General features: G+C 44.4%; 1 protein-coding gene and 1 long non-coding RNA gene across 2 annotated transcripts; one reads left to right on the top strand and one right to left on the bottom strand.

The window, feature by feature from the left end:
• Positions 1–2,440: 2,440 nt before the first annotated feature.
• On the bottom strand, positions 2,441–13,944 carry F3 (coagulation factor III, tissue factor). The gene is made up of 6 exons (XM_034500618.2): positions 13,672–13,944; positions 12,377–12,482; positions 8,202–8,419; positions 5,819–5,997; positions 4,933–5,092; positions 2,441–3,373 (listed from the first exon to the last, which is right to left on the bottom strand). The coding sequence occupies exons 1-6, from the start codon at positions 13,757–13,759 to the stop codon at positions 3,240–3,242; spliced, it is 885 nt and encodes a 294-aa protein (XP_034356509.1). The 5' UTR covers positions 13,760–13,944; the 3' UTR covers positions 2,441–3,239.
• A 64-nt stretch (positions 13,945–14,008) lies between these two features.
• On the top strand, positions 14,009–28,890 carry LOC143442121 (uncharacterized). Its single transcript, XR_013110102.1, has 3 exons — positions 14,009–14,131; positions 14,668–14,738; positions 27,689–28,890. It is a non-coding gene; the product is annotated as an uncharacterized LOC143442121 (long non-coding RNA).
• The last annotated feature ends 32,747 nt before the right edge of the window (positions 28,891–61,637 follow it).

Raw genomic sequence — 61,637 nt, 5'->3', positions numbered from 1 at the left:
GGTGGCTCGGCCCTTAAGGCGCCCGCCCGCAGAGGGTGCACCGTCTCTTGGTGCCGTCCCATTTCCCGTGAAAAAAATTGGTTAAGTTTTAGAAGCTATGCTTTGTACTTCCCATAATGTCAGTGAACTTAGCCATTCTGGATTTCTGACAGGGTTGAAGACTTATAGTCTCATAGCCAATCCTGGCTATTTACTTTGAGAGAAAAGATTTGAGAGGATGGTTTTCAGCTGACATTCATTCTAAAGCCAAGAGAAAAAGCCAGGTTCAGAACTAAGTCTTTTAGTTAGGAGGGATGACAGAGGTTCTGGTTAGTCAACAATATGATGGACTGGGTACTAGGACTATCTTGTACCTTCCTGACACAAATTGGTATAGTTATGCTCTAATTGTATTTTAAGAGAAAAGTTTTATTTTAACAGGACAGGTGATATGTAGGAGGAGCTAAGGTGGGAGGAACAAGGAGAGGAAGAAGAGTAAGGAGAGGAGGAGAAGCTAGGTGATGAGAGAGAGAAAGAGAGAAAAAGAGGGGGGAGACATGGAGGCAGATGTTCACGTGTCTCCACCAGTCAAAGACAGTTGATATATGTAGGTTGGGTATTGGGTTACACTTCTGATTGTATGGGCATCTTGATATTGAGCATTACCAAACTTAGAAAGCCTTTGATTAATATTAAAAAAAAAAATTGTATAAAAGCAAAAAGGAGAATCGGGGATGGGATAGGGGTTTGCTAGGGAGGGGAAATGGGGAAAGAGGATGGCATCTGAAATGTAAATAAAATATCCAATAAAAATTTTTTTTAAAAGATGGAAGATTTATCTATAGAGAGCATTCAAGTTCTGTTTAGTAATTAATAGTAAACTTGAAAGGGTCCAGCACAGGTGAGGAGATGTTCAGTTTGGCCCACTAGAGGGCAGCAGTTCGCCTGCAGATCCCATCCTGTTGATTTAGGAACAGCTGTTTAATGTCAACAATAAGGAGAGAGGGGGGCCCTGTGCAGTGGTTAATGTTTGGAGTGGAACCTTCTGATCCCTGCATCACTGTCACACCGACTCTATAATGGCTTCCTCTCGCTGTTCACAGCTCGGTACCTTATTTTATCCAGACTTGCTTTCAATCTGCAGATAATTCAAATTCCTTAGATTATGAAGCTAGGGAATTACATAATGCTATAATTATTCCTGGCAGAGAAACGGAAGGTCAGGCATGAACTCCTGTAGTCCGCTTTGCCCTTCGTGTGGTACACGGAGCTCTTTGTCCTGAGTGAGACATGTGAGCGGGGACTCAAGATAAGGGCTAAGGCCCCTTCTCTGAGGACAAGCACACATGCCTGACTTTTCTCTTTTTTGGACTCTGCCGCACACACTCGTTGCTGTGGTATCAAAAGCTGCACTGGTACAAGCTGGTTCAGCCCCCGCAGTGGGGCAGGCAGAGCGTGTTTGTGATTGAGTAAACAAACAAAACCTACCAGTTCAGAGGGCCACTGGCAACTCCCCAGCCATCCGCAGAGGGAAGCCAGAGCAGGTTTGCTGGGCAGCCAGCTCACAGCTCAGAACGTCGTCATCCTGTTCTGATCTTCTTTCTGTACAGCGAAGACTTTTGCTGCATCGGAAGGACTCGCTCAGTTTCTCCGTTTTAGAAGTCACTGAGTCAACTCAGCATGACCGAGTCCTCGTGCTTAGTTTCCCCACATGAGGTCTAACTTGATCCTTCCGATTTTTATCAACAAAAAAAAATCGAAGGCAGGTCTCTTTTTCTTTGAGCCTCTTCACAATGCAAGTGAGTGACTCCCGGGAGAAACCTTTCTAAATCTGTACTAGATTACAGCATTTTCTTCCTCCTCCGTAGATTACATCCCTGCCCTGAGGCTTATGGTCTCTCTCAGGCTAGTTGTGTCAGGCTTGATCATGTGACTTGCTGGGCCTTGTGAACCAAAGTATGAAGCAGAAGTGTTAAGACTATGAATTTGAATGAGTCTAAGGGTCAAGGGGCAGGGGTTACAAGGGAAGGACTGGAGGGAGGAAAGAGATGGGGGAAGTGATGTAATTATAACCAAAAAATCATTTTAAAAAAATGGCTTAAACATTGAAGGTGCGTGGCCTGGGGTTGTTTTTTGTTTTGTTTTTTGTTTTTGTTTTTGTTTTAGCTTTTTAGAGGTGTGTATGCGTGTGTGTGTGTGTGTGTGTGTGTGTGTGTGTGTGTGTGCACGAGCATGCATGTGTGTTTGTTCACCTTTGCTCTGATCCAGTAGGGACCCCTGCTTTGTTTTGGGTCTTGCAGTGAGAAGAGCTACCACCTACCAACACTCGAGAATGTGCGGTGTAAGTGAATAGTATATATTGTTGTAGGTCACTAAGATGGATAGGGTCAATTGTGACTGCAACAGAGTCACCTAATGCAAAAACCAAGGAGTAAATAATAAATGGAAGATAGAAATGTGATCGTTTCAATTCCCAATCACCTTTATTTCTATAAAAGTATATTAAATAAATTATCTCAATATATACAAATAGGAGCTATATAAATATAAAAATCCCATATACAAAACCTTTAAATTTTATATATACAATGTTAACCATAAACATTTTTAAGTACCTTAAATCATAAAACCATATGTAGTTTCTTTGTATAGTAGTCGTATAAAAATAGAGTTGACTGTCAAATGTTCAAACCCCATCATTGTCAGTTAAAGTGCTAAATCGTAATAAAGTACAAATCACAAGATGCCCCAAGCAGAAATATCCTGCATTTCACATGTTTATGTGAAAGTTTGCCAATTGCTTTGAACTTCCAAAAGTACCTAGTAGAGGGGAAAAAAACCCAAATACCGATTTACAAAAGTACAGCTGTTAGAAAAGTCCACCCATTCCCACTTTACTGTTCTACAGCCTACGAAATCAACTTCTTAAAGTTTCTCCAAGAGTCTACCCAGGTTATATGAAAGGCCTCTGTCTGCTGGCTTTGCCTGGGTGACCTAGTGTCTTTCTGAGTGTAGAATACACATGCTAAAGCATTTGTGCAAGAGGCGCTGTAGTGTTAACCAGTTTGGTACCGTTCAGTGCATCCTAAAGTGACAGATGCTAGTGTTGGAATCGAAGCGTTAGCTGGGATAGCAGGTCATGAAGGAAGCCTTTGGGAACTAGGATGGTCAAGCTCCACGCTGCACATCCTTGGTTCGCATCAGAGGGCTCGGTAACCATGCCACACAGGTAGTGTGAGCGAGCAGCTTCAACCTCTTCTCTATGCCAAGCGCGATGGAGTGCTCTTCTTTTTCTGCTCTGCTCTTCTCTTTCTGCGCTTGCACAGAGATATGGACAGGAGGATGATGAAGATGGTGACCAGGAACACCACTGCTCCCACAATGATGAATGTTTCTGAAAAGCAAAAACAAACAAACAAGTCAAAGATGTATAAAGTCAGCTTGGAGGCTCCGATGGAGGCTCCGATCCCACTTGCCGGTGGGCATGACCCTAAGCTACACCACCATGGTTTTTTTTTTGAAACTTGACATTTATTTTTCCTATTTTTTTCTCTCTCATTCTTTGATTAAGAATTTACCTGACCTCATGTGCTTAAGAGAAAATGACCGTGACTACAGCGTTCAATGAGCTACCCAAGGTTTCCAGACCAGAGAAGAGCCTTGGGAGTTGGAAATGTAGTCCCAAAACGACCCTGAGTTTGGTGGCAGAGATTTGTTCTATCAGAAAATAAATGGGAAGGAAATAGAAGGGGGGGGCACAGTGACGATGGCGGAGATGAAGAGACTGGCGGGGGTCGTCAGTGCCCCAGAGGATCTACTCTCATAGAGATGAAACTGGGAGACAGGCAGAGCCTGAGGCATCAGAACTACAGTAGGGCATAGGAAAGGGCATCTTGAGGCTTGTGGCTCAGGGGCTGGCCCAGAGGGGTATGGGCTCCAATGGAAAGAGAACTTTCTGTTGACAGCAGCAAGAAGGCAGAATACTTAAATGTATTGTTGCATTTTAAAAATTATTTTTAGGTCAGCATAAAAAATAATGTGTTTAATCACGGCATTTTCATAAATGACATGTAATTAGACTTTGTTCTCATTCGTCCCTGGCCCCCGAGCCCCTCGGTCTCTTTCCAATTTATTTTCCTAGATCACCACCCCTCTACTCAGCAAATCTATTTTTTTAACCCCACCTTTGTATTTCTTCCTTTTTGCTCATGCTCTCCTTTCTAGTTTCCTGATCCCACCACACACATATATAAATACATGCATGCATATAAATTTAAATCTAGCTTTCTGCATATGAAAGATGTGGTGTTTGTCTTCCTGAGTCTGGTCTACTTGGCTTAACGTAATGACTTGAAACTTTAACGGAGCCAGGCCACAGCTACCGTCCCCTGGCTCGTCTCCTCTGCCAGCACTCAGAGCCCTGGCTCTGTGGGGCCCAGAGGGATCTTTACAGGCTTTCAGTCCTAACACTGAATACTCAGAGAGCGTATTCATGTGCACACACACACATACACACACACACACACACACACAGAGTCGCTGTACCAACAGTCCATCATAAGTGCACTTAAATATCTGCCATGTCCAGAAACTAACTGGTCCAGAAACTACTCCTTTCCTGAACCCCGCCCCCCTCAGATCATAATGTCAGTAGGAAAAACAGGCAGAGAAGGCTGCGACTCAATGCCTAAGTGCACAGGTCCTAGCTGTAATCTGCATACCCAGTACCCCATAGAATCTATCCCATTACAAGTGCCCAGGGAAGTGCTTGCTGACCAAAGGGACCATGTCGAATCATTCATAAATGCCCCTAAAGAGAACATAGAATCCAAAAAGAAACCCTAAGACACCCTAAGCTCATTTCTGAATGTCTGAACCAAAGAGGTACATGTTGGCTCTGGTGTGGGGGCAGCTGAGCCTTCCAGGGCACTGACAGACATGGCCATCACTCACCTCCCACGATACTCTTCCATTGCTCAGTGCACACGGTAATGCTTTCTGGGCTCTTCTGGTTATTTTTCCTGGAGGAAATCACAGCTTGTACAAAAAAGCAGTAGCTTGTCCTTTTTTCCACATCAATTAAGAATTCATTAGTGTGTGTGGTGTTTGTTTTCTGTGAAAAGATAGAGTTCTTAAATCACTGAGGGAGACAAAACCAGGGCTCTAAATCTATGCAGACATCATTGACGCATGAAGGATGAGAAGTCACTTGGCTAATCACTAACCCCTGGTGACTGCTAAAAAGACAGATACACCCAGCCCAGTTCAGCCCCCTTTTTCTGTAGGAAAAGAGAGATGGAATCACCAAAGAAAGCACATTTAGGGGCTGGGGATGTAACTCACTGGTAGAGAACTTGTCTAGTGTACAAGGCCTTGGGTAACAGTCCCCAGCATCACAAAGCAGCATGCGTGAGTGCACGTACACACCCACACATACATGCACATACACACACACACACACACACACATATGCACAAACTCTCATGGGCACGTGCACGAGCTCTTGCACACATGCCTGCACATGTATTCATGCACACATGCACACACACGTGAATTAGTTAATATGTCATTCCTCCCACCCCCCATTATTTCCTGGGATCCCCAATATGAAGATGTGGGAGAGGACAGTCTGGTTTAGCTCCTTGACTGTGTGACTGGAATCTCTGACAGGACCCTGCCCAAGGGCACAAAGCAACTAGCTTAGCAGTGACAGGCAGAAGGAGGATCTACTGTGTACCCCACCATGTCAACCCCTATTCCTATTGGAACTGGGGATGCTGTGGAGAATCAAGGATCTATAACAAAGAGGGGGCATAAAAATAGATGGAGAATCTCTTACCCTTCCTGTGCTTGAGCCTTTCCGATAAGTAAGTATATAACTCAAGTCCTTGCCGAAGACTTGCCGCAGGGTGAGGAATGTACCATTCTTTCTGACTAGCGTAAGTGAGTCTTTTACAGTCACCTTCAGCTTTGTGCCATCTTGTTCAAACTCCTGAATCACTGGCTGTCCGAGTGTTGCTGAAATGGAAAAAAAAAATTACCTTGCTTAGGAACGAAAATCAATACAAAGAAAAGTTTGATTAGTTATCTTAATTGACAACTCCTCCAATGCTCATATAGAACATCTGTACAGAATCAGCTCCAGGAGCAGGAGTGGTGGCCAGCCTATATCTGAGTCTCAAGACAGCACACAGCAATGCCATCCTCTGGAAGCACAAGGAGACCCTGACGGACATTAGAAAATGTGAAAAGGAGTGGGTGGGATTCATTTTAATAATATACTTTAATAGGTCCATTAGCAGATTGGCATTTTAACATGCACTCAATAGAATAAATATTATGGAAATTTTTACATATTTCAAACACTGGCATATTATTTTCCACCATGGCAACATTAGCCATATTTCAAAAGTTTGGTGGTTATGTGTGGGTGATGGCTACCAGGCTGTACAAGGAAGTCTTTCAAGCTTCCATATTTTAGCTACAATGAATTAGGGGCTGGGAAGCCCAGGAAGGGCTTCTGGTCAATCAGGGAATCTATTTTTTTTAAAGACCTTTAAAAGTATGTTTTAGTTTTATGCATGTGTTTTGCCTGCTGTATGGATGTGTGTATTACATACATGCATACATGGCTAGTGTCTACAGGTCAGATGGCATCTGATCACTGGACCTGAGCTACACGGTACACATACATGCACCAGGCACACAACACATATTTTTAAACTTCATTTTGTTCACGTTTGTCACCTTCTAATTTTGTTAATTTTTAACATTTTCCTGAAACAACCTCTTGACCCTCCCCCCGCCCCCCCAAGGAATCTATTTTAAGCTCTTGGTTCCTGATTCAGTTACATTGTGTGCTCCGGTCATGTGATGGTCAGACAAGTTCTCACTGTATGCAAGTCACCGAACAGTGTGTGTGTGCGTGTGCGTGTGCGTGTGCATGTGTGTGTGTGTGATCGTGTGTGCTCTGTTGTGTATCACAAAGGATTTGGTCATGGCTTAGGGAAAATGATTGTCAGGGTGCCTGCATTACATGGGCGTGACATGCTGGAACACAACAGTAAGAATACAAAGGAGTCTGAAGAGAGAGGCCTGTCAATGGGGACCCTAGAAACACAGCTACATTCATTTGGGCAATTAGACCATGAGATCACATGTCAGAGTAAAATCTCAATTGTCCTTCTTCCTCACCATCCACGTCACTGAGCAACCAGAAGGGGACAGATGGGGACTACCAAAACCACAACACTTCTGTTTTAACCATCAGGCCTTGCAAAAGAAGTACAGTTTAGTCTTCCTAATGTGCTGTGTGAGCTTGTGAAATCTCCACTTCTGAACCACGAAAAGACAGAAAGAAGAAAAGAAAGAAAGGAAGTAAGAAGGGAAGGAGGAGGGAAACAAGGAGGGAGGGAAGAAGAAAGGAAGGAAGGAAGGGAGGGAGGGAGGGAGGGAGGAAGGGAGGAAGGGAGGAAGGGAGGAAGGGAGGAAGGGAGGGAGGGAGGAAGGAAAGAAGGAAGATTTTTTTACTTGGCAAGAATTCTCTGCATTTCCTGATTAGATGTCAGGCTTGCACACTTGGACAAAGGTGGGAAAGCATGCTATACATTCAAATCCAGCATGAGGGAGGCTGGCGGGGAGCTGGCACGCGCTGGCTCATCTCGAGATCAAATGAAGTTCAGCTGGTTGAAGAACCAACAAGCCCAATTTCAGATACAAGTGGCTTCCCTGCGGACCTGTGCTTGTTGGAGGAAAAACCCTAAGCTAGGATCCCTGGTCTGATGAAGGGACATAAAATTCAGCATATGACACAGTATCCTGAGGAAAAGCCACAACCCCAGCCTTAGTGCATCCTCCAGCTGGTTACTGGTAGGAACTGGTGGTAGACTAGAGGAGAAAGTTAGTAGATGATGACACAGTGATCAAGACATGCGTTCACATTCTGTGAACCTCCTGCCCATCTGCAGAGAGCGAGACACTTACTTATAAGATGCCTCTCCCCGCCTTGTGTGGTGGTGGTGGTGGTGGTGGTGGTGGTGGTGGTGGTGGTGGTGGTGTGTGTGTGTGTGTGTGTGTGTGAGAGAGAGAGAGAGAGAGAGAGAGAGAGAGAGAGAGAGAGAGAGAGAGAGAGAGAGGATCTAATGGCTAGCAGGGGGTCACAAAGCACAAGCATATACAGAAGCCTACACTAAGAGTGAAGGGTTACAAACCAAGCTACTTACTGTCTTGGTAAGGTAAAAACTTTGGGGCATTTGCAAATGGCGGTTCCACCCCTTGAACTACAAGTAGGTCCTGATTTCCGTGAGTTGAGTTTCTCCGTGGGACAGATAGGACCTTTGCTTCATAGGTCCACTTCACGTCCTTCACGATCTCGTCTGTGAGGTCGCACTCGGTGTCTGTGGTAGAGATGCATTTGTATTTCCAGTTTCTAGATCTATCACTAAAGGAAGGGAGGAGAAAAAGAAATGGGAGGTTAGGGTCTGTGTCCAGCAGGATGGACGGCCTTCTACTGGTGTGCTCTGCACAACCAACGGGCAGTGACAGGGAAAACTGAAGAGGCATTTCCCATCCTGAACACTTCCAGTACGGAGGACACAAGGTCACCCAGCAACTAGGTCGGCTCTGCTGGACTCCTTTTACTTTATTTTTTTAAAAATGTGTGTGAGCAGGGGGGTGGGGGTGGGGGGGACAGAGGCACTAAACAGCTTTCACAGTCACATGCTAATGAGGGGTGGAGCTGGGTTTGTTTGTTTTACCATTATACCACATGCTAGCCTTAACTTGAGAATGAGAACACATCTTACCAAAGAGCAGAGAAAAACAATATAGCTAGTGCCTGTTTAACAAAGTCTGAGCCCCCGAGGGCAAAGGTCAGATCTTTCTTTTGTAAGGTACCATGGAAGGTACCATCAGTGCTCTGAGGTCTGTATCATCCTGCTAGACAGGTCTGGAACTTGGCACTTTAGCCAAGTTTAGATCTCCGTGTCACCCTGCTTATGCACATGCAGGCTCTCTGAGGACCAAGACTTCTGGTTCTCATCTCTCTGCCAAGCAGCAGGACTTCTGTGTTTGCTGAGTATCGAGACCGCTACCCCTTCAGGGTGGTAGCGCACGTCCCATGATCACACACATTAAAAAGAATCCAGCACCTCCTTAGAAAATAGCAAATGAGTTAAGATGTACAAAGGGCCCAGCAGAATATCTGGCATATAGGAGAGTTGGTGGTTGACTAATTATATATGACGATCGTAACAGAGTATGATTATGTAGGGAATCTAATATTGATAGACTTTATTATTCAACATATAGAATATGATGAAACATTGAGCAGAGGAGTCACATATAGATACAGTTATCTAAATCCACACAGAAGAGGCGCACATGAGGATTCTCCAAAAGCCCTTAAACAACCATACCGAAAGAACCTGAGTACATACGTACATATATCCTTGAAGTTGCAAGCTAACATTAAAATTGGGATATTTTAGCCTCTTGTATTTTTTAACTGTCTTCTGTGACAAGTATAGAGAGGCTATTTGGATCCAGAATGACCAAAATGTACCTTGATTACATCTTTATTATATCAAAAGCCAATGGCACCTTAATGGTTTCTTTCCATCAATATGACAAGCAAGTCATTCAGTGGCTAGGCTCTGAGTGAGGTCATATACCTGATAAATGCAGTGCTTTGTTCCACCCTGTTCACAAGTAGGACCATGTGCTCTCTGAAAAAAAAAACTTAGGACAGGGGTCTACATCACCCTGTGACAACAGGTCAATGGGGAGATAGCTCCAGTGAGGTCCTCCAGGTGTTGCTAAGAGCACAGATCACTTTAAAAGTCTTCAAAGTCCCCTCTAGGTTAGTGAAAACCTCCCCAAATTTGGAAATAAACGTTCTCCCATTAATTTACTGAGGCATTCCAACAGAAAACAGACATTCACTAATTGAGTTGGAGGCTGTGTCTAGAAGCTTCTAAATTCAGCTTTGGAATTCAACACACACTATGGACTGGACAGCACAAGTCAGGCATGGTGCTAAGGCTGGGCCTCTGATGCTTCGCAACTACCACTGAGCCTGCTTTCAGAGAAGATACTGTTGACACTCAGCCAAGGGACTTGGGTCTCTCAGAGCTGCTCTTTGGCCAGCACCACTCAGCCAAGCTCCAGCAGCATGGGTAGGTGTGGGGAACAGCGTTCCCTGGATTAGGTGCTGCCTCCGCAGGGAGGAGAATAAAGGAGACTCAGAAGTGATGAACAAAGTTTCCCCCTTCCTCCCAGAAAACGGCCTTGCGGCAGACTGGCAGAGCCTCCTGCAGACATGGCACACCTCAGCTCCAGGTAGCCTGGGCACGCACCACCAGCAGTCAGTGTGGGCCCCTGGCTTTCCAGAGTAACAGTTTCATCCAGAAAAATGACTGCTATGATACCCTTAGCACTAGAATCCCCTTGCCCCTGAGAAGGGTGAAGGCTTGCTTGGGTCTCAGGCATTGACTAAGGGAAATGCTTCCAGGATCACCCAGCTCAGCAGCAAGGGCCTGAGCAAGGTGACCTTACCACTAAAACACCCAAGTCTGCAGCTATTCCCAAGTGGTGGTCTGAGCTCTGATGTTTACAGATCACAAGCTGTACTCATCTCAATAATGACCACCTTAAAAATCTCCAAAACTTATAGCTAATAAAGGCTTCTATTTCAAAAATCAAGACAACCCAAGATATATTCCCAATGTTGTTTCAATTAATACAAAATATTAGAAAGTAACCATTTCTCTGAAAATCTAATTTTCATATCTAGAAGGAAAGGGTCTCCTAAGGTAAATGTCAGGTCTGTATAAGAGAAATTAATTACTTTAATAACTCTCAACTGTTAGAATATGAAATGGCAAGGTTTGAACTTATTTTAAGTCAGGCTCAAGTTGGCCTTGAACAAACATGTAGCCTTGAACTCATAATCCTCCTGCATCATATGAGCAAGGTGTGCAGGGATTACAGGGTACTATCATTACCAGTTCAACGAAATTGGGAGGAGAGGTGACATGGGTTATGGATGGGACCCAAGGCTTTGTCCATGATAGACAAGAACTCTACCACTGAACTGCATCACCAGCCTTTGAACTGATAAGTTTGACTGTGATGGTAATTATTGGTAATTATAGATTGTGAAACTTATGTGTATATAGCTATGCATAGCTATACATGCATATATGCATGCATTCACACACACAGATTCTCTCCCCTTTTGGTTTGGCAATAGTTATCATGGAGTTCATTTTGAAAAAACAAGAAAGTCATTTGAAAGACTCACACCTGAGAGTTGCACCCTAATACTAAATAAGGCTTAACTTAAGCTAAAACGGAAAAACAAAGGGTTAAAACGTGCTTGCCTTTTGCCTACGATACTCTTGTGTCCTTTACATTGTCACTATTAAAATAATTTGCACACCAGGCAGGTCTCTCAAGTCCTTTATCCATCTCCTAGAATCTATCAGAAACCAAAAGCTTGCCAAGGATATGTGAAATCATCAAGGAAAACATCTGGCACACCCTGGTTACTTAGATTAAAAGCGTTGAATTACTTGTTCCCGAGAGCTGTCAATCAGTGAACAGGTCTGAATGAGCCAAACAGTCCCAGACTGCACAGGATGCAGACAAATCCTTCAGTGTTTTCTAAGCAGCTCAGTGACTCAGGAATTTGGCCTCCACCGATTGTACAACTGAATTTTAATTCACAGAGTCCATAGATTAATGAATCAAGCACTGCTTCAGGGCAGTATAGACACTGGAATTCTTCCTACCTCTCCCTGACATGCCAGCAGCAGCTCAGTCTAGACAGCTCGTAACCAGAAAAGGGTATTGGTGCTTAGAAGAGACTAGCTGCTGTTGATCCCAAAGCACACTATAAATGTCTGTGTAAGTGGGCTCACCCCTCTATAGCTTATATGCACTTAGTAGTTTTCCTGTAATTACCCTCAAAAAAACTAGACATTATGTCATTTATTTATTTATTTATTTAGATTCAGGGTCCCATGTACTGCAGGATGGCCTGGAACTCCCTACGCACAGCTAAGAGTGACTGAATTTCTATTTCTACTTTCCCCAGCATGACACAGTGACCACAGTGACAATTCTATGCTGGGTTGAGGATCTAAACCAGGTCTTTAGGTGTGCCTGGTAAGCACTCAAGGGACAGAGGCACACCCCCCCCCCCACTTCTCATATCAGTCTAGCACATGGAAAATTTTCCATCTGAGGGAACGTGACAGTAGGCAGCAAATTACCATGAAAACGCTACCACTTGGTAAACCCATCCAACAATCCGCTTCAGAGAGTCCCTGTTAGTGCCCAAGAGCGGGAAGAACAAAACCATTAGCTATCTTGTTTTGTTTTTAACCTGGCTTACTTTATCCGAACAGTGTAGGTATAGTTGGTGGGTTTGGGTTGCCACTCCAAAATTGTCTTGAAGTCAGTTGATACCCAAGTTAAATCAGTTGCTCTCGGTGGAACCACTACAAATAAACACAAAAGAGTTATAATTGCATGCACTTCGGTATCGACCTTGGGCTAACGTCTAAAACATTTTCCCAGCTTCCACCACCAAAAGGAGAACTTTTTTAAATTTTATTTTTGCTGTTGTCAGTCACCAAAACGTTGCTAATTTGTAAAGAACAGAGGGTGTGTGTGTGCGCACGCGTGCGTGTGTGTGTGTGTGTGTGTGTGTGTGTGTGCTCTTCCCGGCCTCCCCAGACTCATATAGTTTTCCAGGCAATATCGACACCGCAATCCACATAAACGGCTGAAGACCCTGAAGTCCTTCTTTAAACTATTCAAGGGAAAACCCTCTTTAAAATGACACGGAAGGAGGGCCCAAGGTGCCAGAGAGTCAGTCCCATACTCTTCTGAAGCAGTCGGGCTCAAGGAGAGGTGGCAAGGAAGGGTTTGAATAAGTTCCAAACAGGGCTTGTCCCCCACACACGTGAGAGTCAGGAATGCCCATAAACGAAAAAAAGTCTAACCTGACCTTTCCCATTGTAATCTAAAATATCTTTTCACTGAAGTTCTCTCGGAGAGCAAAGCAGATGTGCGGCCCACGTGGCACCTGTCACATGGTAGGATGCTATCCCATTAAAATACTGTTACCAACGTCTCTTTTTGCAAATTCCCGGGTTTCAGCCTCTGCCTCACCTCAACACTGGGTATGTGTTGGGGATGTGGGTATGTACTCTGTCTTCCCTGAGTTTACAACAGCGTTGCTTTTTATCAGATCTAAACCAAAGGCCACAAAACATCTATTTATTATGGGAAGGAACACACCTTGTCAAAGGTAACATGCAAGCACGCCGACTTTGGCAAAGGCGGGCCCATGAGTCCGCCACCTTCAAGGGCCCAACTTCCTAAGAGGCTCTTCCCTCAGAGTTAAATCTGGAACCCCAGATTATTTTATGTAACCACGGTGGACGCACAAAGCAGGCATCTTCAACGGCGCCTACAGCAGGGAGTCCGGACACCAACTACCTTCCATCCCTGTGTTCATTCAAACCCTCAGGGCAATCGCGGCCAAATCCACAGGTACGGTCGGACACCTTGGCGTCCCCAAGGAACCAGAGTAGCACTGCCCCTACCCCCCAGTCAGCCAGATCCCTTCTCTGCCTCCCGCGGGCGGTGCGCCCGGGGCTTCTCAGGACCAATGCCACTCACCTGCAACCGCGGCCACCAGGAGGAGGAGGCAGCCGAGAAAGGTGGGCGCGAGGGCCGCTAGGAGGCGCGGGCGCACGGGTATCGCCATGTCCAAGGGCTGGTGGCGAGGTCTCGGGGCTTCGGCGGCGGCGCGGAGGCTACGCTACAGGAGCGATCGGAGGGAGCTAGTGATGGGTACCGGCTGTACCCAGGCTGCCGGGGTCCGCGCGGGGCGCGTTATAAAGGGCCGCTTGGACACCGGCTCCTCTTTACCCCGCGCCGCCTCCGCCGAGGCTCGCGACTCCCCGCCCCCCGGCCCGGGTCACTCGCTTTCGCGGTGGGCGGCTCCCGGTCAGTCCACACCCCTGCCCCGCCCACTCCCCTCCTGTAGGAAACTCCGAGACCCCGAAAGGGGTGACTCAATCGTGATTCAACAGCGCCGCCGAGCACCGAGCTGCCCCTTCGGCGCAGGCGGATCCAGGTACTGTGGAGACCCAGGATCCAGAGCTGATCCCTGGATGATCAGCCTGGGTGGCTTGCTGGGGAAAAAGGAGTCGCGTTTGAAGGGACCTGAGTTGAAAGTCAAGGGAGCCTTACTTTTCCTCTGCTTTCGATGTACACTGAACCCCTTGCAGAGGATGTATCAAAGCTCCTGGCGCACCCCTGGTAGCCGAGGGCAGTTCCAAAGCCCTGCCTGAGCACCCAGTGGTTAGCAGAACATTCTGTCAGTCCCTTGGTACGCTGTACAGGGCAGTTCAGTAAACGCACGTGTCTGTCATGGACAAGGGCCCTGGATTAGGTCTAAAGGCCACTTGGCACCCGACTCCCGTTCCCGAAGTGACTGAGAAATTGCAGCTTGAAGCCTGGGAGAATTTGTGACTTCTGTAGCCCTGGGGTTCTCACGTTGAGGAAGACAGTCGGTTTGAGTGAATTCCTCCAAAGCGCAGAGAAACAAAAAATGAAACTGAAAAATAAACATTCGGACTTTCCAATGAGTTTGATTTTTTTCTTTCCTAGACCCTGGGGATGGACCCAGGAGCCCACCCTATTTCAAGCACACCTCTGTCGCTGAGCCTAGCGGCAGCCAGGTATCACTTGCAAACTTTGATTTTGCTTCATTTCCTGGCTTCCCCTTCTGGGCTTTGCTGTGAAGTTGTTGAGGTTTGAGAATATCACTTATCCTACTAGTAGTACTTGCTCAATGTCGTGTCAAAAGATTTCTTGTCATTCCTGGCTGACTGTCCAGCTTATCTATCCCTTCTTTATGCCTGTGGCTTTGAACCTCCCTAATACTGCGACCCTTTAATACAGTTCCTCATGTTGTGGTGACCCCCCCAACCATAAAATTGTTTTAATTGCTACTTCATAACTAATTTTGCTACTGTTACAAATTGTAATGTAAATATTGTGTCTTCAAATGCTTTGTACAATCTTTCTTTCTTTCTCTCTTTCTCTCTTTCTTTCCTTCTTTCCTTCCTTCTTTTCTTTCTCTTTCTTTCTTTCTTTCTTTCTTTCTTTCTTTCTTTCTTCCTTACTTTCCTTGAGTAAAGCTAAACTTGGGTCCACCTTGTAGGCTCCGAGAAGTGTAAAAGAGTTACTAAGCTGCTGTCACTCACAGTGGCTTTTAATTAGGCTTCCTGATTATGTCTGAGAATGGACAGCGCAGAATCTCTTAGATAGCCTTTTACAATACCGATCTTGAGGTCAGCTGGTCTGTGCTCACTGGTCTAACTACACAATGTAGCCCTATCTGGTCCTCTACTCCAGGGACTTTCCCTCCTGACCTCACGTTCTCCTACTCTCAACTGAGCAAAGGAAGATCGCATCAAGAAAACTGTTCAAAGAATGATTTTTTTTTCCATCCACAGACACTCAGATGTGTTCTTCAGCAGGTCTGGAAAACACTTGTGGTTTGGGGAACTTATTGATCATAGGCAGAAATATCCTGTTGGCCATTCCTTAAGGCAGACATGCTTGAAGACACGTAGAGGGCTCAATTTCCTTTTGCATAACCAGTGGTGAAATGAGTCTGATACGGAGTCTATAAATGACCAGGACACATTTTCAGCCTTTCCTGTGCACGTTTACAGAGCATGTCAACAGCGTTACCAATTCAATTTCACCAAGTCATTTGCATAATCTCAATTGTGCCTTCACAGTCAACTTCCCATTCAAGCTTTTTTAGGAGGAGAGGGGATCAGGTGTTTGCACAGTTACCAGCATCCAGGAGATGCTTGACATATTTGAACCAATGAAGATCCTTCTGCAGCCATGCTTGTCGCTGAAATTTTTTATTTAACATTCAAAAGATGAACTCTGTCACTGAAGCTTTTCTATGTGGAAGCCAGGCAGTGAGCGAATCGGATTGGTGAGAAAATGCAAACCTTCAGAATCCGAGGGCTTTCCTTGCCAGCCAGTCCCAGCTGGTTCAAGGTGGCTGAGGGTGTTTCTGGTTTCTAGGACTTTTAACTGGAGAAGAGGTAGTTTCAGAGTAGAATGAAGAAGTTTGGGGATTGCTTTCATTTTTCTAACAGCCTACACTCAGAGCGTGATTCAGAATCTGCTCAGTCATGGGATGTGTTGATAGCCAAGCGTAATGGCTGTTTAGCATAAATTTCTCAAAGTGTCTGTGTTCCCAGGAAAAGGACGTTAAGATTTATGACGGAAGGTAAAACAGAAAGTAATTATTTTTTTTAAACCTGTTATATGCATGTGAGATAGTAAATAAGCAATTTAACCATTCCCCACTCCACAGGTTTTTTGTTTTGTTGTTGTTGTTTTTGCTTTTTTTTTTCCAGGTAAAAGACAAAATATGAGAAAAAGCCAGAGGAACTTCAGAATTAGTGAGAATGCAGAGTTCTGAGTTGGGAGAAAAAGTGACTCAGCAAAACCGAAGAAACATCTGGCAGGCTTAGTCATGGAGAAATTGGCTGTTGTGCTTAAGGATTTTTTATGAAAATAATTATGTACTATCCAACAGTTTACATTTTGTCCAAAATTAGGTGAAAACTTTTATCCCGACCATTCAAAATACATTTGCTAGCTGTTTGGTCACTAACTTAGTTATCACACAGCACCAAGATTTTTGTAAAACACTTTTTTTTAAATCTGCTTCTTCATTTATTATTTAGTTAGTTTTGAGGCAAGTTCTCATTATATATCCCTGGTTGGCCTGAAACTAGTATAGACTAGGCTCGTGTTCAACTCAGAGAGATCTACCTGCTTTTACTTCTCGAGTGCTAGGATTAAAGGCATGTGCCACCTATCTTTGAAAAGAAAAACAACCCCCCCCCCCCGATTTTAGAGAATAATCTGCCAGTCTAAGACTTGAGATTTTTAATCCCAAGTCTTGGGATTTTTAGCACAAGTACCTGTGCAGACTCAAGGCTTAATAGACTGTCTGATAAGCACACTTTCATAGTGATCAACACTTAACATTTCATTATTTACATGAAATGATGATGACAAACAAATTACAAGTAGATCATAGTTATAGTCTCAGTAGCAAAATCCACTTTTTAAAAAAACCCTTTAATGAGTGTTTTTATTAACACAGCACCACGTGGCTTAAAATTTTGTATGATAGCACTTTTTTCAAGAATGCCTTAGTCTCATTTCTGAGACTTCTAACTGAATTTGATGTATAGACATCCATTCACTCAACAGATATCTGAATGCCTAGCAGCTGCTGGACTCTCTACTAGACTGCAGATCCATAGAATAAAATTAAAAGTCTCTCTCCAGTGAAATATATCATCTTTCCTAGTTAGGTCGAGATTTTAATGGCTTGAATGTTTTTCTGTCTGTGTACAGATTAGAGAGAAAACAATTCTAATAGTGTTGTGATAAATTTTCCTCTATTCCCTCCCAAGCAGAGAGACTTAAGGCTATCATAGTCAGTTCATCTAACAGGCATTTTAAAACGATTTTATTTTATTTTTTTAATAAAGAACACACGCACAAACACACTGAGTGGACACCAGGAAGACGGAGCTGGATGCCCTGGAGATTGTGTTGCAGATGGTTATGAGCTGCTCAAAATGAGAGCTCGGTACCAACCTTAGGTTCTCTACAATAGTACATGTTGCTAACCACTGAAACATCTTGCCAGTTCTAAACAGACATGTTTCACTCAGAAAATGACTTATGAGTCTGAACAATCTTCAAGTGAGTGAAAATAATTAAGTAACCAACCTGAAAGCAAGTGTGCAGGACACTCTTATTTGTATATCTGATTTTATAACACTCTAGTTCACTGATGCTCTAAGCTTTAAATTATCTATTCAGCAATTTTTTTTGGCCTTTGATGATGATACTTCATCTTATCCTGAGTCTTTGCTCAAGGAAAGCTCTTAGGATAGAGAGTAACTATCTACTAAGTGTGGTTATTAGATATATAAGTCACAGCAGCATTTGTAAGGTGTGATTAGTTGTAATTATCATCTTAACCACGATTGTCTAACTTAGCATATTGTAACAGCAGGAAATAGCTACTATTCTCTATAATTAGGCGAGTAACAGAAGGCCATACTTTGTATGTATATAGTCCTCTCAGGGCCTCACAAATTCCTAGGTAGAAATCTTAGCCTCCTGTGTTATGGTTAGGAGATAAGACCATTGATAGGCAACTATCTCAAGCATGGGGTTAGTGTTTTATTAATTAACTAATTAACTTATTTATTCTATAGAGCTTTCCCTTCCCTTCCATCATATGAAGATACAAAGAAAAGGTGGCCATGAGTAAACCAGGAAACTGAGTCAGGAAGCTGGTCTTTTGTTAAACACCAAATCGATCATAATCATAATCATAATCTGGGACATATGAATCTGCTGGACCAGCAGACATAGAGTTCCGCTGTAACACCTCTCACTGTGTAGTACTGTTACTGAGCCAGAGACAGCTACAAAAGTACAGGACTATGCTACGGAGGGCGCTTGTGATGTCTTGGCTGTGAATGGCTTCTCAGAATTTTTTAAACTTCATGGACAGCTGTTCAAGAGACCACATGGCAAGTCTTAAGCTTGGATCCTCCCTCCAGCATCTGGGAGTCAGAGGCAGGCAGATCTCTGAGTTTAAGGCTGTCCTGGTTTGGTCTATAAAGTAAGTTCCAGGATAGCAAGTGCTACACAGAGAAACCCTGTCAAAAAAAAAAAAAAAAGAAAGAAAGAAAAGAAAAGATAAAAGAAAAAAGTAAAGGGAAAAGGAAAAAGAAGAAAAAGAAAGAAAGAAGAAAAAAAGTTAAGTGTTTGTCTTTCCTACCACTAGGGAATAATGAAGTTCCTGGTTTTCATAACTTAATAAATATTTATTGAGGGGTTACTATGTATGGGACAATATACCAGGAACTATGTTTGAGTCTCTCTCTGTCTGTCTCTGTCTCTCTCTCTGTCTCTGTCTCTCTCTCTCTCTCTCTCTCTCTCTCTCTCTCTCTCTTTCTCTCTCTCTCTCTTTCTCTCTCTCTCATAAAATAGCTTATAAGTTAGTCAAGGAAAACAGCAAATACACACTTCCTACAAGGATGGAGCAGAACTGAGGTCTGAGACACATGTCTCACTAGTAGACTGAAAACTGTGTGCTAATAGTGACTGCTTTAGTTTTGGTACTACATGGGCTTCTCAGGACAGGTTCTCGTGTCCTTAAATCTTTGTTTATGACATAAAGCTACTTGGGACTCACTGGAGAACTCTCTTCTGACCAGGTTATCAGAGAAGGTTCTTTGGGGGAAAGAGTTCGAGCAACTTCTTTGTCCGTTCAGGCCACTCTAACTGAATACCTCAATGCTCACTGTGGTAGCCCATATACAAAGAGAGGTGGGGCAGGGGAAAAGGAAGAGAGGAGAGGAGGAAGGAGGAGAAAGAGGAAGGATAATTTACAATAACAGAAATCCCAGTGCTGGAGTCTGAGAAGTCTAAGATGAAAGTGCCAACAGAATCAGGGTTTTTCAAAGGCACATTCTGGGCTTCAAAATGGTGACCTGTGTCTTAACCCATCATGGCCTTCTCATAAGGGCACAGATCCTCTATATAATTTACAAGGGTGGGACCTTTTGTCTTAATCACATCCAGAAAACCCCTCCCACCTCTTGATACTATAGTATCCTGCATGAGGTTTCAACATAAGAATTTTCAGGTCACATCAACATTTAGATCATGGTAAACTGGAACACAGAAGAAGAGCAAATCTTGGGGCAAAGGGCTAAGGTCGGTGAGCAGAGAAGGCATGATGGGTTTTGGAATACAGAAATCCCAGAGGTGAGAAATGTATCTTCAGAACAAAGACTCAGTGTCAGCCCTTGTGTAAAGCCCAAGCCTGGGGTCACCAGACTCTCTATCCCCAAGAAAGCTTATCCTTCTGGTTATAGTGTGTCAGCAGAATTAAGAACTGAAGAATTGAGTTTAGGTCACATAAAAACAAACAAACAAACAAACAAACAAACCAACCAACCAACCACAAACCCCAGCCCACCCAGTGGCAGGGAGATAATCGGAAAGATGGCTGTAAGAAGGCAAGAAAGAAACAGCGGTGGGGGGTAGGGGCTGATGTGGGTGGGACAGGGGAGCAGGGGGAAGGTCTAGGGACACAGGAAGGCAGTACCACAGGGCAAGACCACAAAAAGGCAGACAGCTAAGACCAGTTTAGAGATGTTGAAGCTGAGGGTCCTCTGGGACTGCTAGTACAGAGCAGAAAGTGGGTCATAGCTTAGAGGAGGAAAAGGAGGCTGGAGAGAGAAATCTGGAGTCATGCTGGACAGAGTCTCCTAGAAACATCTATAGTGTTAACAACCCTAGAGTGAGTGACAGGAGCCGCTCAACCTATGGAAAGAAACAAGTCACAGTTTACGAGTCCAGGAAGCTCTTAGAGCAGATAGAACAATGCCTAGAAGCCACCAACAGCCCAGAGTCACATCTCTTGGCTGTTACACCAGGAGCCAGTTACCAACTAGTACGACTCTGTAAGATTCCAGTTGTTTCTGCTCCAGTCTGGAACCACTCCGTGGGCAATCTTGGTTTCCAGAAGAACATCCAAGTCTGAGTGGTATGACCTATCTTGGAGGCAAAGTGGATCTGAGACCAGAGAAGCAGCTAAAGCTACAAGAAAGATGGTGTGTTTGTTACTTTCCTGAGGCTGTGATAAAATAACCTGACAAAATCAAGTTAAAGAAGAAGGGATTTGTGTTTGCTTCTAGTTCCAGGGGGATAGGGTTCATTGTGCTGGGGAAGGCACAGAAGCAGAAACATGTGGCTTGACTGGCTGTTAGGAATCAGAGAGGTCACATTTCATCTACACACAGGAAGCAGACAGAGCGAACAGGAAGTTGGGTGAGGCTACAAATACTCAAAGCCTATCTTCGATGATGTAGTTCCCCCCCAGCAAGGCTCTCGTTCTTAAGCATTCTATAATCTTATCCCCACTCCAAACAGCACCACCAACTGCATGCTAAATTTTTATCCATGAGCCTGTGGGGGGCATTTCTTATTCAAGCCATCACAGACAGGAACAAGACTTGATACTGGATCTATAACAAACTAGTCCTTGGTGTGTAGCTAGAAGAGGAAGATGACCTGGGAGGACTATCCAGACATATTAAGAAGGACAGAGGATTGAAGTTTTCAGAAAGAGAAGACCATGGTAAAATCCAGTTATATATGTGGTTACAACAGGTCCTAAAAGACACAATTGCTAAGGATAAATTTACATGGATCTTGTTAGGTTTCTCACTTCTTTGGGTTAAAGCAAGAAAGGAAGCTATTGTTGACTTGAGAGATACATATCAGTGATTCAGATCAATTTCCCAAACTTTGATTTCTCTACCATAAAGTTTACTCATAGTTTCAGTCTAGCTTGCTTTGACCTAAGCCTCAGTTGTCTAGAAATTTGCTTTTATCACTGCTCTAAAGCCTAGGGACTTGGTGTTATGTGAAACTGTTTTAGGGGAGATATCAAGAGAAGTCTAGTCACCCTAGATAGGCAACTGGTAACAGATTAAAGTAACAGTGCCACCAAAGTCCAACTTAGTAAACAACTGAGTTTTTATGGGGCTACGTATAGGAATATGGGTGAATGATTTCTTGTAGAAGTAGGGATGATTTAAAGGCAGCTTTATTACCAAAGCCCACCCAGCATGAATAAAGACTCACAAAAGCTGGGACCTTGAAGCTCTCTGCACAACTTGTAGCCAGCTTGACAGATGTGAGAGTCTCTTCCCCTCAGCGGTTCTTACTACATGTATCACCATGGGGAAGGAGAAGCCTTGTGAATTTGATAGGTTTCGGTGACTTCCTGAGATTTCTGAGTTGGTTATTTCCTCAGTCTTAAATAACCTACTTTTAACACTTTCTAAGTATTGGGGGCTGTAAAGAAAGCTCATCAGTTAAGAGCACTTGTTACTCTTGCAGACTCGTGCAGTTCCTAGCACCCACATCAGGCAGTTCATCTTGTGGCCTCCACTGACATTGCCTGCATGTAGCAAACACATCCACACAAACATGCACACATGTATGCACATGCACACACACAAATACGTCCTGAGTATTAATGAGCTTCTTTCCATGATGGATTTTTTTTAGTTCAAAGGAGATTACTATGCAACATCCAAATTCCCAGATGCTACCAGCAGGCCTTAGGCAATAATGAAAGGACAGCTCAGACAAGATTACGATGGTTTCTGTCATGGGCAAGATCTTCTAAGAATCCAGGAACTCTATAAATAACTTTGTTCCCTCTTTTATTTCTTCTTAGCTGACATCATGTCTCAGTGGAAAAGCAGATTACCATTTGGAAACTCAGTGGATCTCAGTACTATGCTAGGATCTTCCTGACACTGAAAATGGCCAGAAAATACCATTTATTAGCTGCTAAGTATTAACTCACTTAGTACTCACAGCAATCCCATTTGTGACAGATAGGAATGTGCCTTTTACAGGTGGGTTAACTGGAGACAAAGGTGGTTGAACAAGTTGTTCAGAAGTCACACAGCTGGATAATGGTGAGTTAGAGTTGCACCTGACTATTGGAGCCCTTGAGTACAACTTCATAACCACAGTGCTTTACTGCCTGTCTCACTGAATGTGCAGCCACACATTTCCCATGGGAGCACTGTAAAAACTGCAGCATGGGGGCTGGAGAGATGGCTCAGTGGTTAAGAGCACTGACTGCTCTTCTAGAGGTCATGAGTTCAATTCCCAGCAACCACATGGTGGCTCACAACCATCTGTAATGTGGTCTGGTGCCTTCTTCTGGTGTGTCTGAAGAGAGTGACAGTGTACTCACATAAAATAAATAAATAAATCTTTTAAAAGAAATTGCAGCCTGAATTCAAGTCCCTTTTTCTGCTGCCCTCAATGTTCTCTGCCTTGTGAAGCTTCGCCTCTCTTGAGCGCCTGGCTTCAGAATATGGAGATTTTCCCAAAGGAAAACCAAGCCAAAGCTGGCCTTAGTCAAGAAGAAAGGGCTCTTTCTTTTGCCTTGTTTCCAGTTTATTTTGTACTTGTGTTTCTACATTCAAGTTGCGTTCTTACCCAGAACAGAGAAGAAAAAAAGAAATTGTACATTAAAATGGCTCATTTGCCTCGAGAACATGACATCAGTGTCCTGCAGCCGTGTCTGTTATTCATCAAGAAATATGGGTCACCATTCCAACTCACAACCTGGGGTAGGAAGGGCCTGGCAGACTTGCTAATTAAACTGATGAGTGTGCCTGATTCTAATCAGTTCCCCTTATTGTCCTTCCATTTTGAACCATAGTTCTTACCTGTCTGCTATTTATCACCATGACACCACCACCCCGCTCAAGATGGGACTTGTGATGGAGTCACCTGTATTTACTTTGCTCTGTTTCTTCAGCAGTTCCTCCCTCCCTGAGAGCCCCAGAAGGAATCTCCTCCATGATGCTTTCTCCTGTGAGAGGTCCAGCCCTGACCTGGCTCCCTAAAGACACTCACTTCCATGAACTTTGTATAGTCTTCCTAGTCCTGACCTCAAAGACTGCCTCTGGGACAAGTTAAAGATTTATTTTTATCCTTCCTTGTGTGTGTGTGTGTGTGTGTGTGTGTGTGTGTGTGTGTGTCTGTACATGTGTGTTGGAGACTAGGGAGAGAGTGAATCTGTCTCACATATGTGTGGGGACCTGCAGAGACAAGGTGTTGGAGCCTCTGGAGGTGTAGTTACAGATGGTTGTGAGCCATCTGATGTGAGTACTGGGAATTAAACCCTTGGAACAGCAGTCTTCCCCTGTCAGCCATCTCTCTGGCCCCATGGGACAGGCTAGATGACACTACTTGCTTGTGTCAGGCTACTTGATGCTCTTGCTCCATGATCATTCTCATGTCATCTTTGGAGAAGCCTAAAGAAAATGTCATCGGGGTCTGCAGAGTCCACAGCTGAGGCTGATCCTGGGAAAATACCTTGTTCTTTCCCCCATGCCATCAAGGCACTTGGGCTTTTGGTAGTCATGTTAAGGGCAACTGCAGAACAAACCCACTGGGAAGCAGTTGTTTCGGAGGCAGAATGTGTTTGTGAGGGCAATTGGGGGAAGCAGGAGAGAAGCTTAACTTTATAATCAAGAAGAGTGTGGAGTCTGGGTTGAAACAAACCATAAATAACTACAGCAAGTCTCCAAACACCCCCCAGGAAGAGATAAAGGAGAACAGGACCGTAGATCAGAGAATGTCATTCTGCCCCTGTTTTCATAAGTGACGTAAGTCTTGCTACAGACTTGTGAGTCCCAGCCGCTTTTGAGCCTAGTGAGGTAGGGATGGTTTGTCACTACCTCCACCACGATGCCTTATGATGACAGCAGGTGTGTCTAAGAGTACCATAGGTGTGGATCTTTCACAGAGATACCCACACACTCTAACATGCCCAAGAAATTGGCTTTCTTCAATCTGTTTCAGCTCCTGCCTCTGCCTCTTCCTTGATGCTCCTGCTAGCATAGGCTTGCTCATAGACTCCTTTAATCTCCAAAGATGATGGACACATGAATACATGGTTCCAGGATTTTGCTGTGGTTGTTGAGGAAGAATGTTTTGGCCTTGATCTCCTTCTTTGCCTGTGACCTGTTAGGCAGGATGATAAAATGCTCTTTAGTCAGCATTTCAAAGAAATGATTACAAGTTAGACATTTACTCAAAAGGTTCAGTTCTTCCTGGAGCAAAGAACACTGGAGTTATGAGGTCATGGTAAGTAGTCTACTTGCCAAGATTGACTGTAGATGTGGAAACTTGCACCTGCTCTTGACACTACAGGAGAGAAGTTGTGTGTGTGTGTACATACATGTATGCACATACATATGTATGTCTAATCACTTGATTTCTCAGAGTTGAAGCTTCTCTGTCTGTAACGAGGAGACTGAGACCAGGGCTTTGATCCTGTGTCCTGTGCTCTCGACTTAAAAATCTTTATTTTTCTGGGTCAGAACTTAGTCTCACAGCTGACCTGTGCCAACTGTATTGAATCCTTTGTCCAAATTTATTTTATTTTTTAATTGTTGTACTGATAGTTAATGATTATAATTAATAGTTCCTCTGAACATACCTTCTAAAGCGACTTGCTCAAAGCATCCAGTTGCAAACTGGTTGGTTATGAGCATTTCACAATCAGGGCAATCTCCTCTTTTCTTTTCACTGTAATTAACTCTGACATCCCCATTTGTTGGTGGGTCTAGTTGTTGGATTTCAGCGTTGGCACATGCTGTAATGATGGTTATGCAGTCTTAGCCTGGTCCACTACGACTGACGCTCAGCAGTGTCACCTGCTCCTGGGAGACCTGCAGTAGCCAGTGTCTTGGCAGAACACTCAAAGAACACTCAAGTGGGCATGTCAGCAGGACACATCACACATGAGGATGAAGGGCTGTGAGGCTCTGCAACCGTTCCCAGCAACTCGTCTTTCCATTGTGAGCGGTGAGGTGATGCTCTAAGAAGGGCTTTGGGGAGGAAAGAACCTGAGAGGTGCAAGCTAGAGAGTGAGGAAGACAAGGAAGCAGTTGTCTGGGGGCTCTCCCCTCGTGAGATCCCTGCAGGCAAACACACAGATTCTCCCTTCAATTGCCAGTTCCTGACCTCACAATTCTTCCGTTTTCTTGCTGATAGTAGCCACGTACTGATGAAGTTTCCTCAGCACGGAGTATTCCCACCTTCCTTACGTAGCCGCTGAGAACGGCGGGTTGCCCTTCGCCTGGACAGTTCATAAGCAAGTCAGTGTTTTCTCAGCGATGATAAGCGCTGACGGGGCTGCTCGTGTTCAGTTATTTATGACACCCTCGGTAGCGTTTGATTTATAGCTCATATAAACCACGGCAAACAGATTCTCTAAGTATCCGCGCTTTCCCTTTGAGAAAACTGCGGCTTGCCAAGACTGAGCCCATTTGCTCAGGCTTAGGCGCATGCGTGGATTAAGCTGTGGCTCATACTGCAGTCTAGGCCCAGAGTGTGTGCGCTTGTACCGACCCCCCCAGCCCACTAGCATCTATGCCTAAGCTCCCATAAAGGGTCATGACAGGAGAAAGTTCTACAGGGCACCCCAAGTCCCCACAGAGCCTAGAGGGGGTGAGAGCAGAAACGTGCCTCTAGAGCCGAGTGTCACGCCACGGCACATGTTGAACAAAACTGGGTGAGGTCTAGGAAAAGCTCCCAACTTCGTGGGGAAACAGTTTTCCTTTAAATCTCATCAGAAGATTAAAGGGGTTCTATACTAAAGGGATGACTTGGAGTTTGAAAACTAGTAAATGTGCCTTTGTTGCACAAACAACAACAACAAAAAACCAAACCAGAAGTGGAACAGTTTCGTGAAAGCCTGCAGACACCATCTACTCATGGCCCCATGGGAGATTGGAGAATGGAGAAAAATTAAATCCCCCTCTTCGCTTTATTCTCTTTTTCTATTCTCTCCAAAGGTGAATTCAGCCTTGCTTGCTTTGTTAATTCCAAGGGCATTAATTAATGTTGACACAGTGTTCAGTTAACGCTGAGGGAGGGTGGAGGAAGACTCCTCTGGTAAATTGAGCTGCTCTTTCCCACACCTGTTCAACTGCCCCAGCCACTTCAGTAAACAAAACCAGCCAAAGCCGCAAACACCCGTCCCTCCCCCCCAACTCCCCAGGTCAACCCAACCCTCAAGTTCATTTCCCACATGCACATCTGAGTGACGAGAGCGATGTTCTGACTTGGATGGATAAGCCAGCAACAACAGTTGGTTTTATTACACAAAGCCTAAAACCTCACCCGTGTCTTCAGGTGTTGTAAGTAACAAAACAAAAGTCCTCCACGGATGTCACAATTACAAAGCTGTTTCAGAGTCAATCCAGGCAAATTTCAAACCAATTCCCTCAGAATGAGGCAGGACTGTGAAGGTGCCATGGGCTAGAGGTCAGCCCTGGACAAGCATGAAGGAGTCCCCGAGAGCCAGGCTGGCCTCCTAGCCAACCCCTCAGAGTTCCAGGTTGCAAATCTCCGGAGAGGTGAAGTCTTGGGAAGATCTTAGCAGGACTACAGCAATCCGGGGCTTTCTTGAAACAAATGAGCTCTGTAGAAAATGTTACTTGACACCCCACATCCCCGGAGGTAAGTGGGGACAACCAGCCGGCTTCCTTCTTGCTTATGCTTTGGAAATGCATACGCTTTCTTCGTGTATAAAAAGAATTCAACTTTTCAAAACAAACTGGAATTCCAGGAAGCAAAATTTCTACACCAAAAATGGCTAGATTTGGATGTGACTCATTCCGTCTTACAAAACAAGAGTGTATCTGTACCTTAAGACCCCGAGGTAGCACCCGAGGAATGCAATTTTGTACAGAAAAAAAAATGAATACCATGAATGGAATGACTGTAATCCTTAATCACCCACATGCACCCGAAAAAGGGGTTGACAAAGAGTTTTTCAAGTGTATATTTTAAAATTATTAATGGGCCAGAAAGAGATTATAGTCCTTCCTGGGTTAAATTACACAGGTACTTTTAAATCAAGCCTTAATCTGACAGGAGGAAATCAGACTTCAATGTACAGATGACATCCTTCTCTCTACTCTCTGCCTTGTTCCAGATGGGGAGCGACAGAGCGTGAGGTCTCCGTGGCTGAGGGAAGCAGAAGGAAGCTCTGTAGAAGCTAGAAGCCTGTCATGTGCTGTCTGGCTGTTCTGAAGTCTGAAGTCACTTTAAAGTGAAAAGTTTCCCCGTGGTTGGCAATTGACACTCAGAAGTGGTACTGCAGCGGTGGCTCAGCCCAGTTTTCTATGGTCCTGGCCAATGTCATCATTGCTTTGTTGGTATCACCCCCCCGCCCCCCCCCCCCCCAACACACACACACAGAAACCTATAGGGAAACTCAGGTCTCTGGTAGCGATGTCTGGATTGGAAGTTCCCTAGCTGAGCCACTTCTGCCTCGTGGGAAGAAGGGAGGCCATTTTTAAAGAGCGTGCTCTGTCTTACACTTCCAGCACCAGATACTTAGTTGGCACAACACAGATGTTTGTTGAATTGGGTAGAATGAAGTAGAAGCTAAATAAAATATAATTGGTTTTGTGGGATCATCTCTACAATTGAAGCACCTGTGTCCTTATCAAATAAGTGTGTGCATCAGAACCTTGGTTTCTGTGACAACGAAGGAGACGTACCTTCGTGCTTCTCTTTGGCCAAAGCTTGTCTTCACAATACCCTTCCCTCAGCTCCAGACGGCTTGGACATCTCTCTGACTCATGAGATGCTGGGGTAGTCCCATTCCTTGGCTTGTTCTCTGTGGTTCTTAGGGTGTTTTGGGGGTTCCATGAATTTCTGTGGAATGAATGAATATACTGGTGGTTATTTACCTCATGGACATCCAGACTTCATGAACTGCAGCCTGGGTGGTGTTCTCAGCCACCTTGGACGTGGGCTCATGAAGGCATAGACTTTCAGGATGCTCGGCCTTCCTGCCCTCAGCTCTCCCTGGGTGGGACTGGATGTTCAGACTTGGTTGATCCTCCTCTGACAGCTGTCAACATCCTCCTTTGTGTACTAGCTTCATCACAGTGCATTATGGATACAAGAACTGAGATCCGTGCTGCTTCTAAATCTATTTTCAGATCAAGGATGTGTTCACTGTTCTTTAATATTTCTTTGGAATTATACTTCCTGAATTTTGTTCTGTTCTTCTACCGCTTTCTCATTTTCCTAAAAGGAAAAAAACAAAAACAAGAACAAAAACAAACCAACGTTCAAATATTTGGCACTAGATGTGTTAGGGCACTTTGCACTACTCTAACAAATACCTGAGAAAATTTAATTTAGGAAGAGGAAAGGTATGTTTATTTTGGCCCATGGTTTCAGAGGTATTAATCTATGGTTGCTTGATCCTGTTTCTATGGTGACACAGAACACATGGCAGAAGGGGCCTGTTGACCTCATGGTATTCAGTCCTCTTCCCCATCATACCTCCCCACCATATTTGTAGCCTACTTCTTATCTCATTGTTGATTTCAGGATAATGCCAATCACTTGTATTTTTGGCCTTAGATCTAAAACTGGTTTTGTAAGACACAGAAGTACATTTCCCAGGATTCCTTGTCCTCTGGCTTCAGGATATTACAGGTATTGAGAAGAACTGACAGAGGCTGGATGTTGAATGGAAGGGAACAGCCAGGAGGGCATTCCTTTCCACCCTCAGCCCTTGCTCTGGTTAGCATGGGGCTCTTCCTTGGACCCCCCTGGGAAATCCACTCCTGGGATTTGGCAGAATCATTTCTTCCTGCTATCCCTTGACCTTGGGGATGCAACCTCGTGTTTTTATTCCTCTGAGATTGCCTTCTCAGGCAATCTCTGCTTTCCAGGATTTCCTGCCATTGTCTTCTCAGCCAATCCCCTGCACCAAACCTGCTCTGTTTATGAAACCTAGAGTAAGGTTTATTTATGTCTCTTCTCTTCTTCCTTTCTCTCTCTTTTCTCCTCCACATTCTCCTTCCTCTCTTCCTTGATCAAACTCTGACAATGGCACATACTACGTGTGACTTTCCTTCTACCTGCCCTGTGGATCGAAGCTCTTTCACAAAAGGATAGGCATCTCACAAGATAATTATGATAACTAGTAGTTTGTAAAGGATCGCTGAAATATTGGAAAGGCTGGTTTGTTCTAAGTAAGAACTGTGTATATGCTGGTAATTAGTATCCAAATGCAACTGTCCTTTGGACTCTGAAGGATAACTTCAGAAGCCAGTAAACACAGTGCCTGCTCCTTCTACAAAGTGGTATACTACTTGCATATAAACTATGTACTTACTTCTACATACATAATTGCTTACAATACCTAATACAAGTGCTTTCTAATAGGTGTTACAGGATATTGACCAGGGAATAATGACAAGAGAAAATGTCTATAATATTCAATGTAGATGCAATTTGTTTATGATTCGAGGTTGTCTGGACCCATGCAGAACCCACAGATGTAGAGGTTCATCTATGTTCTCTGCACACGAAGCATCTCATCTCTACTGACTTTGGAGTGGTCAGCACAGCAGATTCCAGGCTGAGTTTTTGATTCCATACTGGTTTTTGGAGACAGACACTCCAAAATCCCAATTTTGCATGTTCCAAGATAACTTTGGAGGCATTGCTTCTGTAACTAAATCTTAGGGTTTCTGTTGTTGCTCATTTTGGTTTATGGTCACAGAAGAGTCTATAGTGAGTGTGGCAGCACAGGGCCGGAGCAGAAAGAGGAGAGGTCACATCAAAACCACAGAGAAGCAAAAAGAAATGGTGTGAGGCTATAAACTCTCAAAGAGCATCCCATTGATGTTCTTCCTCCAGCAAGACTCTGTCTCCTAAAGTTCCATCACCTCCCCAAACATCTCCAAACTCAGAATTCTCGCCCCTGGTACACTGAAAACAGCATTAGATGGAGTTTCCAGACTAGGAATCTTGACGTTAGAGGTCCAGTTCCCCATCTACTCCCAAACAGCTGTGTGACCTTGGGAAGGTCAGCATAATGGTTTCCTCAGATTTTGCATTATTAGGTACATTGGCCCAATTCTCCTTCACTGCCTTCACCCCACAGGCCCTGGTCTTGTCATGAATCTCTCTCTAGAAACATCTTTTCTTCATTCTGTGTCTAAAAGCCCCCTGGCAAATACACTGGCACAGCTTGAAATAGTTCTCATCTCTACCCAGATACTTTCCTGAGTTTCTGTCCTTGCTTAAGTGGAACTGGTGTTAACATTGGTGGTTAGTTTAGGCCAAGAAGGATGGAAACATGGAGAGAGAGAGAGAGAGAGAGAGAGAGAGAGAGAGAGAGAGAGAGAGAGAGAGGCCTAGGGCTGGGGCAGAAGCTGGGTGCTCCTTCCTGTATAGTCATTCAACCAACCTTTGCTGCTCCAACACTGCTTGCTCCAAGCATTGTACATGGCGGTGGCCAGAGTTCACATCAAGGGCTTCTCTGACCACAAGATTTGGACTGAGCATAAAGGATGGATTTGTAGCAAAAGAAAGAAGTCCTGTGTTCAGGTTGTGAATGTTGTTACTCCTCTGTGATCACAGGCAAGACATTTATCTTCTCAGAGTTTCTGTTCCCCCACTTCAGAAAAATACTATGGGTCAGGTGTCCCTGTGTCTAGCTCTGCCTCTTGATTCTCTTTTTCTCCAATTCTGCTTCATGGGGAGTGAGGAACGGATCCTGCGTAATGAACACTCAGTATCTCTGAGCTGGATTTTCATACAAGGCTTTAATATGAAGATAATGTATGTATCATATGAGTCTGAAGGAGGGAAAAGTTAAGTCTACAGGTGACTCAGAATACTTAGAAATGAGCTTTCAGAGGAGCCTTGTCATGGCCTATGGTGATATTATGGAAGAATGCCACTTCCTCTCTCACTACTCAGAACATAAGAAAGAGCTCATTTGAGCAGTGTAGGAAACAAAAGGCCAATTGTGAGTTGGTGAAGAGGTTTATCCGGATGTCTGTGTTCAACTCAGACATTCACAGCCATTGTTTGCCCAGTGAACACACACTGTAGTCACATTGATGTGTTTTATTAATGTTCCTATTTCTAGCAGGAAGATCTACTCAAATGATGTCATAGTTCATAATCTCCAAATGGAATCTTTGTGTTACCTGTTTTAAAAGAGAGCCAAAACCCAACTCAAATTTGATACTGAGTGTCCCCCCTTGAGAGAGCTACATTTCATTACTTTACGCAAATCCAATACAAGGTATCTTTGGGATTAGCAAAGCCTTCCGTTCTCTAGGCCCCTATGGTGTCCCTGTGTTCAGTTGGTATCTGCCCCATGGATAGCTTGCACACATAGGAAAGCTAATGCGTTACTGTGGTGAACCTTGGGCTTCCAGCCAGAGCTGGATTTCAGATTCTGGTCCTGTTATTCACAGCCACTTTGCCAAGTGCTAACTTCTTTTCAGTCTACTTTCCAAATTTGTAAAAGATGACACCTCTACTTACCTCATAGAGCAATTGTGAAAATCTCATTCTTCAAATGCATTAAAGTGCACAGTAATTAGCAAAGTCAAAACTATAGAAAGTGTTAGCTTGAATTGTTGGTAGTTATGAGCTAGAAAAAATAAGTATTTCATTTCTGCTCATTTCCTGAAATCCACACAGTAGGGTTATGGCTCTGTTAGCGTTGTTTAAGCCTGAAGATTAGCTGTCTGGAGCAAAGGATGCTTCTGGGCCACAGCATGAATATTCGTTCAAGTTGAGATGATGTTACCGAGTTTCCTGATGTCCCGTTAGCAGCGCTGTATGGACTGCTACTTTATACTGTTGTGGTGTGCTTATCTAGCCAGGAAGAAACAATGAAAAAGAAATAGTCAGCCGAAAAGAGACAAGAGGAGTTTCAAAAATTAAATTCCCAGCCTTGTCTTTAAAAAAAAAATAATAAATTGCTATCATCTCATGTGTTTGTTTGTACAGACAGTGGCATACTCTTTATGAAATGTCTAGACATCTTTGAGGGTCCCACATGTGCACACATGTAACTTCTTCAAAGCCTTGCTGAGAAGCTAAACATAAACATCCTCAATATAGGCACAAAGTCTTTTCAAACCAGTGAATACAAACACCACTCATCTTCTAGTTTCCCAGGCTCCCCATCAAACGAACAAATGGACAATCTCTCTCTCTCTCTCTCTCTCTCTCTCTCTCTCTCTCTCTCTCTCTCTCTCTCTCTCTCTCTCATACTGGTTTTCTGTGTCTCTCTGTGTCTCTGTGTCTCTGTCTCCCCACCCCCCCACACACACACTCCAGTATGGGGATTGAATCTTGAGCCTTCTTTCTACATGATGGGGAAGTGAGTGCTCTACCACTGGGCTGTATTCCAGCCTCCTTTTGCTCTTTGCCCTAAGACAGTCTCACTAAGTCACTTGGGCTGGCTTTGGACTCCATGTGTGAATTTGCAATCCTACCATGTCAGCTACTCCACATCTGGGATTGCAGACCAACACCATCAGACTTGGCTTAAGTATATAGTAAATCACTAGACCCTGATAAACACGCCCAGGGCTAAACTAGCTTTGCCTCAAACTATTGGGAACTTATTAATATCTTAGAATCTCAAGGGCATTTTAAGCAGAATAATTATCCTGTTCTTGGAAAAGGGAATAAAAAAATGAGCTAATCAGCAAAGAAAGGTTTGTCCTAAATTTATTTTCCTAAGACAGGGAGATAAATCTTCCAGGATCTAAAATTCCTGGGATCTAATCTTAAGAATTTTAATTCTAATTCTTAAGAATTTTGGAGATAAGCAGTAGCTAGGCACCCAAGTTTAGTGAGAAGCTAGACTGTTAGCACAGTCACCTGGGGCTGGATGGGTGTCTTAGCTACTTTGAAGTATTCACAGAGGAGTCTAAGAGACCACAGGGCTTTCCTGATGTGTACACACATTCAGTGTCCTGTAGATAGTTCTTCTGGAGAATTCCATAGACATGGGTTCTTCCTAACTCCTTAAGACTCGAGACCTCTCCTGCCTGTGGCAGCTCTGTTCTCACGAGCATCTTTCTTAGGTGTGTGTGGGGGGGGTGGGGGGAGACAAAGCAGACCAAAGAAGTGTCTCCTTCATTCCCCCCTCTCTCTCAGCACCTAAGTCCCATGTGCAACTTTGCTTTTCAGCTTCCAAATTCAGACAATAAATTTTGCTTCACGACATGTAAGCCAAAATGTGCATCAGAAATAAAATATTCTAGGGGCAGACTGGCCACAGCGGAATGCATTATGGTAACTAGAATGAACAGCATCCTGTTAACAGGACAACAGGTGACCCACATAAATATACAGCTGAGTAAAAGAGGCCAGGCAGAGAAGGATAGACACCGTATGATTTCTGTCACATAGAGTCGAGAGAGAGAAAAAGGAATGTGAGTGGAGATTCCCGTCTGGGGTTCTTCTGGGGTGCTGGAGACACAACTGTGGTTTTTGTAAAAAAAAAAACAAAAACAAAAACAAAAACAAAAACAAAAAAAAAAACACTTAACCAATTTATTTGCACATCATATGTACAGTTTCTATATATCCATTCATCCAAACCTTTAGAAATGTTTGTGGAAAACCAGTGACTCAGCACACTGGCCCAAGTCCCTTCGGACTGTTGCTTGATACCTCTTCCTTATCGCTCAGCCTTTCTGCAATGTGATGATTGATGTCAGGAGAAAACTCTTCAGGGCCTTTCAAAACATTCCATGAGAGCATCCCTGATAAGCGAATCAAGGGTTTGTCATTTCTGAGGACTAGTGACTTCCAGATGTCTGTACTATTAATTTTGGAAACTTCTCAAGAGATGGACTGTTCTTGCCAGGAATCATGTGAGCCAGTAACTAAACTATGCCCCTTGTGTCACTGATCAGATTTCTCACAGTTGCCTGATGTTTCAGGGGAGCGGGTGATCAGCTAGGGGCATGACTCAGCAAGGCTACAAGAAGACCTTTTAAGCCCCCCCATGCTCACAGTTTTTGAACATTGCTCTTTCTTTGTGTTCAGATTGGTCGACATCTGAATTCTTCTGGAGATTATTAAGAAAGAAATTAAATCAAGTGAACACCTTAGCTCATTTTTATTTCTTTAATGAAAGAACAAAACTCAGCTTAAAGTAGCTTTGTGTTTGTGATGACATAGGAACCTGGACCTCTCCCACGATCACCAGAAGGACAATCTTAATATAGTTTTTAAACTCTTTAGTCTTTAAGCATATGGATATGTGGGTCTTAGGAGATGCTCTGTCAGTAAAATGACAAAAGCAGCAATTTGAGATGGATTCCCAGGTCCCAAGTATACAGTTAGGTCCTGAGCTGTGTGCTCGCTATCCTAGCAATGGTGAGAAAGACACACAGATCTCTGGAAGCTTATTGGTCAGCTAACATAACATACTTAGACAATCCCTGCAAGCTTACTGCCCAAATAACAGCATGTTTGTCCAAGTTCCAGACCAGTGAGAGACTCTGTCTCAAACAAAAAGTGGAAGGCATCTGAAGAATCATACATGAGGTTGACCTCTAATTCCCATCTGCACATGCGCTCCTGCCCACTTCTGAGCACACGTGCAATGTCAGTATATATTTTTTCCTCTCCCCTCTCCCCTCTCCTCCCCTCTCCCCTCTCCTCCCCTCTCTCCTCTCCTCCCCTCTCCCCTCTCCTCCCCTCTCTCCTCTCCTCCCCTCTCCCCTCTCCTCCCCTCTCCCCTCTCCTCCCCTCTCCCCTCTCCTCCCCTCTCCCCTCTCCTCCCCTCTCCCCTCTCCTCCCCTCTCCCCTCTCCTCCCCTCTCCCCTCTCCTCCCCTCTCCCCTCTCCTCCCCTCTCCCCTCTCCTCCCCTCTCCCCTCTCCTCCCCTCTCCCCTCTCCCCTCTCCCCTCTCCCCTCTCCCCTCTCCCCTCTCCCCTCTCCCCTCTCCCCTCTCCCCTCTCCCCTCTCCCCTCTCCTTCACACACACCTTCCAGGAAACTCAAAACATCTGTGTCCGGGTAGAATTTACAAGAATGTAACTGTTGTAAGGAGGCTGAAAATTAAAGTCCACAAATGTGGGATTTCTAAGAGCTGTCCATCAAACCTCCCTTCCTTCGAAGCAGACACCTGATGTCTGATGAAGGCACCTGACCCGAGTGATGAAGAGCTGAGAGTCCAGGAGAGCCCCAAGCCACTGCAGACCTGGCCCACAGTTCTCCATGTAGCATTGTGCTGTGAGACAGTGAGAAGCTGGGACACAGTTGGACTCTTGGCTCTGAGGGAACAGCCTCTCTTCATTAACTTTGAGTAATCTCCGAGTTTCCTTATATTCAAAGTAAACATTGAGATTCCTTCCTGTACAGCCCAGACTGCTGGGTCAAAGTTGAGACAGTTTGCGGAGTCCATTTATTTTTCCCAAATCACAAAATTCTGAAGCTCACTGAATACTGAAAGCACTTCACAGGTTGTCTATGCTGGTTTTTTTTTTTTTTTTTTTTTTTTTTTTTTTTTTTTTTTTTTTTTTTTTTTTTTTTGAACATGAAATGCTTTCATGCTAAGGGAAGTAACATCTAGTATGCTCACTCATTAAATCAGATTGCCAAGACTGTTTTGCTTAGCCAGAGTCAAAGCCTCACATACATCCTATCTTCAAATGCTTCTGTCCACAGGACCACCATGAGCCATGTCTGAGTCACAGAATCTGTTCTCCATGCCTCCAACTACAAGAAATAACCTGGAGTTCCCTGCTGATCTAGGATGTTGTAAGAGATGGCTCTGTGGTTAAGAGCACTCTCTGGTCTTCCAGAGGATCTGAGTTCAGTTCCCAGCCACCCTGGCAGTTAACAGCTGTCTGCAGCTCCAGTTCCAGAGGGTCTGATATCCTTTTCTGTCCCCCCCAAAGCACTTTATGCACATAGTATACAAACATGTGTGTAAGCAAAACACCCATGCACGTAACATAAAAAATACAAGAAGTAGAGGAGGGGGAGAGGGAGGAGGAGAAGGAAGAGGAAGAAGAGAAGAGAAGCCACTCTTTTGGATTCTGATTGATAGGAAAAATAAAACACTATAGACTTTGATTTTTGCACAGCTGCCTACTGGGTATTAGAACCAAGAAAAGCCAGCCAGGGATACACAGTGCGCAAAGGTTCCTGCCACCAAACCTGATGACCTGAGTTGAATCTTGAGGACCCCCAGAATGGGAGAGGACTGATTTCTGCAAGATCTCTCCTGACTTCCACACATTCTTCAGTGGTGCATATATCTCTCCAATAAATGTAATTTAAAATATCAAAAGAAAAATGTCTCAGCAAATAACCCTGAATGTTCATGGCAGAGCCAGCTCACAGGGCATCAGTCATGGATGGATGGAAGTCTGTTCCTGTTTGGAAGTTGACAGGAGTGTTTGTGCTCATGCTTGTTGGAGGGCAGCAAGCCCAGGGTCAGTGCCACAAACGCAGACACCTCTCCAGGGCGTTTCCTTGGTCTTCCATGGACAGCTGAATGGTTTATGGTTCATTTAGGGTTTTTTTCCTGTACAGAATTCACCGAAAGTTGATCCCCTCCTTAGTTTTATTTTTAGAAGAATTCTCTTATGGAAAACTTGCCTTGTGAGTCAATTTTAAGACAAGCAGGCAGATCTGACTGGCTGTTTCATTCCACCTTGAAAAGTATTTGAAGCTGCTTGCTAAGGAAATTGTATTTTCTTAAACCTCATGGTTCATTCCTTTCACTCTTTTTATGGAAAAACCGACAATGAAGGCCCTGTTGTGATGTACTTTCAACCTGGATCCAGCCAGTGGGATGCTTTCGGAGAGTAGAGTGGACCACATGGCAGTGGAAGCATTTCAGAAATTCCTTTCACACAGGTCACTGTGGGTACCATCATAATCAGGGATGCTACGGTTCATCTTTCACAACCAGTGCCAAGAGGCTCAGGAGCCTAGTTCCTGTTGTTGTGGTCTGCTACTTAAAAAAAAAAAAAGAAGAAAAGATCACATGCTCTCCCTGCCAAGCATGAAACAGAAGCCCAATTGTGTGGCTCCTTGTTGGTCATCCTGTTTTTGTAGTGGAATAATCTGCTTCATGAAAAGAGTGAGCAGGAGCCCTGAAATGCAGTTCCCACCCCCACTGCAGCTTCACATCCCATTGTTCTGCTTTCGTGCTATAGATAGTTCCCCCGAAGAGGCATGTTTCCCCCCCACCCCCCAGCCGTACCTCTGAATAGTAAGGCATCCAAAATATCCTAGGAACAAGAGTTCTGATTGGCAAGATGGCATCCTCCCTAATGAGAAGGGGAGCTTGTTGTTCACATTGATGAATTAATACTGTTGTTACTAAGCAACCATTTCTTACAGCAGTCCAGCTCTGATGAGATGCTAAAGAGCGAGGCCACTGATTTCCCAGACTTTGTTCATTACCAGCTCACAGCTTTGTCAGAGCGGACTGTCGATATACAAAAGTGTCCCCAAACATACCATAGTGGCCACCGTGTATTTCAAGACAGAATGAAGAAAACAGCAATGGTCTTAAAGCAGGCCGAGTTTACTTCCTGCAGCTCTAGTGAGTTGTTCAGGAGGACAAATGGGTGTGAAGGGACTCATCCTGTACAGCATGGTTTCATTCTGTTTAAATGGTGTGACAATTCTGGACAGTAGGTTAGCATCGTTTACAGATATCATACACAAAACTTAGAGAGGTGAAGTAGTGACTGAGTCAAAATCAGACAGAAAGTAAATATCTAAGTCAAGCCTTGGGTCCTGGCACAGCATGGTGTAAATCATTCAACCTCCTTTCCCACTGTGGGAGCTGACAGATTTCTGCCCTATAAAGGAGATGAGCTGGCTAGCTACATAGACAACAGCATCTATTAATAACTAAATATTTGTTAATTTGAAAATCCAACTGAATTGCTCACCAGGTAATCATGATTTGATTTCTTCTGGAACAAAGTAGATTACTACAAATGGTATGCTCCTGTAGTGTTTATAAATGTACTGAGCCTGCCTGGCCCCACACAGAAAGGATGGAAAAAGAATGAAGTTGTATCTTCCTAGGAGTGCACGGAGAAAACTGCATTCTCTTGACTCCTCTAACACCCCCACCTTCGGGTCCATCAGAGGGTGGTCCATAGGCACCGTATGTGCTTTCTTTGCTGCCTAGAAACCACTTCCCATCCTCAAAGATGCTTCTCAGCAATGTTTCTTTCCAACTGTCTTCTGCTCCCCTCTCAGAGCACTCCCTGTGGCACGGAGCACACCACTCAGATCTTCATTTATTGGTAGAAGCTCTGTGGGTAGAGAGTCATTAGGTAGAAACTTCTTAAGGTGTTAGGAGGTCGTTTCCTGAGTCCAGTCATCCCAGGAACGAGATCCACCTTGCTGTCAGGATCGAAGCTGAGTCATGTTGTTCCCAGACCCTGGTACCCAACGCCTGTCCTGCTTCTTCAGATGTTCCATGTTTGTTAGCCAGTAAAGGATATAAAGAAGGAAGATGCTGTTATCCCATTATCTAACTAAGACATGCAAATAATAAATGTGCATGTCTAGACTTAATTGACTATGTGCCGCTTGCCCACACCTTTGTTCCCTTATCATTATGAATTCTGGGTCTCCTGGTTCAGTTGACCACATGCTGCTCACCCACTCTTTTGTTCCTTTATCACTCTAGATTCCAGGTCAGAGTCCAGGAGGGGACCTTATTGCATAAGCTGACTTAAGGAGCCTGAAACCAGGTGCCCCGGATAAGGCCCAGTCACCGATGTTAACCTCCTTGTTTAACCCCTTATGTCAAAATATGATTGGTCAAGGCAACAGCCTCCTCCGATCCCCCTTGCTTTGTGTTCCCATCCTATGAAAATGTACAGTCTCCCTCCTCCGGGGACAGTTCAGATCTCGAACTGGCTGCCTCCGTGAGTGCTCAGAATGAAGCTTTCATTGTGAAGCCTCTGTGTCTGAGGTGAGTTTTCTCAACTTCCACCCCAAACCCAACAGAGTATTGCACCAGCTGCCCAAGTCATCTCCAATGACCCCCACACAATAATCAATCTACACAGTGTAAGCCTGTCTTGACCCAACTTGGGACAACTTTGCAGGGCCAGAATTTCCTTTAGGGGTTCCTGAAGCCATTGGTAGACCTGTTTTACAAATTATCATCTCTGCTTGTCCTGCTTCCAAAGAAGTTAATCTCAAGGACAGCCTGGATGCTCATCAACTCTTTCTCAGAGTCTGCTACCTGAGGAGCCCAAAGTGCTGCACTGCCCCCTCCCCCACCTTCTTTGTACCTGCCTTGCCTCTTAGAATGTGGGCTCTATCGGGGAAGAAGTATCTTATTTGTTTAGCAACCTGAGCTTGGCATGACATAAGCCAATCACCGTCATATCTCTATGCTATGATGCCCCAGGATCTTTTGGCTATTACCATAATGGTGCATATGCTGTATTCCAGGAGATATGCCTTCCTGTTATTCCCTCTCCAGAAACTTCCATTACTCAACCAAGAGTAGCACGGACTCCCTCAACCTCTTCAAAAATCTGCTTCTGCTTGACCAAATTCAAACTTTGTGGTTGGTCCTCAGGAACCATTGAAGTACTGAGAAGCCCAGCACCTGTGCCAGCAGCAATGCCAATGTATGGCCAGAGGTAATGACCTCAGAACATGAGAACCCTGAATGCTGTCGCTCCTTCCAAACATGGATTACTTTTCTGTTAGCTTTTTTCTGTTTTAAACTAATTTTAAAAATACTGTTTTAGATGCGATGAATGTGTCATTTGCACACCTAGCCAGGTGAGCCCCGTGGGAAGACCTGTCAGCAGCCATATTGCTTTCCTAGATGGAAGAAATGTCATTGAAACTTTGGGTAGAGAGATAACAAGCTGAGAAATTTGGGAGGCCCAGAATTCATTCCTTGAAGTCATTTAGGAGGTATAGGGTTCTTTTCTCCAAGGAAGGATAAAGCTGCACATAGAGAAAGAAGGAATGGACAACTGTCTGTGGGATTCCAGGATACCTTGGCACCTGAGGGTCTCATGTCATATGCTGAACTGCTTTGATATTATTATGCCACAGTCTTGTATTTTTGGCTGAGTTCTACATTTGATCCGGTCTAGGTCCACTGAGAAGTGTGGACAGGAAGCTCCATGGTAGCCTTCTTTGTGGATTGGGATCATTAATCCAAAGAAACACAGAGGACAAGGGTCTTCCCCAGTACAGAGCCTCCTCTTTTGACTGGTGGCATCAAACTCAGACTGGTCCCCACTGATGTGATTCTGGAGACCTTCCTGTTTGGTACAGCCAGCTGTGTTTATATGACCACCACCGTCTAAACAGTCACCAGGGAGCACAAGCCAACTCAACAGGTAAACAGAACACATGTTCGTTTGGAGCTTCTCAGTCTCCCTCTATCTTCTGCTTACTAGTTCTGACCTTCCCTGCTGGTGGGTAAGACCTCCAGAAGTCATACAGCATCACATTTTTGCTTACTCTTTGGTCAGACAGTCCTGGAGTCTTTGTAAACAAACAAACAAACAAAAAAGCAGACTTAATTCAGCAACTAGATGTCCAGTTCAAAAGTGCAATCAAACTTTGAACCTGGAAAGATGCAGAATGCTTTCTCATTCCAGCTGGAAGCTAACCCTGGGCGGTGGTTAGGTTGGCTGCTTCCCAGTCCCTGTGGTTAGGACCCAGGAAGAAGAAAGAGGGGAAGGGAAGAAAAGTCTCATTTTGGTTGCAATTGCCATATCTTAGTGCCACCTAAAGCTGGCTCCTGGTATCTTGGGATGCTAGGTAAGTCCCTCAGCAATGTTTTTGGTTCCAAAGTAGGGCAACTCTGTTTGGAGGATTGGTTATCATTTCTTCTTTCAGACATGTATGTGTACCCTATTTCTTGTTGCTAGGATTCCTTAGACACTCCCAGTGACCTTTAGGACACAATCCAGGATAATCCAACACATCTCTGTCCTTACAGTCTATTGACAAAACACTCCTTAGCCCTTGTCCCTAACAAACTTGCAGTGCCAGGCAACCCAGCCACACAGCGACAAGCTTCCAAAACTAGTGGTTGGCTAAGCTCTCCCTCTGTGTACTCTGAAGGAGAGCAACAAGAAAATGGTCACAGGACACCCCAGGAAAAGACAACAAAAACCATGAAAGAGAAGAGAGGGCATAAGGAAGAGTCACTGGGTTAGACTCTGGTGCTCAAATGTAGAGATCATAGCCAGTGCCCTTTGGAAGGTGAGGATGCACACACCATGGGTAGTCACTGAGTGCACTATCCATCAAGGTTGCCCCACAGAATCTTTCCTTCCCAATCTCTAAGCTCTCCCGAGTGGTGAGCAAGCTCAGAAGCCTTGAGATGTGGTCTCTGGAGTTTCCTGGAAATGTCATTCCTGAAAATAGTCACAAACAGTTTGTGTCTGGGCATCTCGTCAAAGTGTCAGTGCAATGTCTGTTACAGTTTACGAATGTTGTTTATGGCTCCAGTTGCTGGTATGTACATCCCAATAACTCCTAGTTACTTAAGACAAAAATACACCCTGTGTTTCCCTGGAAGAGAAAAATCACAGAAAGAGGACAGACTTTCAGATCCAGCCCTGAGGGAGAAGCATTTTTCCCATGCTATTTGCATAATTCGAGGACCACAGAAGAGGAAACTCATGGCCTCTCTTCTGAGGAAGGAGGAGATAGAAAAGGGTTCCTATGCTGCTTTAGAGGTCAGCAGAGACAAAAGCACTCGGAGAAACAGTGGAGAAAATTTCCTCCCCCCCTACTTCCTGTGTATAGGTACATGTGCTCATATACATACAAGAAGTGGAGGCCAAAAGGCAACTTCAGGTGTTGTTCTTCAGGCCCTGTGTGTATTTTATATTTTTACATGGGGTCTCTCACCAGCCTGAGACTCACCAAATAGACCATGCTGGGTGGGCAGTTGTACCTCAGGGATCACATCCTCAGTTCTAAGCACTTGGCACCACGTCTAGTTTGGTTTTCTGGGTTGGTTTATTTTTGTTGTCTTTAGTCTGTGCTCTGGGGATTAAAAGCTGATCATTATGCTTGAGATGCAAGTATTTACTGACTGAGCTATCTTCTCAGCCTTTAAAAATGTTTTGTTTTTTTGTTTTTCAAAAGTTGATTTGGTGTGTGTGTGTGTGTGTGCATATGTGTGTGTGTACATGTGTGTGTGTGTGAGAGCACACAGATGCACGTGCATGGTGAGTACGCAGGCTGCTCTGAGGATGACTTCCTACACTCTGTTCTTATACTCCGCCCTGTTCAGGGAGTGTTTACCTTGTTTCTGTCTATCGCATAATCCAGAACAGCCAGCTCTGAGCCTCCAGTGATTCTCCTGTCCCCATCCTTCATCTTTCATAGGGATGGCTGAGATTCCAGCCAGGCATGCTTTATATGTGGGCTCTGGGGATGGAACTCAGGCCATCAGGCTTGTGCAGAAAGCAATCTTACACATGGAGCCATCCTTCCCAGCCCCTGTTTTGTGTTTTGAGACGGTTTCACTTCGGCTGGTCTTACGCTCATGAAATTCTCTTGCCTTAGATTTCCAAGTCTGTGGGATTACAAAAGTGGGTCGGGGGCATTTTTTCTTCTCTTGACCCCCTTTTCCTTCGGTATCAGAGAGACACCCCTTCCCATCTGAATGCTTTACTGTTCAGCTTCATTTCCCCCTCTTGCAGAGAAACACTTCTGCATCCCCAGCCTTCTGCTCCATCATCAGGTGGCCAAAGGCATGGACTCCAGAGTGAGGCAGACCTGGACTTGGATCCCAGCACTGTGACTGAGGAGCTCTGTCACCTTGGATAAGCATTTCATTTCCTTGAACTCCAGGCTCTCTTCAGTACCTCAAAAAGATCATGACCTTACACTGTACACATGTCACAGTGGGATGAGGCCTTAGACATTAAGAGACTTTGCAGTGACTGGCATGTGGCAAACTCCATAAGCAACAGACCTTTTCATTTCAACCCTGCCAGACATTTCTCTTCAGTCAACTAGGAGAAGAAAGTGGAATCTAGAACATACGCACTAAAGGACCCAGGTTTGAGTTCCAGCCAAACCTCCTGAGCTGAGAGAGGCTAAGAGAGACAGAGAGACGGAAGAAAGAGAAGAGAGAGAGGGAGGAGAGAGAGACAGAGAGACAAAGAGACAGAGACGAGAGAGGGAGGGAAGAGAGAAAGAAAACAGAGAGACAGTGGAGAGAGGAGAGAGAGGGGATTTGTCTTTCAAGGTGAGAACTTGAGTCTTTCTAAAGACTGATTTAGCAGAACTTTCATGTAACATTCAGAACAATTTTATGATGTCAGTGGTTTCATAGAAAGAACTCAGGGGTGAGAAATGTCTCCCTCTGACTAGATATAGGTGCCTGTGATAGAAAGTGTAGTTCTCTGTCATAGGAAAAAAGTTTGGCCACAGAAATTCCAGAGCTTAGAAGATATTGCACAGCAAGATGACATATAGTTCCACACATGCACACATGGTTCCCTTCACGCATGCGCACTCGGTCTCCCTCAGCTACAAAGGCTCTAGGCTGATAACTTTGCCTCAGGTTCTCTGTGCTTTTTCTTGTTCACACTTTGGGTTTCTCTGGGGTGACCTTTGGCCATTTCCTCAAGTTACTCAAACCATTTATTCTAACCACTCCTCAAAGCCAAGTTCAAATGCTTCCTCTTTCCTGACTGTCCCCCAAACTCTGACTCTGCCCTCACCTCACTTTGCCCCTCCCGGGCCATTCCTCAGAGTGGCCTACATGACTTTCTGTGCTCCTGAAGGACGGGAGCATGTCCATTCCACTCTGCATTCTTCGATCCCTGTTTGGGGTCCTGCCTGGAGCAAAAAGTCACAAAATATTAGCTTCCACTCTTGGTGCATGGACCAGTGTTTATAGTCTAAAATGGGCAGCATAGTCTCTATTCTGAGTGGCCTTTTACCCCGACTGGGGTTTCTGATGCTGACGACGGAGTGGAAGGCCTACTGGTTCAAACAACTGGCAACTTCTACCGTAGTTGTTCAGTAACAACCGCAGAGGTTCCGAGTAGTGTCTGCAGTAGCAGCACCTGTCTGTACCAGAGGGAAAAAGAGTAGGGACCCGGAGGTGGGAAGGAAACCCAGTATATTGCCCCAGACCCTGAGGACCCAGCTTGCTTTACAGATAAACAGGGCTAACACAGCAAATTACTGACACCTGGTTTTAGCGGACAGCCTCAGTGTGGATGCCTCCAAGGCAAAGCAGACAGGAAAGCTGTCGAAGTCGGTGTTGAAATGGCCAGCAGGGAAGCCACCAGTGCAATTTTCGTTTCCTTCCAGCTTCCTGCCTCACCGTGTCTTTAAGAATGCAGGGCTTGTGGTCTCCCTTGACTTGTGCTAATATTCAGTGAACTTTCGTCCAGGCAAGACCCCAGACAGGTTTTAAAGGATGCAGATCAGAGTGGACATGGTCCCATCCTTCAGGAGCACAGGAGGTCACACAGGTCACTCTGAGGAATGGCCCGGGAGGGGCAAAGCGAAGTGAGGGCAGAGTCGGAGTTTGGGGGACAGTCAGGAAAGAGGAAGCATTTGAACTTGGCTTTGAGGAGTGGTTAGAATAAATGGTTTGAGTAACTTGAGGAAATGGCCGAAGGCAACCCCAGAGAAACCCCAAGTGTGAACAAGAAAGAGCAGAGAAGCTGAGAAATTGTCGGCAAAAAAAAAAAAAAAAAAGCTAGAGCCTTTGGAGCAGAGGGAGACTGTGTGCGCATGTGTGGAAGGAGACTGTGTGCGCATGTGCATGAAGGATATCCCAGCCGTGGACTTTGGTTGCGATGAGGTGAGAGGGGAGGCTAGGAAGCTAGTTTAAACTAGCTGGTGGCTGAATTTGTACTCTACAATAAGAGTCCCAGGTTGTACTACAAAGCAAGTAGGAAGGAAATCAAGGAAAGATTTTGAAAGAGACTATCACAATAGGTTTCCATTTCTGCTCTATTTGAAATTAACAAACAGTATTAAAATGCTGTCATCCCATAAGAGACAGTCTACAAGAAGCCATCAATGGAGAAAGCCTTGAGGCCTTTCTAATTTTCCATAGAAACATTCTATCCTTCCCAATGGGAAACACTCTGCACAGGGTTACAACCACTTTCCATTGGCCTCTGAATTGGCTTAGCTGTGGCTGATGTCACTCAGGAGGAGTAGAGACCTGTTACAGCAAAGCTTGTGTGAGCTAGTCTCCTGGCTACCTTGGAGCAGGACAGCTCTATCTGGATAGTAGCTGATCAGGAGACTGGCTGGGAGGGGCAGAAGCATCCTCTGCCCATACTTAGGCTGGAAGGTAGACCTCTTCTGGAGGGATGAAAGGGAGGCTGGGGTTCCTGGCTGTCAGACAGCTACATCTGCCTCTCCTCTGTTAGCATTTAACCATCTGAAGAGCTTTAAGGACTGGAAATACCTTTTTCATTTGGTTTTCAGTGCAAACTTGATGCCTGGAAACTGAAAAAGAATAAGATGCTTTGCACCTATGAACACAGTAGGTTACACAAGGTTTCATTTGTGATCAATGACTTGAGAATTTTAGATGGTCATCGAGTAAAGACTAGTTTCCTTTTATACAGTGCAACAGTATAGTTCTGAGTAAATGTAACTCTAAAGTATCCTGCTATCTAAAGGAACAACTTCCCTACACACCATGAAGCCTAGGCAGGTCTCAAACTCAAGATCCTACTGTCTCCGTCTCTCAAATGTTTAGAAGTATGTAATACTACATTCAACTTAAAGCGGCTATATTAAAGCAGTAACTTTGAACATTGCATTAGAACCTAGATTTGTGATATATATATATATATATATATATATATATATATATATGTGTGTGTGTGTGTGTGTGTGTGTGTGTGTGTACCCATATATAAAATCTATATATTGTATATTATAACATTCCATTTGTCTGGGACCATTTGGAGATGAGGAATTTCAGAAGAATAAAACAGCCAATACCTAACGTATATTCATTGAGCGACTCAATGCTGTGTGAAACACCTTTGATAGAGGATTTGTCCTTTCAAAACATGAGTGCTGTGACTTTCAGGCCCCAGTGGCCTTGCTGACTCAAGGCGCCAGTTACCAGGTAATTTTGAATTCTTCCTTGCTCTCTGAGGCTGTCAAGGCTTGTCTCTTCCCTCAATTGCCCAGTTGTGGCAATTCACTGTTAGCCATCCGTTCTACCTGCATAGTTTTAAACTTTTGTTTGTGTGTAACATATGCATTGATGGCAGTGTGCATGGGTGCCTGAGGAGGCCAGGGAGGGGCTGGAGTTAGGGACAGTTGTGAGCTGCCTGATATGAACGCTGGGAACCAAACTTGGGTTCTCTGGCAAAACAGCAACAAGGGCTCTTAACCACAGAGCCATCTCTTGTGCCTCCTTGACATCCTCGGCTAGCCTCTTGTACAAAAGCCTGAGAATGTTTTATAGACTGCGATACTCACAGCCAGTATTGACGATAGACGTCTGGACCTCACAAAGGGCACGATTTGTTGGTTTTTTGCCTTGATTAGTCTCGTTGTTCCCTTGTAACACAAACTCAAAAGATTAGAATTCAGATTCTCTCTCCCTTGCTGTGTGACCTGGGACAGGTTAGTAATTTGAGTACCAAGAGAAAGAATTCTTTCAGGACCCTGTGTGGGTAAGAACTGAGGTTCAGGGGTATGTATAGATTTGCTTTCCTTTCAGGGCAAATGAATACCAAATTCAGAAGTGAAGTTGGCTCTATGGTCAAGTGTATCTGATCAGGACTATGGTGTTTAGTATTATTGGCCTTTGAGGATTTGAATATTTCTAGAAACCAGCCTCCAGGACCCCAAAGTGCCAAGTGAGTCTAAACTCTTAGTGAGTCTAAACTACACCACTCAAGTTTTTCTTGCCCAAAATACGTGAGATAGAAGTGTTTCAGGTCACATTCGTTTTCTGGTTTTGAAATGTTTACATGTGGTATATCAGGGATGAGACCTAATTCTAAACGTGCAATTCATACATTTTCATATATGCCTTAAAAGTATAACTTATAGGTAGTCTTATATAATAAAAAATACGTTTGTGGTGTGTGTGTGTGTGTGTGTGTGTGTGTGTGTGTAAAGCTGCAGGTCAACCTTGAGTGTTGTTCCTCAGGGGCTGTTTACCTTACTGTTTTGAGACATGGTCTCTCCCCAGGATCTGGGGCTCACCTAACTGGCTAGGCTGGTTGGCCATCCAGCAAGTCAAGGGACCTGTCTCTTTACCTCTGCGTCTCCAATATTGGAATTATAAGCACATGCAACCATGCTCCGCTTTCTTTCTCCCCTGTCGCTCTCCCTCCCTCCTCTCTCTCTCTCTCTCTCTCTCTCTCTCTCTCTCTTTCTCTTTCAACACGAATTATGGGAAACAAACTCAAGTCTTCATTCAAGATAAGTCCTTTACCAACTGAGCTTAACCCAGCTTTACTTATTTTATGTGTGTCTGTTTTCCTTACATGTCTGTCTGTGCACCATATGCACTCTTGGTTCTGTTGGAGGTTAGACAAAGGAGTTGGACCTTCAACTGATATTACAGACAGTTGTGAACTGCCATGTGGTTGCTGGGACTTGAACCTGGGTCCTCTGCAAGAACAAGTGCTCTTAACTACTGAGCCATCTCTTCGGTCTCTCTTATATACTTTTCAGGTTATAGGCATTCAACTTGTAATATGTGTGACCTAAGATCCCAACTGTAGCCCCAGACTAGATTTAGGGGCTTACATTGGTACTCGTATAGAAAAATAGAGGGACCCGTCAGGCTCATCCCTCCCCATCTGCATAAGCATGAGCTGTTTGCCTTGAGTTTGTACATAACCTGGGGCCCTTCTTGCAGTCTGCACTTGGTCAGGCATAAACTTGCAGTGGGAGCCACATCCTTATTGTGTAAATTCAGGTTAACCACAAACCAACTGAATGGCCCGTGTCTTACTACACAAGAAACCAAGGAAGGTTTAGCCTAGGGAAGGAGATTTTTACTTTTTTTTTTATTTCCCAAATAATCAGTAAAAATATTATGAATATCAAAAATATTTGAAATAGATTTGTTAATTTCTAAGGCCTCATGCTCATAATTTTGATGTATTTAGTGAAGCATAAAACTAAATTGGTTCAGAGGCTGGTGTTCAACATTCCCATAATAAAAGCATGAAAATTTAAAAAAAAATTGATATGGACCCTAGGAATTTTTATTGGCACAAAATGAAGGTTTTAAGCCTTGTAGCAGGCTGGTGCTTCTGCATGGGAGAGAATGGTCGGGCAGCTGAAGTGTGGTTTGTTGCTTTATATAATGACATCTTAGTTTCTAAAGGTGTTTTAGAAAAAAAAAAATCTTTAGAAAAACTCAGGTTCCTTCTCCCGCAAAACTGACACAGCCATTTACAGAGGAAATGGGTTCAACAAATGACACAGATTCACTGGGGAGATTTTAAGGGCTGAATGGAGGAAATGGTGGGCGTAGGAGTATGCCTTTTATCTTGGAGACACAGTAGAAAGCAACACAAATTAAACAGTCCGTAAGATAGAGCAACTGAATCATAAGTGGTTTGGGCCACATGGCGATAAGCAATTCATCTTTGATAAGAAACCCTTTGCTGTGACCAAGAACAGGTCAGGAATTGATACAAATGGGTTCCGCCCACCAAGCTCAGTGTTTCCTCGCTTAGGGTCATTACCTGCTTCGGAGGATGTGGGAACTGAAGGAGATACAGTAAGTGCTCCGTGCCTCATAGTCCAAATCACCCAGTAAACGCAGAAATAAGGATGGCGACTTTCTTCTCCTCTCCTGGGTTTCCCCACACTGCTTTCCTCACCTTGTCCTGAGATCCGACCAAGTGTGGAGGCCGGGCAGGTGCACCTTCCTTCACTCAACTGAGATCCCTCCACGAGACAGGCAGAGAGCTCTTCTAGCTCTGGAAGCCCAGTGATGAGGATGGAAAGTCCCAGGTTGTACCCAAGGGTCTATATGCCAAGAAATCAATGAGTAGGAATTCTATTTTGAAGTTCAACAAGGAAGGACCAAGGAATGAAGGTGAGAGTCAAGGCTTATTTTACATAGAAAGATCACAGAAAACTCTCTGTGGAAGGTAGCGTTTTGACGGTCTTTAATGAGGTGAGGAACAGACTCAGGAAGGATCCAGGGCAAATATAGGGCAGGGGCAGGGGCAGGGGCAGGGGCAGGGGCAGGGGCAGGGGCAGGGGCAGGGGCAGGGGCAGGGGCAGGGGCAGGGGCAGGGGCAGGGGCAGGGGCAGGGGCAGGGGCAGGGGCAGGGGCAGGGGCAGGGGCAGGGGCAGGGGCAGGGGCAGGGGCAAAGATCCTGGGGTGACAGACTCAGCAAGATCTCAGGAAACCATAAAAGGTCAGGATGGCTGGATCACATGGGGCCTCCTGGGGCCTCACGGAGTGTTGGGGTTAATGAAGAGCTATTGGAGGGCTTTAGCCATGCTATATAAAAGGGATCGTTGACTACTGAAGATTACAGGGAAGTATGAGAGCCCAGAGATCAATCTGTGAGCTGATAAAAGGGAGGAGTGTTTAAGGCTGTGGAGTAACTGCCAGGTTTGAAGCTTGCCTCTGCCATTGCTGGGTAAATTAAATTACTGCTCTGTGAAGAGAGGTATGGCAGAAGGGTTTCCATGTTGAATAACTAGTGAGGCCGGTGGCCCCTGGATCCCACTGTGACTCCTGCCTCTCACTTTTGCCACGGGCAGTGGTTTAAACAGCGGGTTGGCATCGGGAAACACAGCAGATTTGTGGTTGATTCGTGTTGCTGAGGTGAGAGATGGTGGCAGCTTCATCTAAAGTGGGGTGGTAAGTGCAGAAATCCAGAATAAAAGTTGATGAAAAATCCCCTCTGGATCCCAAGGGCAGAGCTGCTGTGGTTGAATGAACTCAGTGTCATCGGTTTGTGGGACTTCTCAGGAGGTTTCTGTCTTATTCCGTTCTGGAAATGAATTTCTCAGCTACTTCCCCGCTGACAATACATGTTACAGAGCAATTATGAGGTAACGGAGATCCGATGTGTTGGGTTAAATTAGGGCCCAGGGCATTCTAAATTTCAATGTATGTTAGCTGTCTCCCCCACGACCATCAGAGCTTGGCAAACCCAGGCATTAATAACATTAATGCCCACAGCTGCATCGGGAAGGGATCTCATCTGCTCTCCCTTCCGGTGAGGATAGCGCCCGTTCTCCAGAGGCCTTTAGGAAATACTGTCCTCTGGCCATTATATCCCTAAGCAGCCTGTTCTTGTGCCTTCAGGAACCCTTCAAAGCCCCTCCCCCCCAAAAATACTTGAATATGAAACAAATCAACCAGGGAAAGAAGCATCCGAATGTTAAGTGAGGGCATGATTCAAAAGGTGTGGTTTGACATTTAAAGTTAGAAAATCTGTTTATGTTTATCCGTTTTGTCCTAATGAATCAAACCCAAAAATGAGCGAGAGAGGGAGGTCCTGGAGGACCCAAAGCTGTAGATAACTAACTCCTCTAGACCAGACAGCAGGAAGTGTGGGTGACTGCTCTGCCCCCCTGCATCTGAGGACCTGGGCATACTGCTAGAGTTACTCATCCTTCATGAGGTAGCCTCCCCGTTTTTATTTGTTCTTGTATGTGTGAGCCATATAATTCTCGTCTTCAAAAGTTGTTAACTCTACCCTGCCACCCCACTTTCTCACCCTTACTTAGGCTTGCTAATGATTCTGGCTGGGAGCCAGGCGTGGAAGTGACTCAGCTCTCCTCCCCTGTGAAACCTTAATAAGGTTTTACTGTCTTCAATCCTGACTAAAAGTAGCTCAGAGAAAAGTGGGGGCCATAGATGCTGTCCTGGAGTGTTGCTATGTAATTGTTGATGTACTCAGATGTTAAGCAAATAGAAGCAACTCCAGAAGGCCGCCTTCCCTCCTCAGCCTGCTGCAGTCACAGCCCAGTTCATACAATGGGCATCTATTTCCCTCTTCCTCGTCTCCCAGGATGTTGTGATCAAACTCCAACATTCTCTTGAAAGCCTAATCAGGCTCTTTAAGACAGCTAGTGGGCTGAATACTAAATCAGTCATCGGCACTATCCCCAAATCCCTAATACGAGCCACTTCGGCTCTTCTTAGGGATCCTAACAAGAGACCTGACCCAGGGGAGGGTGTCCAGTGAAGCAAAGTTACTGGAGGACTTTCTGTGCAGTTTTACCTTTTTTAGTTGAAATAACTGTTCTGGGCCACACCAAGGATCCTGGCCCTTTAGAAGCCAGCCAAGCCTTTATTCAACACATATTATCTACCACCAACTAAATATCAGGCTCTGAGAATTGAGAGACAAAGCACATAGTTTCTTTTGTTGAACTTTAGGGTCAAGTATGGGGGAGCTGGTAAGACTACGGAAGTTGTGTGTGTATGATGTGACCAGTATTGGGTGGCGCCTTTAGTGCAAGCTCAGAGACACCAAGGGATTACCTGAGAGGGGCACCAGAAAAGGTGTCACAAAGTAAATGGTTCCTACAGATTCAGGGGCCATCTAAACAGAAGTACTGTGAATGGGAAAAGGACAGCACGTGAGAAGTGTACATAACAAAGATGGCTTGCTAGAACAACTATCGTTATCCACGCTTCTCCTTTCTGGCCATGAAGATGGAAAGCATTTCTCCATTCACAGGCAGTGTGAGCTTTGCCTCCCCCCTGCTCCCCCCCCCCCCGCCAGGGTCTCATGTAGCCTAAGGCTGACCTAGAATTCTTTACATGAACATCAGATGCACCTGCCTCCACCTCCTCAGTGCTAGGACTACAGGTCTGCACCACCATGCCCCGTTAACTGATACTGAGGATGGAACCCAGATATACATACACACTGGGCAAGCACTCTCCCATCTGAGCTATGTCCTGCAAGTTTGTAGCCGTTGTGGTCAGTGGAAGGTGTGTAGGGGATGGGTGGGCCTGGCTCACAGCAGCCTCTTGGGTGCCATCTTTGCATACTGCACAATTTTAGCTTGTTGAGCCAGAAGAACCAGGTCACAAAGGAGCTCCAATGTCACATGAAGTGATTCCAAGTGAGGGGGCAGCTAATAAGAAACTGAATCCAGGGAAGTGACCCATCCCCAGTCCACATTTATGGTATCTGCCACGACATAGCAAGTGTCCATCTGAAGTGTAGTTCCTCCTGGCTCTCTCTGTCCCTTGTTCTAATCCCCTGATGCCTCTGTCCCTGTCCTCTTTCTTGCTGTCCCCTCCTTGCTGTCTCGTCTCCTCTCTGGGGCCTCCAGAATTCGTATTCCTTTAACCATGTTGTTGATTGCAAGCCCAGGGCAGAGGCTCCACAAGCAGTGACCAATCAGGTCACTGGTTCAAATCTGCCAGGTCAGTATAACCTTCAACTACTTTGTTCTTGGTCGCAGATGCTGTGAAAGTTAAACATTCATTCAGAATTAGCTGCCAATGTTTCTGTGACAATCATCCCATGAACCTTTTCCTTTTTAGCTGGTTGTTGACTATAGAGGAGGAAAAAGAACCCAGATGAGGACCTTCTAGAAGCTTCCGGTCCATTAGCCCAGGACCTCTCAGCAGGTCTGAAAACCAAGTGGTAAAGCCTGCAGCCCCATGCCTGCCTTTCTTTGCAGGCTCAGGAAGCTGCATGTGTCAGGCAGCTTGAGGGACACTGGAAGCTCAGTGTAGATAAGTATGGGGTGGGATGCCACATCTGGAGCTGAGGAAAAAAAAAATGGCTCATTTGTGCTGGTTGTGGAAACCCAGGCAGTTGGTGAGCCAGCCAGCATGACACCTGTTTATACTGTGGCAAAGCTAGAGAGTCCATGGAATTCTTTCTATGACAGCTTTTATAAATAGATGGGCTGGAATCTTTTCTGGGAAAGAATGGGCGAATGCTCAGTCCTCCACGGACAGCACTGTAGTTACAGACTCTGTGCAAGCAAAACACTGAAGGGATATTTTCCTGAGCTCTGGTTTAGGCGCAGAAATGGCAGCAAAAAGGACAGTGAATAAATGTTCTTTCAGGAAGGTGATCCTTGAAATTGAAAAGGATTTGAGGGAGGAAAGCCGAGATCAGGAAAAGGTGTGAGAGGCACATTTACTGGGGTACCTTCTAGTCATCACTGCTGACTCTCAAACTTTCTTAAACATTGGAAATCCTGGGAAGATGATGTTGTAACACTGGGTCAGCCTGTGCACTGAGGTTCATGTTCATGGCAGTGAGAATTAAGGTATTTGGAGCTAAAGTTCAAGGTTCAGACTAGTAGATATTCTAGGACAAAAGTCCAGGTCCATTTCCAGGTTGCTGTCTTCTACCAATCAGGATATTTGCAAAATATCTAAATAGACACTAAAAATTGACTTGATTTGTCCCCATATATATATTATATTAATAATTGTTATAACATATATTAATGTAATATATTATATATAATATATATTAATATATATACATATATACATATACGTATATGTATATATGTATATATACACACATATATGTATATGTATATATATACATATATACATATACGTATATGTATATATATACATATATACATATACGTATATGTATATATCCACATGTATATATATACATATATACATATACATATATGTATATATGTATATATATTAATATATATTATATATATATATATATATATATATATATATATATATATATATATCCATTGTTCCACACTGCCCCAGCCTTGAAGCACTTGGCACCTGAGATATCAAGGGCTGGGGACTCTGTCCATCTGTCACTCTGATGAGACAAAAGGTGTCATGAAGACACAGTGAGAACCCACCAGACTGTAAACCAGGAAGACAGGCCAACACTGTTAGCATCTTAATCTTCAATTTCTATCGCCCAGAATTATGAGAAAATAAAATTCTGTTGTTTGAGTTGTTAAAGAGGGGAAAGAAGGGAAAGGAGAAGGGGGAGGAGGAGGAGGAGGAAGAGGAGGAGGAGGAGGAGAACAATGTTACCTCTTTTCCCAAGTGGAGGAAGTTGGGTTCACAAAATCATGCTCCACATACAAGTTCACACAGCCAAAAATTCTGCAGTGAGGAGCAGAATCTACATCCATATGGAGGGTCCTAGTCAGAGTCCAGCTTGCCATATCAGACACTCAGCAAAACCTAGATTGGCCCTCTCTGCCACCGAGTTCTTCTTGACCTGTGGTGGCACAGACAATGGCTCTGTCATCACTGTCCAAAGTGCATCAGTGCAATCTTTTTGTGTGGAAACGTAGCATTGTGCACTTAACAATAATTGTTATATATTTTTATATTATAATTATTTTATAGTTTATAACTTATATATAATAGATAACTTATAATTATTTTATAGTATTCAAAATTCTTGAATCTTTACCATTTAATGTTGACCACGCTGTTTAGGCACCATTTTTAAGACATCTTCAGGAACAACTTACGGCAATTGGTTGAAGGGTGGGCACATGACTAAGCTGGCCAATCAGAGCAAACGGGTTCTAGAGTGTTTGCTGCAGTAAAGGAAGCTGGTTGATGCTCTCTAGCAGGATTGCAGATCTGGTCAGAAGTGATGGCAGCTGCCTTTGCCTAACGTGGGGAAAGCTGGTCTGAGCACGGAGCACTGGAGAAGAGGGAGAAAGCCAGGGCTCTGGCACATGATCTGGGCACACAAGTCCAGCAGTTTCAACCTCAGGCTCTCCTGGACTTTTCAGTTCTCATAAATCTGACCATGCTTAAGCTAGTTTGAGTTGGGTTTCTGTCTCTTTATTTGGTTAAAAGTCCCCACTGTCAAAGGAAGTTGGGCTGAAGTCTATGATTCATCGTGGTGAACCTTACTGGCCATTTCTTAATTGTGGCTTCTGGGAACACAAGAATCCAATCACAGAGCTTAAAAACAACAACAGCAACAACAACAAGACCTTTATGTAGTGGTGAAAAGTTATACAGATAATAACTGCACCGTCAGATTAAAGGCATCACTGCGAACTAAACTGTACTCTTTTGTTTTCCTTTCCCGGTCTCTCTTAGCGCAAAGGGCAGAGGAACCGTCAGAACTGGGAAGAAGGGAGCGGTGCTGTTCTGAGACACTGTTGGAGAGGAGACAGGACCTTTGCGTGAAATGCATGTTGGGCAACATTAAGTATGATGCTAGGCACTCGGTGAGAGGTCAGAAGCGAAAAATGGAGCCTTGGGGGATACACGTGCAAGTGAAAGGGGACATTTCACGAACTGGGGCAGAAAGAGATGGCTGGAACTGCACGTGCAACACACTCAGGGGATGGAGAGAAAGGTTTGGCAGACTGCTATGGTGTTTAACCTATTTAGCCCAATGTTGTCTGAGGAAAAATATCTGACATTAAAAACTTCTGGAATGGAGCATCTCCATAAATGTTCATATTATTTTGAAATGTGTGTGTGTGTGTGTGTGTGTGTGTGTGTGTGTGTGTGTGTGTGTTTTAAATCTGTCTTTGGCAAGTCTGATCATAGTTTCACTCTGCAAACAATTTCAGGCTGTCCCAGACAGGAGACTTTTTCACATGTAATCCAACAGGCTAAGTTTGGAATCAAAACAACACAACATGTCATCCCAGAGGATAAGACTCAAATATCACATCAGAGCAGAGCCTTGTCAACCTTGTGTATGTATCTAGGGTCTCGAGATTATTTTGAGAAGTCTTCAGGCTGGGAAGTTCACCACAAGAGCAGATCTAGGCTGATATGGAACAGCTAGTGGGAACTTCTAAATAAGGATTTTTTTTTTCTTCCTGGCAAGGGCATCATGGGCTAACCTCTGTTTATACAGGAGAGAAGAGACAGAAAGACACATTGTATCTCTAAGTTAGCAAGTGTTCTGGATTATTGCAACAGACGGACCACCATCATTACTTTTGTTGAGAAGAGTGATGGGGGTACTCTTTGTCTTTGTCAAAGTTCCCCCTCCCCATACCGCAACCATATTCCAAACTGTCTTTGACGGATAAACCACTAGTGGACTGCCCCTTTGTGAACCTGAAATCTCCTAAATGCACCTTAACTGCTCCTGTGTGTGTTTCTGTCATGGGTGGGTGGGGGCAGGGTGGGGTGTGTTACTTTAATCCCTGCTTGCCAAGTATAGATAACAGACACTTGGCTACTATGACGATAGTAAACACCATCTAGCCCAGACTTTCCTACCGGACTACACACAGGTGCCGTAGATCTGATGCCTTAGAGTTAGGGCTTTAGGGCCCTGTTCTACTGGGAAGTGCAAATTCAGAAGCACAGGAAGTAGTGTGGAGCTACTCAGACACAGACGATCACTCCTTCTTGTGGCTTCTGAGATCTTCTTCAGAGAGTGAGAAGATCTCTGTCATTCTAGCACTTACCTTTGTTCTGTCCCCTTTGATGCAGTCTAGGGAGCTTGATTCTGTTTGCTTATTTGGTTTTTTCCAGTCAGTTTAAGAATTAGAAGACCGAAATTTTTTCCCATTAATTTATTTATGTATTCACTTTACATCCCGATCACAGGCCCCTTCTTTTCCCAGTCCCTCCCCTTCACCTCTAAGAAGCTGGGGAAGTACCTCTCCCGGAACCAACTCACCCTGGCACCTCAACTCACTGCAAGGCTAGGGGCATCCTTTCCCACTGGGGTAGCCCAGCTAGGGGAACAGGATCCACAGGCAGGCAGCAGAGTCAGGGGCAGACCCCATTCCAGTTTTGGGGGGACTGGCATGAAGACCAAGCTGTACAGCTGCTACCCCTTGAATCTGTTGTACATCTGCTAGACCTTGTCTGCTCTTTGGTTGGAGGTTCAGTCTCCGGGATCCCCCAAGTGTCCAGATTAGTTGACTCTGTTGGTCTTCTTGTGGAGCCCCTATCCCCTCTGGGCTCCTCAATCCTTCCCCCAACTCTTCCACAAGATTTCCTGTGCTCCATCTAATATTTGGCTGTGGGTATCTGCGTTTGTTTTGGTCAGCTGCTGGGTGGAGCCTCTCAGAGGACAATTATTCTAGGCTCTGAAGGCAGAAAAAAATGGGCTATAGTAGCAGTGGAGAAAATCTCAAATGCTGCAGATAGCAGCAGACAGAATCAGCAGTTGAAGAAGTTGTTTCTTGAGGTGAAGAGACACAAATACTGCACATACACAGAGGCATACCCTTGCAGATCATCAGGGGGTTGGGGGAAGGGACTCGGGAAGCTTAAAAGCCAATCTGTTCCTGGGGTTCTTAAGCTTCTGAAGGGTTTTCCTCTCCCACTTTAGAGCTGGTTAGTTTGAAGAAAGAAAGAATGATAGATTGGCTCACAACTGTTGTGTAACACGTCCTGATCTGACCTCTAACTGTTGAGCCAGTCCGTCAGCAGGTAGCCTGCTGGTGGAGTAAACAGTCTGCACGGCCTTTGCTTTAAACTGCCAGACTTTTGTCTCAGGTCAGGCGGTTGAAGAAGAAGCCAGCCATCTTTGAAGTTCGCCAACTTTATTAACTAGCCGTGGTCTCCTTCCTTATCTGTCTGCCTAGTAAGGAGTCTAACTCCTAGTCTCTCACGTTAGCCCCAGGTTTCCACACTAGATAGCTCCCTCCACCCCAACTCTGCTGCTGGCAACTGTGTGAACGCAGGTCAACTTTCATAACCCGGGCTCAATATTTTTAAGGAAAACATTATAAGGAGTTTTGAGACAGATGGCAGGATTTGGTTCCTTCAGGAGGTAAAAAATGGGACTCCCAAGCATAGTTCTACATTCCAAGCATAGCTGAAGTCTCCAATATATTTGCAAGGAAGCATTGTTGTCCCTTCTCTTGATATGAAAAGTTCAAAGACACCCAGCCAGCAGCTAACTTTTCCATTTTCAGTGTCCATTAACCAGAAAGGCAAGGCAGGCTGCTGGGTCTGTATAGTGGCCTCCTGGTGGCCTGTGACAGCTTTCTTGAAAGCACCAGTTTATCTAAAATGCAATCATTCTTTTAGCCCTTGGGAAGATAAACATCTCGACTACCAAAAGACATGGAGAAGATTCTGGAAGGTGTCTAGAACTATGGAAAAAGTGGAGTGTGATGATGAAAAGCAGGGTAGTGATGACAATTCGGGGACGAGGCTCTAACCCTACCCTATCAGCTACACATGAGACTTGCCGCAGGTTACACAACCTCTCTCAGCTTCTTGATGCTCAGCTGTAAAACAGGATAATCCATTACTGACAAAGGGGATTGCTAAAGACATTATGTGAAATCCAGGGAGATTTCTGCTCATTCTTGGCTTGTCATAAGGACTGGGTAGATTTTAGTTACTATGACGGCATGATTGTTTTCCTACAGAAAGCAGAACAGACACTTGATATAGTAAGCCTTTCTGGGTGACAGGGTTGTGGGAGAGGGTGAAGCTGAAAATATAAAGTCTTACAAATTTATTAATTCACCTCACTTTGATAATGTTAGGGTTCCAGTTGCACCAGGAAACAGTCCAAAAATTTATACAGGGTAACATGTGCAATAAATAAATGGAATATATTCCAGAAGTAAGAATTCAAAGCATTTAAGATACTGGAATTCACAGTGGGTCTCCTTGCCCACCAAGCAGGCCTGCTAATCTGGATTCATTAGAGATCAAAAAGATGCCTGAAATTCCTCTGCCTACTCCTGAGGGGCTTAGCTGAGGGCCACAGAGTGCCTGTCATTCTATATATTAGATCTTTACAAAGAAATCTGGGCTTGCTTCTTAGAGAGCTGGGTTAGAAGCAGCTCAGAACAGCTCAGATCTTGCAGCTGTGTGCTTTGCAGTGAGAGATTAACCACAACTGAAACAAACAAACAAACAAACAAACAGACCCTATTCCCCAGGCTTGTGTTTTCTGTTCCAGAGCCCCTATGAGCTGTGTCTAGGGATTCTACAGAGACTTCTTAGAGACACAGGAAGAGATGGGACACACTTGTCAGGGGATGGGTTCTGTGCTCCAGTCTTTTTGTGTTTCTCTCAGATACATCTGAACATTGGCCCACACAAAAGCTAATGATGCTTTTATATTGATAGCTATTGATATTACTAAGATTAATGATTAATTAGTAATAATAGTCATTGTATAAACTGACAACTCATGGTATGGTTAAGGGGAAGGTTTTTATTGTAGATTAGAGAGAAAGAACAGCCAGAGGCATCTGTAAGAGTCCAGAGCAGTGAGAGAAGATTCCAGACTGGACATGGCCAGCAAGTGGGCCTGGCCAGGAGAGAAGCAGGAGCAGAGTAGGGGGAGGGAGGAAGAGGTGAAGACAGAGAGGACCAAGAGAGCACATAGCAGAAATCACATGGTTATAAGAAGAATGAGAAGCTGAGGGAAGAAAACTTATGAGCTGGAGAATTTGGAGTGGGAAACACACAGGAAGAGCTGGGAAAAGCCAAGATGTCAGCACGGACTCTGAAATGGTAGCAGAGACTTGTGATACTGAGGGAGCCTGGGGGCCAGATGTGGTTTAGAATGTTAGTAGACATCTCAGATAGCATTTGCGCTTTTCTGCCAATGATAAGGATGTCTCCTTTTGTGGAGGGGAACTGGCTTTATGAGTTCCTGAAGAATGCTTTTGTCTGACCACCAGAATCTGGGAAAATGGAGTTTCTTTTAGACCTGACAGTCTTTATGAGTCATTCAGTAGCTATTATGTGTTAGATGTCATGCTAGATGCTAGGGGCTTTATTTTTTTAAAAATCTATTTGGTTATTTTAAATGGCAGTGTGTCGGTTGCTCTAACTATCTCTCAGTTAATGGGCATGTAAGTAAACTCACTGCGCTGGCCATCTGAGTACACAGATCTTTGATATGTGACAGAGTATTCCTCTAAAAAAATATTGGAATCAAAATTTCCAGGTTCAAAGGCATGCATACATACATATATACATACATATTTAACATATTGTTGGATAAGACTAATTTCCTGCTAAAAGAAAAAATGGGTGCCAGGAACTTAGCATATCACACTTACTATTTAACAATCCAATCTGTAATTTTAAAAAGTCTACCAAGCTTAATGTATGTTAATGTATATTATATTGAACTCCTATATTAAGCCAGGCAGGTTTGATCATTTCTTCTTCCCAGAAAGGTAGCTATTATGCCGCCAATACACAAGGCTTGCTGCAGACAGAGCTGCCATTTGGTCTCTGGCCTTCTTGAAGACAAGGGTCCACTTCTGTATTCTCCACAACATGCCCTTCAGCCCACTGTTCTGTGGAAGGACCTCGGTAAATATCAGTGTATTACACAGTCATCTACACCCTGCTGGTGTATATATTGGGATGGAATAGACTCAGGAAATAGTCCTGAATGAGTTCTAGACACCAGCACCTACCTGCCATAGCTGTCAGTCACTGCACAGCCTGCCACCAACCTCACTCTCCACATGCCAGAGGACACCAGGGGTTAGAAGTAGAACTGGCTGTTCACATTCTTGGGATGGAGCCCCTGCGATGCAACAGATGCTTTCATTTACGAAGCCGTCAAATGAGGCTCCAAAAGGTCACACAACTAAAGTAGAGCAGAATTGGGCATGAAGGCAGGCTACCTCCCAACCCTCTCTCCTATACAACAGCCAGGTAGGACATTCAAGGGTATCAGTCATCTTAGAAAGGGCCCCTAGCTTAACTGCTATGGCAGTGATCGGTCTAGCCATCCAGGGCAGTGGGATAGCACACACCACTTGCTTTCTCTGGCCACTGAACCTAGCTAAGGGCATGCAGAACTTAGTAGTCATGTACATATGTCAATATATTCCAATTGCCAGTACAGAACAGACCCAAGGTCAAAATTCCATTATCCTGTTTATACCTCTAGAGACTAGTCCAAAACAAGCTGTACACTTATGGACGCTTTCACTTAATTATATTTAGTTTGTTTCAACTATATCTCTATGGAAACAATCCAGAAGAAGCCACGGGTGTGCACATTATGGTTAATTGTTTTTTTAAATATAAATAAAAGCAGTTTAAGGAAGTATCATTTTACAGAAGACTTTCTTCAAAATTTGTACCAATTTTCAAAACTACACTTTTTTTCTGGAAGGAAATTGTCCTATAGAATGAAAACCATGTTTTATTGTGTGGTATATTCTGTCGTGTACATCAGCA

This window comes from Arvicanthis niloticus, chromosome 4 (assembly GCF_011762505.2).
Source record: "Arvicanthis niloticus isolate mArvNil1 chromosome 4, mArvNil1.pat.X, whole genome shotgun sequence".
Classification (NCBI taxonomy): Eukaryota; Metazoa; Chordata; class Mammalia; order Rodentia; family Muridae; genus Arvicanthis; species Arvicanthis niloticus.
The sequence above is the reverse complement of the archived record's forward strand: the minus strand, read 5'-3'. Positions and strand labels throughout refer to the sequence as shown.

What these genes read in the sequence shown, in the direction of transcription:
- F3 (XM_034500618.2), bottom strand. Translation starts at nt 13,759, where the DNA reads ATGGCGATACCCGTGCGCCCGCGCCTCCTAGCGGCCCTCGCGCCCACC. An exon ending in CCTGGTGGCCGCGGTTGCAG is followed by an intron (nt 12,483 to 13,671) that starts GTGAGTGGCATT and finishes GTTTATTTGTAG; the next exon opens with TGGTTCCACCGAGAGCAACT. An exon ending in ATGGAAGAGTATCGTGGGAG is followed by an intron (nt 3,374 to 4,932) that starts GTGAGTGATGGC and finishes TTTGCTTTTCAG; the next exon opens with AAACATTCATCATTGTGGGA.